At 48.9% G+C, this 70,089-nt stretch overlaps 3 protein-coding genes across 8 annotated transcripts in view; all 3 read right to left on the reverse strand.

Annotated features, from left to right (window-relative positions):
* Positions 1–2,682: 2,682 nt before the first annotated feature.
* CACNG6 (calcium voltage-gated channel auxiliary subunit gamma 6) lies at positions 2,683–20,187 on the reverse strand. 5 transcript variants are annotated; one of them, XM_060131284.1, is made up of 5 exons: positions 19,927–20,171; positions 17,512–17,882; positions 12,502–12,576; positions 10,639–10,776; positions 2,683–3,397 (listed from the first exon to the last, which is right to left on the reverse strand). In XM_060131284.1, the coding sequence occupies exons 1-5, from the start codon at positions 19,947–19,949 to the stop codon at positions 3,159–3,161; spliced, it is 846 nt and encodes a 281-aa protein (XP_059987267.1). In that variant the 5' UTR covers positions 19,950–20,171; the 3' UTR covers positions 2,683–3,158. The 5 variants fall into 5 exon arrangements, with proteins under 5 accessions (XP_059987267.1, XP_059987264.1, XP_059987265.1 ...); XM_060131281.1 differs by having other exon boundaries at positions 17,512–17,952; positions 19,927–20,170; XM_060131283.1 differs by lacking the exon at positions 2,683–3,397 and adding an exon at positions 10,014–10,120 and having other exon boundaries at positions 17,512–17,952; positions 19,927–20,182.
* A 4,926-nt stretch (positions 20,188–25,113) lies between these two features.
* Positions 25,114–40,315, reverse strand: CACNG8 (calcium voltage-gated channel auxiliary subunit gamma 8). 2 transcript variants are annotated; one of them, XM_060131261.1, is made up of 6 exons: positions 37,967–38,159; positions 28,654–28,737; positions 27,359–27,499; positions 25,404–25,871; positions 25,241–25,325; positions 25,114–25,141 (listed from the first exon to the last, which is right to left on the reverse strand). In XM_060131261.1, the coding sequence occupies exons 1-6, from the start codon at positions 38,142–38,144 to the stop codon at positions 25,114–25,116; spliced, it is 984 nt and encodes a 327-aa protein (XP_059987244.1). In that variant the 5' UTR covers positions 38,145–38,159. The 2 variants fall into 2 exon arrangements, with proteins under 2 accessions (XP_059987244.1, XP_059987243.1); XM_060131260.1 differs by adding an exon at positions 40,266–40,315 and having other exon boundaries at positions 25,114–25,871; positions 37,967–38,430.
* A 13,173-nt stretch (positions 40,316–53,488) lies between these two features.
* CACNG7 (calcium voltage-gated channel auxiliary subunit gamma 7) overlaps positions 53,489–70,089 on the reverse strand; it is an 18,518-nt gene continuing 1,917 nt past the window's right edge. The window contains exons 2-6 of the mRNA XM_060131307.1: positions 69,538–69,762; positions 68,773–68,859; positions 68,225–68,365; positions 55,181–55,326; positions 53,489–54,828 (exon numbers count right to left, since the gene is read on the reverse strand). Coding sequence (XP_059987290.1) covers positions 54,571–54,828; positions 55,181–55,326; positions 68,225–68,365; positions 68,773–68,859; positions 69,538–69,733 — 828 coding nt within the window. The 5' untranslated portion in view covers positions 69,734–69,762 and the 3' untranslated portion in view covers positions 53,489–54,570. The remainder of the gene's footprint in view (positions 54,829–55,180; positions 55,327–68,224; positions 68,366–68,772; positions 68,860–69,537; positions 69,763–70,089) is intronic.

The following is a 70,089-nucleotide window of genomic DNA, read 5'->3' on the forward strand; positions in this document are numbered from 1 at the left end:
AAGACCAGAGGATCCCATCCCCAAGGCAGACATCTTGGGGCTTCCCTGAGTCCACTGGGCACAAAGTCAAGTAGTAAAGAAAAATTGTTCCTGATCCCTTTTCCTAGCACTTATCTCACTTTATAATTACACATTCATTAGTGTGATTATGTGATTAATATCTGTTTCCATCACCAGACTTTCAGCCAAGCAGGGGTCCCTATACACTCTACTGTATGCCCAGCCCAAAGTGCCACTCAATAAATAATAGTGACAGCAAGACTGATGGAGTTATGACCTGTGCCAGACAGTCTTCCAGGGGCTTTGCAGAGATTATTGCAGCGTTCACTCCTCACAGGGACTCTAGGAGGTAAGCGCTGCAATGAGCATGAGGAAACAGAGAGGGTAAGCAAGTTGTTCAAGCTATGAAAAGGGGGCCAGGGTTTCATACCAGACAGTCCGGGTCCAGAGCCCACATTCTCAACCACAGCCGGACACTTCTTCTGCCCCTTGAATCAGAAGCGAATGCACACCCCCAGGTCTCCGCTCAGTATCCTTAGCATGATGCTGAGTTCAGTGCATAAAGAAATAAAGAGGGGCTTCCCTGGTGGCGCAGTGGTTGAGAGTCCGCCTGCCGATGCAGGGGACACGGGTTCGTGCCCCGGTCCGGGAGGATCCCATATGCCGCGGAGCGGCTGGGCCCGTGAGCCATGGCCGCTGGGCCTGCGCGTCTGGAGCCTGTGCTCCGCAACGGGAGAGGCCACAGCAGTGAGAGGCCCGCGTACCGAAAAAAAAAAAAAAGAGAGAGAAATAAAGAGAATGTCCTGCCAGAGTGCCCCACTGAATCTGAGATGGGGTGCAGCCTCAGCTAATCAAGAAAGGGTTACCCCACACCTCTTGGATGACAAATGATCTCCTCGTGGAGGAAGCTGCTTCCAACCCTGGGACAAGTCATAACTACATTATAAATGTTACAAGACTTACGCAGTATAATATGTTGTATAAATATCATGTTTTATATATATAAGTATTATATTTACGTAACAGGTTATATTGTATAAATATCATGTTACATATATATTATATTTATATAATAAGTTATATAAATGTTACATATATATGTATTATATTATTTATATAATATGTTATATTGTATAAATATATTACATCGGTGTAATCCTATGAATGCTCTATTTATATAATATGACAGAATATTAATATATTTTATATAAAGATTATAATATATGTTATAATTATATATGATTATATAACATATAGTTGTATTTATAATTAAATAAACATTTATGTGAATATATTAATATATTATAATATCCATAATACCAATATAATAATCTGTTTATTATGATGTAATCATGTATTATATATAATATTGGTATAATATTATATAGAATTTTATATTAAAATATAGTATATTCTGTTAGAATTTTATATTATAATATAAATCTTCTATTTTATTAAATATATTAATTTTACAATATTACATATATTAATTGAATTTACAGTAAATATTTAAAATTATATATATTTTATGCAATATATAATATATATAATTACACATCTAATTTATAATTAAATATAGAAGCATTTAAGAGAGTCACACTCACAATATTTGCATTCATAAGATGGCACATATTCCATATTTTAAACATTTTTCAATGTTTAAGAGACTTTGGCCTTTGAGATCAGCTTCAGCAATTCCTATCTAATTGAAGAATTCATTCGAGTTGTGATTTTTGAGGTGAAATACATACACTGGTCTTCACGAGAGGAGGCTGGGCCCTTGGGCTGAAGGATTTCAACCCTTGACACCAGGTCTGCATGGCCTGGTCACTGTTAGTTGTGGTTGAACAGCTTCTACCAATATTCTGTTCATAGTGATACGTATATTCTCTAAGGTGATGTACACTTCCTCTACAGCAAGTCCTGAGCCCTCCTAGGAATTTCCTTTCACTTCCATGTTCCTACCAACATTCTTGTCAAGGCGATCATGGCTGTTTCTAGCATGCACCTCAAAACACCTCCAGCTTCTACCCATTCCCCAATTCCAAAGCCACTTCTACATTTTTAGGTACTTGTTGCAGCAGAACCCCACTTCCAGGGACTAACAGGTGTATCAGCTTGCTAGGGCTGCCCTAACAGGGTACCACAGGCTGGGGGACTTAAACAACAGAAATGCACTGTCTCACGGTTCTGGAGGCTGGAAGTCCAAGATCACGGTGTCTGCAGGGCTGGTTCCTTCTGGGGGCTGCAAGGGAGAATCTGTTCTAGGCACCTCTCCTTGGCTTGCAGATGGTCATCTTCTCCCTGTGTCTCTTCACCTCATCTTCCCTCTGCATGTATCAGTGTCCTAATCTCTCCATATAAGGACACCAGTCCTATTGGATTAGGGCCCACCCTAATGATCTCATTCTCACTTGGTCACATCTGCAAAGACCCTACCTGCAAATGAAGTCAATTATGAGGTCCTGGTGGTTAGGACCCCAACAAATACTTTCAGGAGGGACCCCTTCAACCCATAACAGTGTTTGTGTTCCAAACTGTTGAGTTTTCTGTCACTCTCTATGGGTTCATTGACATGTGACGTTGGGGCTGACAAGTAGCATGTGGTGGGTTTCTGGAGAGCACAAGTGACCCCTTTTCTCTACCCTGGAGTGCACAAATCACATCACAACGGACTCCAAATCAAAGTTGTTAAATTTCCAAACCTTTAATCCCAAATCAGGCCACAGTGAGGTCAGACCCAGAGATTCTCTCCTCCCCCATTCCCCTGTTTCCCTGAAGGAAGTCTCTCCCACAAGCAAATACATCCAAATCTGTGGAACAAATAGATCCAACTCCCTCCCAAGACCCCCTGACCTCAACCCCCCCCCCACTCCCTAGTTACCCCATCAGGTCCCCACCAGCCTTCCCTGGGGATCCTCGTTTGCAAAAATCCTCTCCCCGTCCCACTCCTAAGCAACCCAAATTCAGCCCCCGAGAAAAACATATTTACAGAGAAAAAAAGATGAGGGCGTGAGGGGCAGTTCTGTGCAAACAGCATGGGCCCCTAGAGCAGGGAGAACACAGTTTCTCTAGGACATGGGGCAAAAGATTCTGAGGGGCACAATGGAGAAAGGCGAAGCGTTTGGGAGTTGCTTAGAGAAAGCACAACGGTGACCCTAGGTGGCCCTGTGCCCCCACTTGGGACAGATGGAGCCCCAGGGCCAGGGAGGCAGGGTGAGCAGGAAAAAGAAGCCACTCCCCAGGATCAGGACCAAGCCGGCCCCCACGCCACAGCCCAGAGACCAGGAGTATTCATAGGTCAGGGCCGGGGACGGGGGAGGCTCAGGGCTAACTCTCTGCAGCAAGGCTTGCACGGAATGGCGGAACACCTCCAGGCTGACCAGAAGCAGCAGGCCTGTGGGGAGAGGAGAACAGATGTGGCCCTCAGGCCCCTGGGGTCCCCAACGGAGGTCTGAGCCTCTCCCCCAATATACCCCATCACATGCTTACTCAGACAAGAAACCTGGGGGACCCCCTAGTGATAGGAACAGAGTAAAGGGACAAAGTAGGTGATTACATAGTTAATCCCACTAGGGGACTGTAAGTAAAGAAAAAACAGCATGGGAGACCCCTGTAAGTTAATGATCGCTCAAGAAAGCAGGTTCGCTTAACGACAAAACCAAGCAGGCTCGCTTAGCAACACAACCATGCAACAGAAGCCTGAGACATGCCCCCAGACAATGAAACAATGGTGAAATAAGACCCACATCCTGCCCAGAGAGGCTTGATTCCTAAGGTAACACTCCTCTGCACACATTAGAAACAAAAATATAAGGAAAAGTTGACATTATGCTGAAAGCTGAGATGATTCATCATACTCTAGTATATGTTACCACCTTTTTGTTCATTTCCATTGGGCCATGACAGTCCCAGTTTGACCACGTAGGGACAAGAAAACCCTCCCGCCTGACTTGGAGGCGGAGCTGAGGATGGAAGCTTGACGTCTACTCAAGAATGAGGAAGGAGGCGGTCTTCTCCCCCTCCCCACTCTCCTTTGATTATAAAACTGTAGCCCACTAAGTTCTCGGCGTGGCACCCTCTAGCTCACCCACTTGTAAGGCGCACAAGCATCTTATTCTAATAAATCACTTCTTATCTATCACTTGGCCTCTCGCTGAATTCTTTCTGTGCTGAGACATAAAGAACCGGAGCTCCTCGGAGACCCCCGAGATGCATTTCTGCAGTTTCACTAGCACCTCCTCAACAACTGCTTATTAAGCACCTACCCTATAGCAGGCACAATTTTAGACGCTGGAGAGAAAGAAAGAACAAGACACAAATTCATAGAGACAGAAAGTAGAAGGTGGGTGCGGGGGTGGGGAAGAGCAATGGGGAGTTGGTGTTTCACGGGGGCGGAGTTTTAATTGGTGAAGATGCAGAAGGTCTGGCGATGGATGGTGGTGACGGCTGCACAACTGCGTGAATGGACTTAACGCCACAGAAGTGGACACTTAAAAATGGTTCAAATGGTAAGTTTTATGTTAATGTGTCTTTCACCACTTAAGAAAAGAACAAAGTAAACCAAGGAATCAAGAATCACAAAAGTCAAATTAAGACTCCATTCAGACTTGAGTAAAGAGTGATGATGGAATCTGAGTTGAAACCATAGAAGCAGAGAGCAGAATGGTGGCTGCCGGGGACTGAGCGGAGGGGGAAAATGGGGAGGTGCTGGTCAAAGGGCACAAACTTCCAGCCTGAAGAGGAATAAATTCTGGAGATCTAACGTACAGCATGGTGACTATAGTTAATAATACTGTGTCCATAAAATTTGCTAAGAGAGTAGATCTTAAATGTTCTCACTGCAAAAAACAAGTTACTATGTGAGGTGATGAATGTGTTAACTTGTTTGATTGTGTTGATCACCTCATGATGTATATCAAAATATATCAAAACATCAAGTTGTAGGGGACTTCCCTAGCGGTCTCGTGATTCGGACTCAGCACTTTCACTGCCGTGGCCCAGGTTCAATCCCTGGTCAGGGAACTGAGATCCTGCAAGCTGTATACCTTATATACAATTGTGTATACATATACATATATATACATATATGTGTGTGCATATATACACACACACACAATTTATACTTGTCAATCATATCCCAATAAAGTTGAAAAGAAAAGAGAGTGATGGTGGATTACAAAATGAAAAGAAAATCAGTCATGTAATGCAATTTGATTGAAGAAATAAAAAGGAACAAGACAGACCAAAGAACCCTAACATGACAGAACCTATGTTCTACTTGGAGGAGACAAATGGTACACAAATAAACCAAGGCTGGCAAAACTCAAATGTCTCCAGTAGACAATGAGAAAGTCCAAACAAGCGAGCAGGGAGGTGCGGTGGGGACCATGACAAAGCACAGCCCAAACCCGGCTCCAGCCAACTGCAGCCCGTCAGCAACGGCGGCTTCGTAGACCAGGATCTTCTGAGTTTTCAAGAACAGCTAGCTTCTTTTTTAAACGATTATGATTTTTACGGGAATTCACCCAACCTTTAAATATTGGCTCAGAGAAACCTGTAGACGCTGCCCGCCAAACAAAGGACATTTATGGGCCGTCGCTGGCCTGCGGGCGACCAGGTTGTAACTGCCAAAGTAAACATGTGAGAAGACGGGATAATTTCAGACAGTGATGCACGCTAGGAAGGAGATAAAAACAGAGTGGTGGGAAGGGCCGTGACATCCAGGGGTGGGGCTGGGTCTTTACATGGTGTCATCAGAAAAGCCATTGGAACTGAGACCCAAATGGACGAAAAGAAGCCAGCCATGCACAAAACAGCAATGGCTATTCTGGGCAGAAGGAATGGCTGGTGCAAAGGCTTTGCGGTAGGGTGGAGTAGAGTGTGTTAGAGGGAAAAAAAGAAAAGTCAGTGCAGCGGAGCAAAGAGGATGGGGGAGGGGAGGGGGCGGTGAGCAGCGGAAGTACAGAGGTGGGCGGAGTAAGATCACGTAGGACCCTCCAATGGTCATGCATGGCTCGTGCATCCTGGCTGCCTCCCCTCTCAGACCCCAGAGTCTGACTTCAACCTTGATCTCTGACCTTCCTTCCTCCCTACACTCCCAGTTTCCCCATGGTTTTGTTTTTTAACTTTTTTAAAAAAATTAATTTATTTCATTTTATTTATTTTTTATTTTTGGCTGTGTTGGGTCTTCGTTGTTGCGTGCGGGCTTTCTTCGTTGCAGTGCGCGGGCTTCTCATCGTGGTGGCTTCTCTTGTTGCGGAGCACGGGCTCTAGGCGTGCAGGCTTCGGTAGTTGTGGCACCCGGGCTTCAGTAGTTGTGGCTTGCAGGCTCAGTAGTTGTGGCTTGCAGGCTTAGTTGCTCTGAGGCATGTAGGATCTTCCCAGACCAGGGATTGAACCTGTGTCCCCTGCATTGGCAGGCGGATTCTTAACCACTGTGCCACCGGGGAAGCCCTCCCCCATGGTTTTAAGTCAGGGGCCTGGAGAATACAGCCTGGAGTCTGCGTAACATGGCTCAGTGGTCCCTTTGTGATCCTTTCTTGACCTCATGCAGGTCAGCATCAGAGCACTGGAGGTGGAAAAGCATCTGTACGAGGGAGCGACACCATCCAGTCCCCTTCATTCCACTGCTAATTCATGCATTCTCTCATTCAGTCAATAGATCTTAATTGAACTCTCATTATAAAATATATATAAAATACAAGAACAAAACTAGGGACTTCCCTGGCAGTCCAGTGGTTAAGACTCCGTGCTCCCAATGCAGGGGGCACGGGTTCGATCCCTGATCGGGGAACTAAGATCCTACATGCCACATAGCACGACCCAGGAAAAAAAAAAAACCTAATGAAGGGGCTGTCCTCCCGGAAATTCACCCCAAAAGGGGAGATGGACAAAAATCAGGTGAATGTATTGATGTGGGTTGAACTGCATCCCCACAAAAGTTCACACATTGGGGTCCTGATCCCCAGGGCCTTGGAATATGACTATATTTGGAGTTAGGGTCTTTAAAGAGGTAATTCACTTAAAATGAGGTCACTAGGGTGGGCCCTGATCCAGTATGTCCGGTGCCCTTATAGGAAGAGGAGATTAGGACACAGACAAGCATGGGGAAGGACCACGTGAGGACACTGGGAGAAGACAGCCATCTACATGCCCAGGAGATTGGCCTCAGAAGGAACCGAACCTGCTGACATGTTGATCTTAGACTTCCAGCCTCCAGAACTGTGAGAAAATACATTTCTGGTGTGTAAGGCACCCTGTCTGCGGTACTTTGTTATGGCAGCCCTAGCAAACAAAGGCACACATACATGCATAATTTCAGGTAGTGATCAATTCTACGAAGAAAAATAAGGCAAGGCAGGGACAGAGCAGGGAAGGGGGCTACTTTAGACAAGGTGGCCAACAATGGTCTTTCTGAGGAGGTGACATATGATCAGCGGCTGAAATGATCTGCAGAAATGAGACATGGGAAGAGCTGGCGGAAGAGCATTCCAGGCTGAGTGGACAGCAGTGCAGAATGCTCTGAGGAGGGAATGAACTTGGAGGGTCTGAGAACAGCAAAGAGGTTGATATGGACAGAACAGAGAGAACAAATGGTAAGAGGTGAAGTCTCACGTAGGAGCCAGACCACATCAGGAGCCAGACCACATAAGACCTCGGAGGCCCGTTATTCTAGTGGTAGAAATTCATCCGTGGCTTTCGATCTAGGTAGGAACCACAATATGATTTATGGTTTTAAAATGTCACTAACTCCAGGGCTTCCCTGGTGGCGCAGTGGTTGAGAGTCCGCCTGCCGATGCAGGGGACACGGGTTCGTGCCCCGGTCCGGGAGGATCCCACATGCCGCGGAGCGGCTAGGCCCGTGAGCCATGGCCGCTGAGCCTGCGCGTCTGGAGCCTGTGCTCCACAACAGGAGAGGCCACAACAGTGAGAGGCCCGTGTACCGCAAAAAAAAAAAAAAAAAAATGTCACTAACTCCAAAACAAGAGGCAGGTAGGATTCGACCATGGGCTGTAGTTTGTGGAGCTCTGGCCTTGACACACTAGCTTTGCAACAAGAATCTAACCACATGCTCCCACATCTCACCTCTTCCGCTAGACCTTATGAATGGGTATTATTATTATTATCCCCACTTCACAGATGGGAAAATTGAAGCCTAGAAAAGAGCCATGTGGGTCCTACTCCAGGACTCTTCTCTTAGGCACATCACTTTATCTTCTCCCTGATCGAACCTGACTTCCCTCGAATGACCTAGAAGGGCCCACGTGACCTGGCCCCTGCCTGTTTCTTCAGCCTCCTCTCAAGCTGCCCTTCCCATCCTACAGCAGTATGGAGTAGGACTTCTTTCAGGACTTTACTTTTGTTTTATTTTTACTTCTTGGCGGTACCGCGTGGCACGCGGGATCTTAGTCACCCGGACCAGGAATTGAACCCGAGCCTCCTGCAGTGGAAGCGCGGCGGCCTAACCACTGGCGCGCCAGGGAAGTCCCATTCAGGACTTTAAATGCACCAAATTTGTTCAAGCCTGGAGACCTTTGTGCTGCTTGGAATAACTGTCTGCTTACCCCTCCCTGAGCCCACCTTACACATCCTCATTCTCTACAGAATTCCCTCCTTGAATTACACTTCTTCTGAGAAGGCTTCCCTGACCACCACCAGTCAAGTCTCTGTTGGGTCTCCCTGTTATACATTTTCATCAGACTCTTTACTTTTCATTTATAGCATTTACCACAATTGGTAATTGTTAACATATATTAATTTATACGAGCATTATTTATTTACCTAATTTCTATCTCCTCCCTGGGCTGGAATTTGGGACTCCAACCCAGATCTGTTGATTCCCTGTTGATTTCTTGGTTTGTCTTTTAAACCAGTATCCTCCTTACTCTCCATGCTCCAGCCTCACTGGCGTTCTTTCAGGACTCGAAATCCACCGAGCTCTTTCTAGCTTGGTTACCCATACTTTGATGTTTTAAGTGTCATCTCCTCAGAGGGCCTTTCTCTAATTCTGCTTTAAATGAAGTGCCCTCGTTATGCATCCTCACAGAACTCTACTTTTCCTTCATAGCACTTCCTGCAGTTCGTAATTGTGGGATGATTCGTATCATTTCTCTGTCCTTAACCAGATGATAATCTCGTTAAGGGCAGACACCTTTCTAATGAATAAATGAAAGACAGGGAATGACTGAATTTCCCCCTTTGTTTAGGAAGCTCTCTAAGGCACAAAACAATAATAAGAATGTGATTACTAATAATTCCTATTCGAGTGTGCTCTTGAACATTCATATCTCCCTGTCTCCTTTATTTTTGTTTTCGTTTTGGCCGCGCGGAGCTGGTAGGATCTTAGTTCCCCAGCCAGGGATTGAACCCATGCCCTCTGCAGTGAAAACGCAGAGTCCTGACCACTGGACCACCGGGGACCTCCCTTGACTCATCTTGCACCGAGCCTCTACCTCATCTGTTAACTAAGGTTACCATGTACCTTTGCGCAAACTTTGCCCTGCCCTATGCTCTGATCTCCATTCTGTTCATTCGTCTTCTTTTAAACTTGCCAAGTCTTTCACAGACTACATGTATGCTATTCCATCACCACTATTGCCATATCAGGGGCATCACCATCATTACCACCACCACAACAAACATCACCAATATGGCCACCACTACCGTCAACTCCATCTTCTGACTGGATAATTTCTGTTCCTCCTTCGATGGTCAGCTTAAATATCACTTTCTCAGGAAGTTTCTCCGACAAGCCCCCCCACCCCAGTGTGTACCCCTTATATGCTTTATCGTAACTCTCATCACAATTATAGTTGGATCATTGTATGTGTAATTGTTGGGTACTGTCTACCTCTGTCAGAATCTAGGCTCTATGAGGGCAGACACAGTGTCTGTCTTATTAATCTTACGTCTCCAGCCCTTAGCTCAGTGCCTGGAACATAGTAGGTGCTCAGTAGATACACGAAAGATAAATAAATGAAGCTTATATAGTTTATGACTTATCTATCCACCTTAGAAAACATTTGATCCAATGAGGGCTACATTTCACAAGATGCAGAATTCTTTTGGACCCCCAACTCCAAAAATGCGACAGTTCTTGCAGACTCCAGGTCCAAATCTAAAAGAGTGTTTGGAGAACCTTCAATTCCCAGCCAACAACGGCGCTTGGACCATCCTCATATTCGAGCCTACTATAGGTCTTGTGCTTCCCAGCATGCAATGGTACTTAAGAGACCTTCCTCAACCTGACAGCATACAACAGTGCATGGGGACCTCCCTCAATGTCCCAGCTGGCAACAGCACTTGGGGACCCTAGATTCCAATCTAAAGAAGTCTTTGGAGACTCCCCAATTCCCAGTCAACAACAGAACTTAGAACTCTCCCATCTTTGAGACTTCTATAGCCTTTGAGCTTCCGCCAATTCCCAGCACACAACAGTGCTTGGGGACCCAACCTCCCAGCCTACAACGGGGCTTGGAGACTTCCCTCGACCTCCCAGCATGCAACAGTGCTTGGAAACCCAACTTCCCAGCATGCAACAGTGCTTGGAGACCTGACCTCCCAACATGCATTGGTGTTTGGAGACCCGACCTCCCAGCATGCAATGTTCTCAGTCTGCAGGCTCTCAACCCTCACCTGAGAGGCCAAAGCAGATGGCTGCAACCCGGAGCAGGAACTCTGCCCCTTTGCTGAGCACCATGATGACACAGAGGCACCCCAGGGCCATGACTGCCATGCCTAGCACTGCTATCACCGCAGCTGCCATATTTACCTCTGTGAGGAGAGGAAGGGGAAGTAGAGAATACAGGATGTAGGGAGTAGAGAGAACTCCCATATAGGGACCCAGAAGATCCAGGACTAGAGAAGAATTTTCAAGTAGAAGATCATCCAGTTCAATGTTTTACTTATACTGTTGAAGGAAGAACTAAGATTCAGAAAGGGTCAGTTAATTGCTTAAGGTCACAGAGCAAAGAAAGGACACAGCCAGGATTAGAAGGAGATGGGAACTACCAAGTATTACTTATGATCTGGTCACCATTTGTTTTCCGGTGAGGAAACTGAGGCAGTGGGGTGTGTGGGAGACAACAGAGAAGGTGGTACATTACAGCGGAACGATCCAAGTCAGAACTCTCCCCAGCTACTTCCTGGCTGGAAGATTCTGGTAGAGTCACTGAACCTCTCTGAACCTCAGTTTCCTCCTCTGGAAAATCAAGATCAAAATCTCTACGTGACTGCTGTGAGGATTAGAAATCACATATGTAATGTCCCCAGTGCACCACCGGGCACACAGCACTTGTTCCATATGTGTGCCCTGTGATTATTTTGCTATCCTAGGGGAGCACAGCGACTTGCCCAAGCTCGCTTAGCACCAAGGTAAGAAAGAAAGGAGTGCAGAGGGTAAGCAGGTCCTCCATGAAGAGTCCTCCACTGTTTATGAAGGACCTACTATGTGCCAGGCACCATACTGCATGTTTTAGCTGCATCATTTCATTAAATCCTTACAAAGACCAGATAAGGTTCATGACATACCACAGTTCTTTTACTAGTGGGGATATTGACATACTGACCGCAATTCCTTTACTGGTGGGGATACTGACATACTGGGGTGATGGAGAGACTGTGGTTAGAGTAGAAAGGGTAAAGCCTTAAAAGTTTTATTGTCCAGAATGGTAGACACTAGCCACGGAGGGTCTTTTAATTTTAAATGGATTTAAATTGAACAAAATTTAAAACTCAGTGTCTTAGTTGCACCGGCCACATGTGGCCAGTGGCTACCATACGGGTCAGTGCAGATACAGAACATTCCCAATCTCATGGAATATTTTATTGAAGAGCACTACTTTACATTTGGAATTATTTGGGTTCGAATCCTGCCTCTGCCTCTGCCACTTCCTGGGGAAATAAATTAAACCATTTATGGACTTGTGTTTTCTCATCTGGAAGATTAAGATAGAGCCCCTGCCCTGCAGGGTCATGGCAAGGACTGGAACTCTTATAAATGAAACACCCAGCGCTGTGTTTAGCATGTGGGAGATGCACACTTGTGAGATGTTAACGTACTATCCACAGAGAGGGGCTGGGACTTGCCCAAAGTAACACGGCATGTGGCAAAATGTTGGACACAGGGCTCTGGAGAACCACCTCTCCCCAAAGATGAGACCTCGCCAGGATTTAGGAGCTTGTGCCCATCCTGCGGCAAAGCAGAGAGGAGTACAATGCTATCAAGAAGCCCCCTGGGATTAACGGATACAAACTACTCTACATGAAATAGATAAGCAACAAGGACTTACTGTATAGCGCAGGGAATTATAATCAATACCTTTTAATAAACTATAAGGGAATATAATCTGAAAAACATAACTGAATCACCTTGCTGTACACCTGAAACTAACACAATATTGGAAATAACTATACTTAAATTTACAAAAAAGAAAAAGAAAGAAAAGGAATCCTTTAGCGTGGTCAGCATATCCCCTCCACCGGGCAAAAAGTTCTTACCTTTCTTTGTGGTTCTCTGGAAGATGTGAGCATCCTCTCCCGTGGTGAAGAATTTAAAATAAGTGCAGTTTGCTTCTGTGGCAGCAGGAGAGAGAAAAAGAGAGGTAATGACATGGAGGTCCCTAGTGTAAGCTCAGGGCTGGACATTTAACATAGCTCACAATAATCTAGAAATATGAAATTAACATCCCTGATAGAGAGAACTCATGCTCAGAGAAGTGAAACCACCTGCTATCACAGGAGCTGGGATTCCAATCCAGAGCTTTGAGGTCCAGATCTGCGGCCTTGAGTGGGCTACTGACCTCTCTGAGCTTCCAATTCTTCCTGTATAAAGTGAGTGAATAGTCTGTTTCCTGGCTCTGTCATATGAGTTTGTGTAGGGTCCAGTGAGAATAGAAATGAATGGGCTTCCCTGGTGGCGCAGTGGTTGAGAGTCCGCCTGCGGAGGCAGGGGACACGGGTTCGTGTCCTGGTCCGGGAGGATCCCACAGGCCACGGAGCGGCTGGGCCCATGGCCGCTGAGCCTGCGCGTCCGGAACCTGTGCTCCGCGACGGGAGAGGCCACAGCAGTGAGAGGCCCGCGTACCGCAAAATTAAAAAAAAAGAAAGAAATGGATAATCACTTTATTTAACAAAGCACCCCAAGATCCAGGCAGAAGACTCAGAAGAGATTTTTTTCTTTTTTTTTTGTGGTACGCGGGCCTCTCACTGCTGTGGCCTCTCCCGCTGCGGAGCACAGGCTCCGGACGCGCAGGCTCAGCAGCCATGGCTCACGGGCCCAGCCGCTCCGCGGCATGTGGGATCTTCCCGGACCGGGGCACAAACCCGTGTTCCCTGCATCGGCAGGCGGACTCCCAACCACTGCGCCACCAGGGAAGCCCTCAGAAGAGATTCTTATCTCAGAAAGGATTCATGTCTAGACTACACAAAGAACTCTTCCAGATCAGCAAGAAAAGAGAGATAACCCAACTGAAAACTGGGCAAAGGATATGAATAGTCAATTCATAGAAGAGGAAGCGTGGATTACTCACAAGTACATGAAGAGATGCTCCACCTCAGCAGGGATCACAGAAATGCAACTTACATCAGCAGGACATGGCACTTCAGATCAGTTAGATGGGCAAATATTCAAAGGATAATATCAAGCATTGGAAGGATAAGAGGAAACAGCTGGGGGTGTAAATGGGTACTAGCCTTTTTGGAAAGCACTCTGACATACTTTATGAAGTGAAAGATGTTTATCCCTATAACCCAACAGTTTCACTTCTGGGTATACATTCAGAAAAAAACCACGTGCAGGAACATATATGGGTTGCATCATGTTCATTGCTACACTGTTTATAATAATAGGGAGGCGGGGGGACGTCCCTGGGGGTCCAGTGGTTAGGACCCTGCGCTTCCACTGCAGTGGGCTTGGGCTCGATCCCTGGTCCGGGAACTAAGATCCCAAATGCCACACGGCACAGCTAAAAAGAAATAAATAAATGAACAGGGAGTTGGAATCAACCTAGGTGCCCATCGCTATTGGAATAGACAAGTAAATGTGATGGGCAAGTCTCTGCAGCACCTAGTAGCCACAAACTAGACTGACAGAAAGATCTGAGAAACAGTGTTGAGGAAAAACATCAAAAATAGGAAAAAATCTATAGCACGATATCATTTATGGAAATTAAAATACATACATATATTAAAAACACTATTTTTCTAAGTTAAAATACATATCCATGGATGCATATCAAATGCATTAAAGAGATGAGTTAGGAAAGAATGGAAAAAAGAATAAGAATGTAAAATAAAGCACATGAAGGATCTTGCAAAGGCTGGGAATGATTTTGTGGCATAAACTGAAAAGGATGATTCATCCAAATTTGTGTACTTGAAGTTCAAGAAAGCCCACGCTAAAAAAAAAAAAGAAAAAGGTGCTTTCTAAATTGCATTTTAAGACCAGAACTTCCACAGAATTCACCTACTCCAACTTTCTCATTCCACAGATGGGGAAACTGAGGAGAGAACAGAGGGAAAGGGAGGAGAGAGGTCGAGAATAAGAGGGGTATTAAGAAATAGGAGACAGGTCAGGTGGTCTGGGGAAGTGGAAAGGAACTTTCCGAATTGAAGGGGGATGCTGAGGGACAAGAGATAAACTCCAGACAGGTGAGGTGGTGTGGGACACTCCACCTGGTACTGTCAAGGAAAGAAAAGGGCATGAGATGTCCTGGCAGGAGCAGTGGGAAATGTGAGTCCTGACCCCACAGCAGCAAAAAGTAAAGGATGCTTTGTGCAGCAGAACAAACGGCGAGGATGCTATCTGCCACAAGTCGGTGGGGGGAAAGCGGTCTTCCTCTACAAGGGAAATGGGAAGTCTCAACTAGAGAATAAGAAGGTGTGATACATCTTTCTGAGAGAGTATGGGGTGTCTGGCATCCCATTTTGGCTACTAATGATTTAGGGCATCTTGTCTCTGATCCCAGAGGATATGGCATATCCCATTTGGAAAAGAGGAGGATATGGGTCACCCCCCTTTGGGATGTCCTTTGATGGGCCATGGGATGTGTGGGATATTTCTGAAATCTTGCAATTTGGGAGATGTCCTCTGAAGGGTCAGGATTGTGGGATGATGGTGATGGTCCTTTAAGGAGACTGAAGCTCTTTCTGACCATTAGGGAGACATCAAGGGACGTGAGGGACCCCATATTATGCAGTCAGGTGGGGCGGGACAGCCCCCCCAGTGCAGTGAGAACCTTTGGGACATATTTATGGACTAGTGAGATGCAATACAGTGTCGCTGTTAAGAACAGAGATGACCAGGAACCCTCCTACACTGTTGGTGGGAATGTAAATTGGTGCAGCCACTACGAAGAACAGTATGGAGGTTCCTTAAAAAACTAAAAATAGAACTACCATATGACCCAGTCATCCCACTCCTGGGCATATATCCAGAGAAAACCATAATTCAAAAAGATACATGCACCCCAATGTTCGTTGCAGCACTGTTTACAATCGTCAGGACATGGAAGCAACCTAAATGTCTGTCAACAGAGGAATGGATAAAGCAGATGTGGTACATATATACAGCAGAATATTACTCAGCCATAAAAAAGAACAAAATAATGCCATTTGCAGCAACATGGATGGACCTAGAGACTGCCATACTGAGTGAAATAAGTCAAACACAGAAAGACAAATATCATATGATATAGCTTATATGTGGAATCTAAAAAAAGGGTACAAATGAACCTATTTACAAAACAGAAGTAGAGTCACAGATGTAGAAAAAAACCTTATGGTAACCAGGGGATAGGGGGGTAGGGATAAACTGGGATATACACACTACTATATATAAGATAAATAAACAATAAGAACCTACTGTATAGCACAGGGAACTCTACTCAATACTCTGTAATGGCCTATATGGGACTAGAATCTAAAAAAAGTGGATATATGTATAACTGATTCACTTTGCTGTACACCTGAAACTAACACAACATTGTAAATCAACTATACTCTAATAAATTTTTTTAAATTTTTTAAAATTTAAAAGAAAAAGAAAGAACAGAGATGACCAGGGTTCAAACCCCATATGAGTAGCCTGGGTGCATAGACTGTGACATTTGTATTTCTTGCTCCTCATTTTGGGGACGATAATAACTACTCATAGGGTTGCTATGAGGATTGATGAGTTCATGCAAGTGAAATACTTAGAACAGAGCCGGGCACTACATTAGCATCTAATATTTTTTATTGCCGGAGTATCCCACTTGTCAAAAATTGGGGAACTTCCTGCTTGAGGCTCTGAGGGGTGCGAATCAGCCGGTCTGCATGCTGGCTGGGTGGTACGTCAGATAACAAGGGTGCTTCGCATCCCACTTTGCTATCAAAGGCTTGGAACATCCTTATTTGGACCCTAGGGATGTAACAGATCACATCTGGAAAAGTGAAGGAGGAAGGAAATCCCATCTGGAGCCCAGAGGGATAGATCTTCTTTGAGGGGTACTGAGATTATAGGACATCCTTTGGAGAGGAAAGAGTGTTGCAGATGCCATACGGGTGACCAAGCATGCGACATCCTAAATGGGCTCTGAGGGGTGTCAGATAGTTTCCTTGGGTCAGTAGAGGTGGAGTGAGATCCCATTCCTGTCCCCTAGGCATATAGGATGTCTCTCTGGTATAAGTTTAGGGCATGGCGTGGCCTGTCTGGGAGAGTGAGAGGTACGGGATAGCTCTCTGGCATGGGTAGGGGTGAAACAGCCACTCTGTAGGGAAGTGAGGGGTGTCGGGGTGCCTGGAAGAGAAAATGAGAAGGGCTGGAGTGTCCAGTTGGGGAATTTGAGGTGAAATGGGTAGGAAAGGAAGCAGATTTTCCAGGAAGCACAAGGTCTGCCCTGGGATGTTGGGAGGTCTTTGGTGAGAGCTGTTTGGTGGAATCGGCAGGAGGGAACAGCATACTCTGGGGTGGGCATCAAGGTGGTCTTTCTCCCCAGGGCCCACAGGATGGGGGTGCAGGCTGTCTCAGGGGCGCGAGCATTTCTGGGAGACAAAGGCTGTCTGAGGGCACCAGCTGCGTCCGGAGTCATCGGCTGGGTCTGGGGGCACAGGCTGTGTGCAGAGGCACAAGGTTTCTCTGGGAACAGGGGCTTGCTGGGGGTACAGGCTGGTCTGGGGACACAGAAATGTCTGGGATCACACGCTGTGCTGGGAGCATAGGAGCTCTGGAGGTCACAGGACAGTCTGAGGGCACTGGCTGGTCTAGGAGCACAGACGGGTTTCGGGGAACAGGCTGCTCTGGGGGCAGAGGCTGGTCTAGAGCTACAGACTGGCCTGGGGGTGCAGGCTAGTTTGGGGGTACAGACTCCCTCTCTGCACAGTTTGCGCCTGGGGCAGAGGCTGTCCCCAGAGCACAGGTTGATGTGGGTAGGGGTGCATCTGAGGGTGCAAGCTCTCTCTCCTCGGGGCTCGGGCACGGGTTTCTCAGACACGGGATACAAGCCCTGCGCGGGGGCGGCGGCCTCTCACCTCCGGGCAGCTCCGCTGGGCCGCAGGTGTCTCTGCCGGCGGGCACGTCCGCCTGCCACAGTCGCTTGGTGCACATCTTCCAGAGCCCCAGGTGGGCAGCATCACAGACGGCACTGCCGTTGTCCCTGTAGGTGTTGAGTTCCACCCAGAACTCGGTGCCCACGGCCAGCACTGCCAGCGTGGCACCCACAGAGGTCAGCAGCAGCGCCAGCTTAATCTTCCCCTCGTGCTCAGGGGTCATCTTGGCCTTGCGCGCCCCGTGAGCTCGCCGCCGGCGGTCCTCCTCGTGCATGAAGAAGTTGGACCACATCATCATCCTCGTCGCGGGCGATAGGGCCCAGGTGCGAAAGAGGCAGAGCTGAGGAGGGCTCCTGAGGGGTGGGAGTGGGGAGGGAAGCGCCTGGGGTCTTGAAGCAGGTGAGGGGCTCAGTTTCCACTGGTCTGTGAAATGGGAAGATCTGAATCCTCCCTGGAACCTCAAATGAGGAAATCGAGGTCACTTCTGGGACCTAGATCCTCTGCTGGGAACCCTCTGAGGTTCAGAGAAGAGCCTGGGGTACCCACAGAAGCTCAGCAAAGAAGATGAGACTAGAGATGAAGCTAGGTTCCCCCAGCCTCACGGCTAGAACCTGGGTACCCAGGAGGGGGGCCTGAGAGCTCCAGAAGCAGGAGAACTGAGTGTCAGCTGAAGCTCTGAGGGGCTGCTCTGGGGTCCCCACTGGAGGGAATCACCAAAGAGAAGCTGTGTTTCCTTGGGGGGAGGGAATCTGAGCTTCCCACTAGGGCTCAAAGTTTGGGATACACAGGAAGGGGAGCTGAGGTCCTCTCTGTGTTTGAGAGGAGATGCTTCCTGGCTTCTTTGGGGCTCAGAGTCTGGTGAAGGAGAAGTTGGGTCCGCCCTGGGGTTCAGAAGAGGAAAAATTGGGGTGCAGGGAGTTCAGAAGGGGAGGTCAGAATTACTTCGGAGTCTCAGAGAGGCAGTAGGATTCCCCCAACTTTCACAGGGGGGACCAGCAGAGTCCTGGCTGGGGTTCAGAGACAGGAGGCTGGGGACCTGCTGGAATTCAGGAAGAGGGGAGGGGGGTCTCCCTGGCCATTCAGAGAAAAGACCAGAGAAGGTCTGCCCTAGGGGCTGAGAGAAAGGGGCTGAGGGACACCCCCAAGGCTCAGGAGGGGGACCTCGGGTCCCTGCTGGGGCTCAGATGAAGGTGCTGTGGTCCGCAATGCGGCTCAGGAAATGGGGACCAAGTCCCCTCACGCGGCTCAAAGGACAACTGGGACCCGGAAGGGACTCGGTGTCCCTTTGGGATCACTCGGCTCCCCTCCCCCGGGCTCCCAGGGCCGGCCGGGTCGGGACGGCTCCAGGCTCAGCTCCAGGCCAGGCGCCTCCCTCAGGCCTCCCACCCCCGTCTCCTGGGTAGGGACCCCTCTCGCTCTCCTGCCTCTGCGCGGCGCCGACCCCAGCTCCGCGATGCCTCCGAGCCGTCGGTTCTGCACGCCACTGCCCGCTCCGCCCGCCGGCCCGGCAGCTCCGCTCACTCCCAGCCTCGCCCCCATCCGCCCACCCCCTTCACCATCGCCGGCTATTTCGGGCTCGACCCGTAAATAACACCCGCACCTGTTGCCGCCGCCTGTTGCCATAGGGATCCCGGGTATTTTAAGGGAACGAGGGGCAGGGAGAAGGACGTCTGCCCTGGGAGGAGGGGCTGGGGGCCAGGTCCTGACCCGCTGGAGACCGAAAGGACTTTTACTTCCTTAAGGGGCAAGGGCGGGAGCTGAGGGTCCCATCTCCCAGCTGGCAGGAGAGGGGGCAGGGCAGGGAACCAGGAGTTTTGGTCCGGAGCAGGCCTGGCTGGGAACCCGAACTGCTCGGTCCAGGGGAAGAGGGGCGGGGAGGCAGGACTCCTGGGTATGAGGGAGGAGAAAGCTGGGGCCGGGGGTCTTGGGTCCCTGAAAGAGAAGAAACTAGAGACTTTAACTCGTGAGACGGGAGGGAGGGGGCTGGAGGCCTGGACCCCTGGGTTTGAGGGGGGAGGGGCTGGGGGCCTGGACCCCTGGGTCTGAGGGAGGAGGGGCTGGGGGCCTGGACCCCTAGTCTGAGGAGGAGAAGACTGGGGCCCAAATCCCTTGCATCTTGAAGGATGGTAAGGGAGAGTCCCGGGCTGGGGTCCTCAGCTCCCCAGGAGGTGGAAAGGGCAGGCCTCAGGGAGAAGCTGGTGTTAGGGGCGTGGGAACCAGAGCCATAGTCCTCTTCATCGAGTTTATTAGACGGGGCACCCCCGGGGGACCTTCCATGCAGTTTCAGCTCCCCCAGGGACAGGGACGGGGACAGCCGTGTGGAAGGGCAGCAGGGCCTGATCTTTACCCCTTCACTCCCTCCTGCAGCCCCTCTGCGATGGCCCAGGGGGGACCCACCTTTCACCAACTCCTTTGCCCATGGTTGACGGCTCCAGCCGGCCCGGTGCATCCTAACCTTCTCTGTCCACCGGGCGCCCTGTGCTGCTTCCGTTGGAGCGTGCATGGCCCTGGGATGTGACTGCGATTGTGTACAGCTGTGTCTGGCTCTCCCATAAGCCTCTGGCAGGGCTCGGGTGCAAGAGAACCCCATCTCATTGGCCTCGGCACCACCCAGCCCAAAATGTTACACAGGAGGCCTTAGGAAGCGTGTATGGGTGATCTGCATGAATGAACGAATGAGCAAATGGATGGACGGATGAAGGGAGATGGTGACACACAGACGTCCCCTCCCGAGCTAGGGAAGGGCCCCCCTTCAGAGCACACCTCCCTCTGCATTCCGATTGGCCGCGCTGCCTGTCTTCAGATCTGAGTTCCCAGCTCTGAGATTGCAAGGCCTGGTGCCTGGAAGGCCTCAGGGACTGTTTCTTAAATGAATGAGTGAAACCTGTTCTTTCCCTCACCTCACCGGGTATTCCCAGGCCTTGGCAGGACTCAGAGGGGAATCGGAGAAAGTGCCTGGTGCTGGCAGCAACGTGAGATGGGAGTTGGGCTGGGTGACATCCACCAGCGGCTCCATTCTGAGAAATCAGACACCTTCCTGCAGCGCCTCTGCCCTGCCTCCTGGATCCATCTTCCCCTCCCGGCCCTGGGCCTCCCCATCCTTCTCAATCTTGCCTGTGGTAATGGCTCTCTCCTTTCGGGAGTTATTTTTCTTTCTTCCATCTCCCTGTCTGCCAGCCTTCCTTTCTCTCCTTTCACAGAAAGGGTATGAACTTTCTTTGGTGGGAAAGTTCTTGTCACTTTCATACCAGAAGGATGGCTTGGCCTCGCTTTCCCTCCACCTCCCCTCCCACAATCTCTGCCTTCCACTCACTCAGGCAAAACTCCAGTCCCTACCACTGCACGGCGATGACCTCGAGTCAGGGTCATGTTATCTTTGCTCCACGGATCCTTTTCTGGGTCTCAGCACTGGTCTCTGCCTACTTCATGGTCACTCCTTGCCCCCTTAACTACATCTTCCTCCCCGCCCCCCACCATGCAGATGGCCCCGAGTCTCTGGCCGGGTTCTTTCTCTGTCATCCACACTCATCTCCTAGGTCACCTCATCCAGTCCTGAGGCTTTAAACACGCTGTCTCCTATATGCGGACATTTCCAAAACTTATATTTCCAAGCATGACCTCTCCCCCAAGCTCCAGTCTCACATATCCAACTGGCTACCTGATACCCCAGCTTGGATTTCTCACAGGCCTCTCTTAACTTGTCATGGCCCGAGGAGGATGCTTGGCCCCTCCCACCTGATCCCTTCCCCCAGTGACCCCTTTCCAGGCAACACAGAGCAGCACCACCCAACTTCACACAGTTAAAGGAGTTTTTCTCTTCTCTCTCCTTGGTTTTTCTTTCCCTCCTCTGTTACATCCAGTTCGCCACCACCATGGGCTTTGCCTCCAAAATCCCATTTCCTGTTCTTCCATTTTTCTCCACCTTCACCAGTTCCACATTGGTCCAGGCCACCATCAGCCTCAACTAGCCAAGGACGACAGCCTCTTCATTCCTTATTTCCACCTTCACTCCTAAATCTATTCTCAGCACAGCGACGCGGTTCTGTTATTTTGTTTTGTTTTTATAAATGAAAACAGGAGCATGTCATTCCTATGCCCATCCCACGGGGTCTAGAATAAAATTCCAATTTCTTCCCAGGGCTACCAGCCCACACATGACAGGCCCCCGGCGCACGCTTCTGACCTCACCCCAATTTTCTCATCCTTGTTCATCTGCTCGCCATGGGGCCTCCTCAAAAATCGGCGACTCCTCAGGGCTTTTGTGCTGTCTCTGCTTGGCCAGAACGCTTGTCGCGTGCCTTTACTTCTCACAACCCACTGCTGTTACTGCTGCAGTGGGTTCTTCCTCAGGCTCCTCCCCTAACGTCGCCACATCCTGCTTTGCTTTCCCCCCACCCCATCCCCACCTGTGCTGTGTGGCTTGCGGGATCTCAGTTCCCCCCACCAGGGACTGAACCTGGCCATGGCAGGGAAAGCCCGGAATCCTAACCACCAGGCTACCAGGGAACTCTCTTTCCTGCTTCATTTGAAAAACACTTCTCTGCAACTGAAATTCTTATATATATTGTTTATTGTGTCTCTCCTGTGAGTTCCAGGAGAGCAAAGCCTTGGCTATCTGTTCCATACCACATTCCTTGCACCTAGACTGGTCTAGAACAGGTTGGGACTCAATGACTTTATTGAATACTGAAAACAAACAAACAAAAGAAATAGATGGCTCCTATACCCTGTGCGTGCTTCTGTGTCTCCACATTTCTTTCTGGGCACATCTCTGCGGTTTTCTCTGCAGCTTTATCCCTCCATTGCTGTGTATATATATATATATATATATATATTTGCATCTCTGAGACTTCTCTGTTTTTTTTGTTTTTTGCAGTACGCGGGCCTCTCACTGTTGTGGCATCTCCCATTGGCTCCGGACGCGCAGGCTCAGCGGCCATGCCTCACGGGCCCAGCCGCTCCGCGGCATGTGGGATCTTCCCGGACCGGGGCACGAACCCGTGTCCCCTGCATCGGCAGGCGGACTCTCAACCACTGCGCCACCAGGGAAGCCCGACTTCTCTGTTTTGACTTGTGTATCTTGGTGGCAATCTCTCTCCTGTCCGTTTTCCTTTCCTTTCTGGATCACTTTTCTGTGTCTTTGACCTTTTCCTTTGTCCCTGTGACTCACCTAGTTTTGGTCTCTGTTGCCCTCATCCTTCCTCCCCCACCTTCCCTCCTTCCCACCGCTCTCCCTTCTGCCCATCCTCCACCTCTTTCTTGCTTTATGTTTGGCCTTTGGACTCTAGAATCCACTACCCCCTAGCCAGCTCTGCCCCCGTCTTCCACCAAATTTGTCTCTCCCTGTCCTTCCCTCTGTTTATCATCCCTACACTAAGTTCCCCTCTGTCCCGCTAGTTGTATTCCTTTCCCTCTGTTTCCCAGCATCTCTTTCCAACATTGCCCCCATGGAATCCCTCCCTGGTCCCCTGCCCTCCAGTCTTCTAGTCCATCACAAGACCTGGCAGATGGGGGACCTTGGGAAATCTTTGCTGAGCAAATGAAGGGAAACCCACTGAGCACTGTCCCTTCTGTGTCCTCAGTGACCTTCAAATCCATCCTCCCCATCCCTCTACCCCCAGAGCCCTTTCCCAGCTCAGCTGCCACCCTCTCTCATCTATCCCACAGCACTGGCCTCCTGTCTAGCCCTTTCCCACATCCCAGGTGCCTCCTTCTGACACCCACGTCTAATCCTGCCCTTCACCTGCTCCAAGCTCTCCCGTGTCTCCTGCTACCCTTAGAATAAAGTCCAAACTCCTCAGCCGGGAACCCTAGCATCCTTAGACTCTGGCTTCTAGCTGCTTCTCTGGTCTTATCTCCCACCGCTACCCTGACCTTCTGCATCCCCAAAGGATGAGCCCTGTCCCCATTACATCATGCTCTTATATCCCCCCCCCAAGCTGACTCGAGTTGTTTTTTCTCCCATGAAAGCTTTCCTCACCCCCTTCATCACTCATCCTTTTGAAACCCAGCCTGGGTCTAATGTTCTCCAGGAAGTTTCCCCAAGTACTACCCAGTCTTGTCAGTTGGTCACTCTGTCACTTCTTCTCTGGTCAAGCTGCCCAGCCTGGTCCCTGTTACAGCACCGATCGCCCTGCCTGGAGTTCGGTTTTTGACTCCTCCTTGAGAGCACCAGTGGGGATCCTGATACCAATACACTGCCTGGTACATTAGCAGATGCTCAAAAACGTTAAGGAGTGAATGGCTGAATTAATGGATGAGTGAAACATGAATCTCTAAGTCCTAGTGTTTCTCCTGCACACCAGACACCATGCCTGTGCTTCAGTATTTGTGTGATTATCTGCTCCCTCCCACGAGTGAGAGTTTGAAGGGCCAGTGCCTGTGTCTGATGCTGTATTTCAGCATGTCTCTGCCTCTCACTCTCATCTCTGAGTTCCTTCCTCCCTTTCTGTACCATTCATGTTATGATCCTGTTTAAAGCCATTCCATGTCTCCCCACTGCCCTCAAATTAAATCTAAACTCTTGACCTGACCTACAAGTCCCTGGGCAGTCTGGCCCTGCCTTCATCTCCAGCCTCATCTTGTTCCGTCTGCATGTGGCTCACTAGTACATGTTAGCCTTCTCTGGAAGCTCTTCCTGCCCCAGGGCCTTTGCATATGCTGTTCTCTGGCTAAGACACTTCCCTCCAGCTTCACCTGGCTGGCTTCTTGTCATCCTTTTGTGTTAGCTAAAATATCCCTTCCTTTTAAACTGGGCTAAGCCTCCCTGAAGGAGCATTTTGGATTTCTCCTTTGCCCTAACTGTAACTTACTGTGGTGTATACATTTCTTGGATTAATGTCTGTCTCATGCACAAGATGTAAACTCTATGAGGATGTTGGGGACCCTATCTGACTTCCCTCCTTCTGTAGGCTCAGCATTTGGCACAATGCCTGGCACTTAAGTACACAAATAAATTGCTGGTAATGAATGATCAAGTCTGTCTCTGGGACTGTTTACGTTCCCTCCCCAGCGCCATGCTGGTACATAGCAGGTGCTTTTAAAGCCCTTGTGGAAGGATGAGTGAAGAAGTGAACGAATGCCCACGTCTGTCCCTTGTCACTTTGCCTTTCTGCATCCCTCTTTTATCTTTCTGTCTCTTTACATAGAGCATATATATAGTCTGCAGGTATAACTATATAGTCGTGTGTTATGGGTCCCTCTCCAGGAGTTGGGCTGGGCTGGGAGTCCCTCCTCCGTGCCCCGCCCCCACATGCACACAGCAAAACATTAAAAAGAAAACATCTCAAAACTGCAGAAAACACCACAGCCCTCCCCCTCCCCCCCACAAAAAATAAATAAAACACGACGCTCCCTCCCAACGGCCCCCTCCCTTCCCTTCCCCCTCCCTCAGGGTCCCTGATTCGGAGGGTGGCGGGCGTCCCCCACGCCCGAGAGGTGGGGAGGGGCGCGGGGGAGCACCAAGCAGTCTCCAGCGCGCTCACGGGGAAGGAGGGGGGCACCCCCGACCCCCGGCAGCCTCGTTGCACGCGCGCCCGCGCACGCGCCCCGGACACGCCCCCCTCGGCGCCCCCCGTCGCGCCCCTACACGGGTGTGGTTTTCCTGTTGAGCGTGTTGCCGTTGGAGGCGGCTGCCTCCTTGGCCAGGGTCCCGGGGGCTGGCGCGGCGGGCGCGGGCGCGGCGGGCGCAGGCGCGGCGGGCGGCCCGGTGACCGTGACCGTGACGCCGCCGCCCGCCTCCTTGGGGAAGGCGTTGTGCAGCGTGAGGAAGCCGGACGCCCCCCCGCGGTCCCGCTCTGAGCCCGCCCCGCCGCCGCCGCCGCCGCCGCCCCCGGCGCCCCCCGCCGCGCCGCCGTACGCCCCGCCGCCGGCACCGGCGCTAGCCAGCCCCGCGGCCACGCTGCCCTTGGACGGGTCGCGGCTGAGCGTGTACATGGAGATGTCCGTGGAGGCGAAGCCCGGGCCCCCGGCGCCGCCGGGAGACGCGTCCCGCGACGGCGACGGCTCGCTGGAGCGGGAGCTAGAGCGGGAGCGGCGGCGGTAGCGGAAGCGGTAACTGGGCAGACGGAGGATGGCCGAGGGGCCGCTCCCGCCACTGCCGCCCGCGCCCCCGCCGGCCTTGAGCAGGTCCGAGCGAGACTGGCAGTGCGCCTCGCGGCTGCGCTCGATGTAGATGTTGACGGCCAGCACGCCGATCACCTCGGCCAGGATGAACGACAGCCCGCCGAAGTAGAAGGACCAGCCGTACGAGTAATGGTTCTTCTTCTCCTCGTCCCGCTTCGGGCCCGGCTCGCCCGCGTTGGCCGAGATGTACACGATCACGCCGATGATGTTGCTCAGGCCTGGGCGGGGACGGTCAGACGGGAGCCTCGAGGCCACCCCTGGCCCCGCCCCCGCCCCCGGCCTGTCCCCGCCGGCCCAGGCCCAGCCCCGCTCTGAGCTCCACCCGTGATGGTCTAGGCCCCGCCCCAGATGGTCCAGACCGCCCCGCCCACTGGCCAGCCCAGGCCCCGCCCCATGTTGGCCTAAGCTCCACCGTCAGATGGTCCAAGCCCCTTCCCAGATGGTCTAAATTTCTTCCCAGGTGGCCCAGGCCCCGCCCCGAAGGGCCCCAAATCCTGCTTCGGATGGTCCACCATCCCCAGCTAATTCAGGTCCTACTCTGTTGGTCGAAAGCCCACCCTGGTCGGTCTAAACTCCGCCCCAGTTGGTCCAGGGCCCACCCCAGAAGGTTTAGGATCACCCTTAATGGTCCAGATCCCTCCGGGATGGCCCAAGCCCTGCCCCAGATGGTCTAAACTCCTCCCCAGATGGCCCAGGCCCTTTCCTCGCTGGCCTAAACTCTGCCCTTGATAAGATGACCCTGGCTGGGGTTTCCTGGCCCTACCCTGATTGGTCTAACTCCGCTCTTAACTTTATAAATCTTGGTGTTCCCTAGGCCTCACCCTCCGCTCGTTTAGTTAATGAGGTAATCCCGCTCTGACTCTCTAGGCCCTGACTCTGGCTGATCTGAACTCTTTCATGATTATCCTCTATTCTAGGTCTCCCCCATACTACTCTTACTAAAGCAGGTCTCCCGTCTACTCTAAGCCCCGCCTCCAGCTTGCTAAAACCTGCCCCCTGAGGATCGCGGTCAGGCTCCTCCCCCGTCCCAGGTGTAGTTAGCCCGGTCTTTCAAATCCTCCAAGCCCCACCCCCTGCAGATCTTGATCCAACTCCAAAGCATCCCCTGCTGTTTATGCTAAATCCTCCCCCTTCTCCTCTGGATTCCATCCCTTCAGAAAGGCTGACTCCTCGAATTTCCCAATACTACTCACTTCGAGTAGAAAGGGGGTCTTGCCCCTTAATGCCCTCCCTCACTACCGAGTTGGTCTGGATGCTTTCGCAGGACCAGACCCTTTTTGGGTACACCGGAGCCCACGAGACCCCGCCCCCTAGAGCAGGCTCCTACCCATCTGAATCCAAATCACTTTCTCCCTCTCAGGTCGGTCTTCTCCGTCTTCAAGACCGCAATTCAGCCTCAAGGGCCCACCCCCTCTCCCAAACTCCTCCCCTTCCGCCTCCTGGACCGCAAGCTTTGGAATCTAAACTCCTGGCATCCCGGATTACGCGGTAGACAGACACCTGTCTGTGCTGGGTTCACTCGCCCAGAAGACTACCGGAAGGCGACACCTACCTCGCCCAGCGGGTGGCGATGGAGCTTGGGAAGAGCCTAGGAAGGCTCCGGGCCCCAGGGAGCGCCCGGGCAGGGTAGCTTTGCAGGCGCGCGCGCGCTCACACACACACGTGCGCGCTCGCAGGTGGGCCGCCCCCTCCCTCTGCCTCTCACCTGCTGCCACGAACAGGATCCCTGCTCCCAGAATGATGTTCCTCTTGGACTTGTAGACCCGGGAGGCCGCCACGCACACGCCCCCGAGCAGCAGCAGGATGGCGCTGAGGATGGGGAAAATGCTGGAGGCCCGGACGACTCCTGGAGAAAGGAGAGTATGGGGAGAGATGGGGGGTGGGAACCAGGGCGTCAGACACGGCCGCCTGGCCCCCTGGCGCCCCGCGCCTCCTGCTGCCTCCGTCTCCGCTTCTCTCTCGCTGGCTCTCCAATTCTCCTTCTCTGCCTGGTTATTTTCTGTTATTGTCTCACTTTCTCTCCTCTTTAAAATTTCTCTTTCTCGATCTGATTGCCTCTCTCTTTTTCTGTGTCTTTTTCTTTCTTCCTCTATTTTTCTCTCTCCTGGCATATTTTTCTTCCCTTTTATTTCTCTAATCACTCTCCCTCTCTTTTTTTTCCCCTCGGAACTTCTCTATTTCTCTGTGGACCCTCTCCCTCTCTCTTTTTCCTTCTCGCACGCTCTTTCCCTTCCTCTCCTGCGCATTTTTTCCTTCCTCCAGATCTTTCTGAATCAACTCTCTAAATACCTCTCTCCCTCCCACCCCATCCCCCCTTCTGCCAGGCTTCACCTATCTCTCTGGGTTTCTCTTCTCTCTTCCCCTGCCCCCTCCCTCTCTCCCTCTCCCGCTCTCTTCTTCCCTTCCTCCTCTCTGTCCCTCCCCCCACCCCTTCCTGCCTGGCTTCATCTGTAGCTCTGGGTTTCTCTTCTCTTACTTTCTCCCTTCTCTCTCCCCCTCTCTCTGCTGTCCTTTCCACCGTCTCCCAAACCCTAGGCAACCAGATTCTGCGATTTCTGAGCCCGGTTGAGGCCGCAGCCAATCATAACTCTGGATTTGCCGCGTTCTTGGGGTAGCTAACCAATCTCACCACAGGCTTCCCCAGCCAGCTCCCTAGAATGGCCCGTCCGCGCCGTCCGCGCCTCAGGTTGCCTCACGGCCCCAGGGCGCAGCGGCCAATCCCAACCCAGAGAGTCACTGCACTGAGTTGCCTCGAGTACCCAGGCCATCACGACGGCCAATCAGCTCCCGGGATCCCTTCTCAGCCCGCCCCAAGGTGAGAGGAGGGGGCGGGAGAGACCACTGAGCCAATCGGTGACCAGAGGATCTCAGTATCTGGGCTTGGATTGGCTGACAAGTTCATCTCTGCGTGTGGTTCTAAGTGCCGAAGCACAGCCCCCTCTCGCCTCGCACTTGCCCAAGCCCGGTAGTCCCCCCACTCTGTCCCCGACCCCCACGTACGGAGCAGATACTCCGCGCTGTCATGGTCGTAGTCCGTGTCCTCCGGGAAATGGTTGATCTTCACGCAGACGCCTCTTTTCAACCCTGGAGGGGAATGGAGGTGATAGTCGTGGGCACTTAAGAGTGCGGAAACCCCGGGTAAGAAAAGACCCTCCTCAAACCCCTTCTGATTGGGAGACAGGAAGTAATGGCTCCTGATCCTGTCTGTGCACCTGGGACAAACTTTCAACTTCCCGGCCCCGGTTTCCCTACCAGTTAAAAAAAAGAAAAGGTAAAGAAAGGAAGGGAGGGAGGGAGGAAATCATCCAACACTCACTAAAAGGCCACAAGAACTTTTGCCCTGTAACCTGTACGGGGACAGTCTCTCTGGCCTCTGTTTCCACCTCTGTAAGAAAGAAGGCGTTGCTTTCAGCCATGTCGTCACTCTTCAACTCAAAATCGGTTGAAAATGCGTGGGAAAACGAAGAGGCGGCAGAGGGCCAGGAGGACTACATTTCCCATGAGGCCCTATGAAGTCTTCGAGTCCAATTGTGAGGAGAGAGAAGCCCCAGTGGATCACCGGGGTTGTAGTCTCTTCAATCCTCCATATGGGAGAGGGATTCCCCGGCTCTCTGCGCACTGCACCTGGGGTCCTCTGGGAGGAGATGCAGAGGTCAGAGCTAGCAGAGGCACGCTAGGGGTGCAATATGCCTCCAGTGGTCCTGCAGTCTCAGCCCCTTCCTCCCCCTAAGAACCCACTTCCTTACACAGCTGCAGACCGATGTATAAATAAGTATAAATTTAAATACATTTTGTTTCCTCAATTCTCCAGGCTCCTTCCAACCTCCCGGCCACAGCCCAATGCTGCAGAACATTCTGCTTACATTCTTCACTGGCGAAAAACTTACCTTGCAAGCGAGCAGTGCACGGGACACCAGCTTGAGGAAGCTTTCGCTCACACACACACACACACACACACACACACCCCTCCCACCCATTCTGGGGTGTAGCAGCTCCCTGCACCACCACCTTCTTAACATGAATTGGTTTGATTTATGATCTTCTTCAGCACGCTAGGAGTTCCTGCAGGGGGAGGGCATGGGGTCTGATTCCTCTGTGTGTCCCTAGCATTGCCTGGCACAAAGGAGGCCTCAAGAAATGAGTGTTGAAAGAATTAAGTTATGAATGAATATAAGGATGACAGAAGGGGAGATTCGAGGCAAAAGATGACACGGAAAGAAATGGGGGTAAAGGAAAAGACTGGAAAGAAGGACTATAAGGCAGTGAATAATTCCACTAAGAGCTACCATTTGTTAAGTGCTTCCTAGGTGGATTAACTCATCCACAGCTCACAGGAGATCCACGAAATAGATAATGTTATTGGTGTCGTGCGGTGACCAAACATTGAGAATTGGAGTCGCACTGCTTGATAATGAAGCCTGAATCCATCATGTCCTTATTCTGTGACCTTGTTGGCCTTACTTGGGCCAATTTGCTTCGATCCCTTTTCCTATAACAAGGGGCTACTAGGACCTACCTCACTGGGTTGTTGTGAGGGTTGAATCCAGGTATAGAGATTTAGCACTTTGCCTGGAACACAGTTGAGTGTTCAGCTGATACCACGCCGTATACCCATTGTCCAGATGAGGAAGGAGAGGCCTAACAAGGGTTCATCAATTCACAGCTGATGGGTGGTGGAAGCAGAATTCAAACACACAGCGGTTTGCCCCCACTGGAATGTAAGCTTATAGGCTGTTCACCACTCTTCAACATCTAGGGCAATGCCTAACACATAGTAAGTGCTTAATAAATATTTTTACGTATGAATGATTGAATGGGCAACAAGCACATGAAAAGATCCTCCATATCACTAATCATTAGGGAAATGCAAATCAAAACAACAGTGAAATACCCTCTCATAGATATGAGATACCATCCCATTAGGATGGCTACTATAAACAAGCAAACAAAATAAAACAGAAAATAAGTGTTGGTGAGGATGTGGGGAAATTGGAACCCATGTGCACTGTTGGTGGGAATATAAAATGGTGCAGTCGCTATGGAAAATAGTATAGAGGTTCCTCAAAAAGTTAAAATTACTATATGATCCAGCAAGTCCCTTCTGGGTATATACTCAAAAGAACTGAAAGCAAGCTCTCTAAGAAATATTTGTACATCCATTTTCGTGGCAGCATTATTCACAACAGCCAAAAGCAACCTAAGTGTCCATCAATGGATGAACGGATAAAGTGTGGCATATACGTAGAATGGAATGTTGTTCAGCCTTTAAAAGGAAGGGAATTCTGACACATGCTACAACCTGGATGAACCTTGAAGATATTATGCAAGTGAAATAAGTCAGTCACAAAAATACAAATACTGTATGATTCCACTCATGTGCGATATCTAGAGTCATCAAATTCACAGACACAGAAAGTAGAATGATGGTTGCCAGGGGCTGGGAGCGGGGAAGAATAGGTACAGAGTTTCAGTTTTGAAAGATGAAAAGTTTTGGAGCTTGGGTACCCAATGTGAATCTACTTAACATTACTGAACTGTGCTTTTAAAAATGGTTAAGATGGTACACTTCACATTCTGTGCATTTTACTTAAAAAAAAAAAAAGCCATTGAATGAATGAATGAAGATACACCTTTTGAGTGCAGATGTTTACCCATCAGCACATCCAGTATGGTGTGGTGGGGGGGGTCAAGTTCTCTCCTTTCTTGAGTGGGATTATAGTACTTCTCTCAAAACATGAATGATAACTCAATGAGATTGAGCACGGAGAGTACACGGCGTGCAGACTCTCCACAGACTAGTCATGCTGGCAGTAATGATAACTAGTACGTACTGAGGGCTAACCACACAGTAGGCACGGCTCCAAGCATTTGACAGGTAGGTACTAACACAGTATGCATGACCAGCCCTTAGAAATACCAGGCAGTGATAGTATCCCTGCTTTACAGGTGAGGAAACTGAGGCATAGAGTTGAAGAAATTGCTCAGTTCTATAGATGGTAAGTCATGGGGAGGAGACTCTGGGCCTCAAAGGTGAGCTTTTTTTTTTTTTTTTAAGGTGAGCATTTTCTTTTCTTTTTCTTTTTTTCCCGGCCAAGCCATGCGGCTTGCGGGGGTCTTAGTTCCCCAACCAGGGATCAACCCCTGTGCAGTGGAAGCGCAGAGTTCTAACCACTGGACCGCCAGAGAGGTCCCAGAGGTGAGCATATTTGTGGCAGTAGAGTGTAGTGGTTATGTTAGCCACGAGCACGGGCTTTGGAATCACATTCTCTGGACTCACATGCCAGGGCTGCCACTTCCCAGCTGGGTGGCTTTGGGGACTTGGACACCCCTGAGCCTCGGCTTCCTCGTTTGGAGAATGCGGATGGTGATAATGACCACATACGGTTTGCGAGCACTCAGTGACCCACGAATGACAGAGTCAAGCGCGGACCGCACGGGGGTTATGCGGCACGCCTCTGCGTGTTATCCGACCAGCTGGGCTGGGAGCTCCTTAGGCGCAGGCATGGTGGTGATGCGTCTCTGAGTCTCCCCAGGGCCCGCCTAACACAGACCCGGGCAGGCAGCGGTGGGGGGGAGTGGGGAAGCGGGATGGGGGGCGGTGCGTAGGGGTGTGTACTGTGGCGAGGACCACGGCTCTGCCCCTCGTACGCTGGGTGGCCATGTGGCTGACTCACTTCCCCTTTCTGGCCTTCAGCTTCCTGCTCTGACAAACTCGGGTGATAATAATACCTTCCCCCTGGAGCAACTGGGAGGATTCAATGAGATAATAAGGCACGCGAAGTGCTGAGAACAGGGGCTCTATATAGTCCGCTCGAATAAATTGGGCTGTGGGTCTAGATTCTGAAGGCTGAAATTCCTGAGAAGGGAGCTAGACCCATACGGATCCCCCAGCCCTGGGGTTGGTTCTGGGGCACCTGAAATGTGGCAACTGAGACGGAGTGTGAGTGTAAAATGGGCACCAGATTTCAGATTTGGTATGAAGAAAAATGCATACTATTCCATTAATAATCGTTATGTTGCTAACATGTTAAAATAATGGTTTGGCTACGCTTGGTTAGACAAAATGTATGACTAACGTTTATATTAATGTATTATATTGTATAAATTGTATTTATCAAATTAGATTCATTGAACCTTCCCCTTTGTACTTGTTTTAATGCCACTGCTAGAAACATTTAAGTTATGTAGACAGCTTGTGTGATGTTTCTCTTGGGCAGTGCTGGTTGGGAGGCGGGGACTTCTGGGTTATCAAGGAGGGGAAACTCAGGGGTTGGTCATCTGAATTCATAATACTGAGAAGAAGAAGAACAGAATATAAACGACATAGTCTAGCCTTTACCCTGTGCCTGCTGGCCTTTTGAATGCTTTACATGTAATAACTCATTGAATTCTCTCCACAGCCCTGTGGGTTAGGGGCCATTATAATCCCCATTTCACCGATGACGGAAATAAAGCACAGAGAAGTAGAATATATGGCTCAATGTCACCTTCCTGTGCACAGCAGACAGGAAGTAACCCAATAAGTCTTGTTCTCGAGTCTATGTCCCAATCACGACTTTCTACTGCACTTCTCAGAAAGACGGAGGGACAAGAGGATGGGACCTAAGAATTCCTGGGGACAGAGTGTCTTCAGGGGGCAATGGCCCGGGGGGGGGCAGTTTCTACACCCCTGGATCCCCGATAGGATGGAGGCTAGTGGTTATATTGCTTTGACTCCTGGGAAACCAAAGAGACCTGGATTCAGATCCAGACTCTACTGCATATTAGCTGTGTGACCTTGGGAAAGGTGCTTTCCTTCTCTGAGCCTTAAGCGTTCATTTCTAGGAGATGGGGGTAGTAGTGGTACATAGCGCACAGAATTACTGTGAGCATCCAATGACACATGAATGATGACTATAAGAACAATAAAGTCTACCTTCATTTCCCCCCTGCTTAACACAATTCCTTTGGCTCCCAGGACCCAGTTACCTCATTTTCCCCAAACCTCTGTGGTCACTCCTTTCTCAGCTCCCTTTGCTGGCTCTTCTCATCTTTCTGATTGTCTCTGAATACTGGACTAGCTCAGGCTTCAGCCCTTCAACTAATTTTTTGGTTTGTTTCTGTCTCTGCTCATCCATCCACATGCCATGACCCGCCCACCAGCCCAGACTCTCCCCTGAACTCTGACCTCATATATCATATCGCTAACATCCTAGATCAGGGGGTCAGCAAACTATGACCCACAGGCTGAACCCAGCCTGCCAAATCCAGCGAAGAATGGGTTTTACTTTTTTTTTTTTTTTAATGATTGAAAAGCTGTCAGAGAAGACTATCTCGTGGTACGTGAAAATGATATAAAATTCAAATGTCAGTGCCTGTAAAGGAAGTTTAATTGGAACCCAGCCACACTCATCCACTCACGCATCATCTCTGGCTATTTTAAGGAGTAGCAGCAACAGAGATCACACGCCCCACAAAGCCTAAGAAACTGACTGTACGGCACTTTGTGAGTCCTTTCCTATACTGACTCCAGTCCTACACAGTATCTCAAATAGGCACCCTCAATTTATTTTTGTAATTTTTTTGGGTAAAGTCACCTCAATTTAACATGTCCAAAACTGAGCTCATGATAGCCCTCCTTATAATAAATTGGGTAAGAGAAAATAAAACAAATACAATAAAATACCAGCTGTTCCAGCAGATGAACCTCCCCCACCCCTACCCCACCACATTCTCCGGTGCTCAGGCCACAGCCTTAGAGCAGTGACTCTCAATGAGGGGCGATTTTATTCCTAGTCTGGAGACAGTTGACGATTTTGGTGTCCACACCGGTGGATGCTGCTGGTGTTTAAAAGGTAGAGCCCAGGGATGCTGCCACACAGCCTACAACACGCAGGACGCGCCCCCCAACCCCAGCCCACAGCCGCAACACGGAATTATCCACCCCCAAATGTCAACAGCGCTGAGGTTGGGAAACTCCGCTTTCGAGACGCCCCGACATTTCTCTCTCATATCCTACAACTGCCCCACCAGCAATTCCTGCCCGCTGTAGCGGCAGAACATACTCGCAGTTGAAACCCAAACTCTACGGCTCCCACCCCGGATAAGCCACCTCCCATTCTCCCTTTTCCTTTCCTCCTAAATACTCGACACAGCAGCAAGAGCGATGCCCTTAACCTTTAAGCCAGCTCCTGTCACTCCTCCCCTCCAACGTGGAAAGCAAATTACATTCCAGGACCTGGAAGTTCATGGTATCGCCTTGACTGCACCTCCTACCATGTCCCTCCTCACCACCTCTGCCTGGGCCACGCGGGCCTCCCATGATGGTCAGACACAAGGCACATTCCCACTGCAGAGCCGGAGCAATGTTTCTACAGCCTGAAGCATTTCCCTCCAGAAGCCACATGGCTCCATCTCTGCGTTCATTTAGCCTACGCCTCGGATGTCACCTGCTCAGTCCCCTTTATCTCCAATTTCTGCAGTTTCACACCCTTGCCCCTAACACTTCCCATCCCCTCCCTTGCTCTTTTTCCTCCTTGGCACTCAGCTCTAACACCCTAGGTGTTGTATTTACTTATCTCCCTTATTATCTGTCTCTCATTTTAGAATATAAGACATATAAAAACAGCAGTCTTTCATGTACACACTGCTATATTTAAAATGGGTAACCAAGGGCTTCCCTGGTGGCGCAGCGGTTGAGAGTCTGCCTGCCGATGCAGGGGACGCAGTTTCGTGCCCCAGTCCAGGAAGATCCCACATGCCGCAGAGCGGCTGGGCCCGTGAGCCATGGCCGCTGAGCCTGCGCGTCCGGAGCCTGTGCCCCGCAATGGGAGAGGCCGCAACAGTGAGAGGCCCGCGTACCACCAAAAAAAAAAAAAAAAAAAAAGGGTAACCAACAAGGACCTACTGTAGAGCACAGAGAACTCTGCCCAATGTTGTGTGGCAGCCTGGATGGGAGGGGAGTCTGGGGGAGAATGGATACATGTATATGTATGGCTGAGTTGCTTTGCTGTGCACCTGACACTATCACAACATTGTTAATTGGCTATACTCGAATATAAAATAAAAAGTTAAAAAAAAAACCGGTTTCTTTGCTGTTGGTTTTTTCTCCTTCCACGTCTATAGCTCCAGAATCACGAGCAGTGTCTGGTACACAGTATAAACTCAATACACAGTGGCTGTTGAGGAGGATGAATACATGGAATGGCTGCTACTTGCTGTACACTGTCCATCAGTGTATAATGAGGAACTGGGTGTCAAACTATAACATAATGAGAAAATTGGATGGGTGTGAGGCAATAGGGACCAGAGGTGACGGGAGAAAGGGAGACCCTCATGCCTGATCTGAGGAAGCAGCTGCTACTCGGATCCAGCCAACCGTGGCCACTGCAGGATACTGGCCCCGTGTTGTCAGATCTTCCACTAGTTCAAAAGAAGCTGGAAATCGGATTTTCAATGTGCAATCTCCCTATTTTTAAATGTTGGCAACCGATTCAGATTTTGGTTTCAGTTTTAAACACTCCACACACCAGACAAAGCATATCTGCAAATCCCATCCATCAGACCTGAGTTCTCTTGGCTCTTCCCCCGTCACAGCTGGGTTACCTTGGGCAAGTAGCTTAACATCTCTGAGCCTCGGTTTCCTCATCCTCAACAGGAGGGTGGTGCCCTGCCGCCCCCCTCCCATAGGATTAAATGAGATAATAACATTCCTTGCTCATCAAGAGTACCCAGCAAGGGACTTCCCTGGTGGTGCAGCGGTTAAGGGTCCACCTGCCAATGCAGGGGATGCGGGCTCGAGCCCTGGTCCGGGAGGATTCCCACATGCCGCTGAGCAACTAAGTCCCGTTGCCACAACTATTGAGCCTGCGCTCTAGAGCCCGTGAGCCACAATTACTGAGTCCTCGTGCCACAACTACTGAAGCCCGCGCGCCTAGAGCCCGTGCTCCGCAACAAGAGAAGCCACCTCAATGAGAAGCCCGCGCACCACAACCAAGAGTAGCCCCCGCTCGCCGCAACTAGAGAAAGCCCCACGCGCAGCAGTGAAGACCCAACGCAGCCAAAAATTTAAAAAAAAAAAAAAAAAAAAAGAGTGCCCAGCAAAACGGAGGAGGAAAAGATGGGGAAAAGAGAGGGATAAAAAGAGAAGTGAAGGGATTTTGATCTTTTTGGCCCTGGAGGGGGAAATTGGGGATTGGCTGGTCCCACTCCTTCATGTTGCAGACCAGGGCCCTGAGGCTTGGGGAGGTGACAAGATAGTGAGCACACAGGGGGACAGATGCACAGGAGGACTGGAACCCAGGTGTCCTGCTTCCCAGCCCATCACTTCCACGCTATGTGGAAAGAAATAGCAAAGCTGAGAGCAAAACAAACAGAGGAGTTGCTAAGAGGAAGAGGCCTGGCGTGGGGAGATGGGAGGCCAAGGGAGCCAGCTGGGAGGGAGCCTGCAAGGAGAGTAGGACCAAGCAAAGAGCAAAGATGGAGATTAGAAGAGGCGGTGGCCTCATCGTCAAGAAACAGGGTCTGGAAGGAGGACGTCAAAGGGAGGATGAATGGAGGGAAGATGAGGCAGAAGCTTCTAAAGACCAAGGAGGACAAGGACCCGCAGGGGAGGCTGGGAGGCCTGATGGGGAGGGAGAGGCGGGCAGACAAGATCCGCCGGAGGACAAGCCACAGAGAGGAAAGAGGAGAGGGCCGTGAGTTACGGGCAGTTAGGGCAGGATGTTTTAGGAGAGAAACAGCCAAAGTGAGGCCAAAGGGACGGAGGAGATGGGGAAGACGCTGTGACTGGGTCCATAAGAGGTAGGGGCGCTCAGAGGGCAGAGGTAGGACGTGGGGGAGAGAAGATGCAAAGGGCGAAAGGAGGAGGGGGGCCCAGCTCAAGGGTGAGCGGGAAGCGGGGAGGCAAAGCAGAGCGTGCCAGTGCCGGAGTCGAGGCAGAGGGAGCCCCTCACGCGGGGAGGCCAGGCACCCACAGGGGTGAGAGGCAGGGAGGAGAGGGGGCTTTCCCCACGGATGAAGCAAAGATACGATTAGGCGGGTCCCGAGCGGAGGCGGCGCAGGACGTGCCGAGTGACGGCGAGGCGTGAATGGGGAGGGTCGAGGCGAGGGGGGCGGGATTCAGAAGAGGGTCAGGACGCAGAGAAGAGTGAGAAGGACGGGGGAAGATGTGTGGGCAGGCGTGGCAAGGAGCCCCAGGAGGAGACGGGAGGCCGCAGTGGGGACCACAGGAAACTGGGAGATTTCCCAGGGAGGAAGCCCAGCCGGCCGCGGACGGGACGAGGGGCCGGGCCGCAAATGGAGGGGCGCAAGGCCAGGGCCCCCTCCACCCTACCTTCCAGGCAGCAGATCCTCCAGAGGCCCGAGTGGGTGAGTCCGCCGGGGTCCTTCTTCTCCGAGGAGCCACTGCCCCCGCGGTGGTGGGGCCCGTCGTCGCCAGCCGTGAGGTTGGTGGTGTTGCAGATGAAGGCGCGCGTGTAGAGCCAGTAGTCCGTGCTGATGGCAATGGTCATGAGGCCGAAGGCTGCGAAGGCGCCCACCGTGGTGAGCAACACCTGCACCCCCTTCTCGCACCAGAGGCCCCTCTCTTCGTTCCAGCGCTTCAGCGACTCCAGTTTGACCACGGGCAGCCGGGGGGCCGTGGGCCACCACCGGGGCAGCGGGGGCGGGGCCGTGCCGGCGGCTGGGGGGGTCACAGCGCAGGCAGAAGTGGGGGGCCCGGGGCCAGGGGCTGGGGAGGGGGCGGCGAGGAGGAGGCTGAGGCCGGGGACGGGGTCAGAAGGCAGCCATGGTCGGCAGCTGGTGGAGGGCAGGGAGCGAGATAAAGGATTAGACAGGAGGGCTCACCTCCCTGGACATCCCTTTACCTGCACCCCAGCCCCCCAAAGAAACCCGACTCTTTCCTCGGTTGAAGAAACTCCTTCCACTCTGCTTGCCACTGCCACTTCTCTGAAAAACAATCTCCCTGTGTCCAAGAAATTCTTCCCACTAATCCCACTCTGAGGCATACCCCCCCCACCCCGCAGCCCTGAGTGCCGTAGGACACGCCTCCAGGCCCCTCCAGCTCCGCCCCCCTGGTCTCACCGTCCTCCCCACAGGGAAAGCGTCCCTCACTCCAGCCCCCAGTGCCTCTTCCTCCCCAGGAACCCCTGTCCTGTTCCTCATTTCTTATAAAATGTTCTCATAAAGCTCTACCCACTCCCTACCTTCCCCTGCAAGGCCCACCACTTCACCTACTATGGCCCCTACTTAGGAAAAATAAATCTCTCAATCTCTCCTCAGCTGAAAAATCAAAAACAACAAACACAACAAAACTCAGATCTTCCAAACTCATCCCCACAGTTTGCACAACTCAGAAAACCACACAGTTGTCATCACTACCACCCCACCTCCACAGTCTCCTCTGCATGGGAACCCCTACCCCACTCAGAACCCTACGTCTCTGGACCAGGGTTCTCAACCTTGGTTGTACCTTGAAACCACCAGAGGATACTGATACTTGAGAAATTCCGATTTCATTGGTCTGGGGTGTGGCCCTGAGCATCTAGGTTTTTAAAACTTCCCCGGGGGATTCTTTTAAAGAATCCAACACCCCTGGACCCCCTGGATTAGAAGAATGCCCCCCATCTCCATCACATTCCCTCTAACCGCCCCACTTGTCTTCCTTGGACCACTCTCCCATCCCCTACTATGTCTTTGACTCAAGGAAAATACTCCACTCTTTCGTTTGCTTATAGGAGTCTTCCAAATCTGGTCCTCAGTATCTCTACAACTTAGACAAACTCCTCATAGCCATCACTTTCTCCTCCATTAAGAAAAATTTCTTCCGTGAGTTGCAGGGCATTTTCTACTCACAGGAATCCCTTTCTCTAGACCCCAAATTCCTCTCCATTCAGAAATCTCCCAAGCTCTGACCTGCATATTCACTGTTGTGGAAGGAAATCCCCCCACTCTACCCAGCATCCCCCACCCCCTTCCTCTGCCCTTCCACCATCTCCCACGACCTCCAAATCTCCTCTCCGTAGCCCTTGTTATGGGGATGAACCCCCCAATTCCAGATCTCCCCAGCTCACTTCGACATCCCGCTGTCTCTTGAACTTATAAGAACCTCCCCCCCACACACCCTGACTTCTCTTATATCACAAAGAATCCCCTTCACTCTTGCCACCCTCCTCCACCTACTCTAGCTCCCAGCATCGCTTGTGCTCAGGAGAATCCCCTTCATGTCTCCCTCAGACTTCCCTTCTTGGGAACACCCCCAGAACTCCCCCTTCTATTTCACCTGTGCAGGAACATACACCATACACTCAGTTTTCTTCCAAATTTCAAAAGATCCCCTCCATAGACAGTGCCTCTTAGAAAAACTTGATCCACAAGACCACAACTCTCTTTCAGTTGGGAATAATTTCCCACTCTGCAGCCACCAAGGGTCCATTCATTTTCCTCTCCCACAGCACCCCATCACCACGCCCCCTGCCCTGCCTTTTCCACCTTACCCCAACCCTCCTTCCAGGCATGCATCCCTTACCAGCTTCCACCACTCACTCTATCTATCCTAGACTTCTTCCCCCAAACCCCCTATTCTAGTTAAGAGCCTGGAAGCCTTAGAGGAGGAAACAAACAAACAAACAAACCTGATTCTGGGTCCCAGTACCAGGGTGACCTTGGCCTCTTCCGCCCCCATCAGCTGGCCCTCACTGGGTCTGCTCCAAGGAGGGGTGTTGGAAAGGTTGTCTATGGGGGGGGTGTCTCCATGGCAACTGGGCCTAGTGCCCCACACGTGTGTTCTCTCCTCACCTCCACTCCTGCCTGCCCACGCACGGCCCCTGCCCTGGCCCCATTCAACAGTGCCCTGGACACTGACATCCCTGTGGCCTCCCTGGCCTCACTTCTGGCCGCTTCCTGTCTTTCCTCTCCAGAAAGACGCTGAGTTTCCTCTCCTCTCCATCTCTCGGCCTCTTCTCCCCGCTTCTGTGCCCCCTCACCACCAGCACCACCACCTCCACTGTCCTAGCAGATTTCTGCCTCCAAGGGGGGTGGGAGGGTGAGCCTGTGACCACAGGATGTGCCCATTCCCCTGCTGGGCCCCCTAGGACCGGGATAAGGAGGGGATGGAGAGGGGAGGCGAAGGATGGAAATTCTTCATCATATAAAGATTCGAAGATCTTTTCATTTTGTCGATTTGGGGGGCACTCTGCTTGGTTTTAGGGGTTCTTCCTTTAGTCCATCTGTCAGCGGCAGCAAAGGAGGGAGGAGGGACACCCCCAATTCGAAAGCTCCGGGATGTGAGAGGGGTCATCATCCCCTCTCCCTCTGAAGGGGACCAGCTCCTTCCTCCAGAATTAGGGGGGTCACAGAGCCTTCATTTTACATCCACCCACCTCCGATTAATAAAAAGATCTCTCTCACCTCTGTTAACGATAGGTCAACTCTCCGATGCACGGGGGAGGGGACGTTGAGCCCCCGTCGGCAACCCCCCCAGGAAAACCCTTGTGGCTCCCAATTCTCACTGCTCCCCTTCCCCCAGCAGCGAGGGACCCAGGCGTCCGGCCTGGTTGGGGGGTGGAGATGAAGAGGCGTCCGGGGAATGGGTGTTGAGGTGGGAGGGGAGGCTGAGGGGCAGCTCTGAGCTCGGGCCCCGAGGGAGAGGGGGTCGGGATGGGGGAAAAGAAGGTGAGGAGGCAATTTGGTTCCCGTGTCGCTGGGTAAAGTGCGGAGCTGGAGGACGAGAGAGGGAAGGAGGAGGGAGGGAGGGGGAGGGGAGCCGCTGAGGATGGGGGAGCCACGGAGAGGAGATGGATTGGGGGGAGGGAAGTGATGGGGGGCAGGGTCTGGGTGGCAGAAAGAAGCTGGGGAAAAAGAGAGAGACCCAGAGAGGGAGGGAGAGAGACAGAGCCAGGAGAAGCGGAAAGAGAGAGACCCAGAGTCGGGGAAACAGAAATGGGGGAGGGAGAAATTGGGGGAGGCAGCGGCTGGTAGCAGAAGGAAGTTGGAGAGGGAGACACACACACACACAGAGAAATATCCAGAGAGAGAAGGGGACAGAGGCAGAGATGCAAACAGAGAAACGCAGAGACTGGGGAAGAAATGGGGGATGGGGAAAGATTGGGGCGAGGGAGAGGATGGGGGTCAGGATCTGGGTAACAGAAGGAAAGAAGGGACAGAGAGAGAGTCATCCAGAGAGGGGGAGGAGAGACAGATGGGGAGAGAAAGACAGAGAGAGACTGCGAGGATGGGAGAGAGAGAGAGGGAGAGAAAGAAAGAAAAAGTGGGGAGAGAAATTGGGGATGGGGCAAAGGTCTTAACAGAGAGAAGAATGCGAGAGAGAGAGAGAGAGAGAGAGAGAGAGAGAGAGAAAATTTTAAAAATTTAGGGGAGAGGGGTCTGAGTGGCAGAAGGTGCCCGGAGACAGAAAGGCAGATGCAGAAGGAAAGAGAGGGACCCAAAGAGAGAGACAGATGGGGAGAGACTGAGACTGGGAGAGAGAGAGACCCAGGGAACGAGACAGAGGTAGAAACTGGGGAGGCATCAAAAGGAAGCCGGAGAAAAATAGGAGAGGGGCCAGTCTCAGATGAATGAAGGAGGTCGGAGATAAAGGATACCCCTGCCTCCTCCCCCACCCGCATCCCCAGCCCCTGCTCCCTACCCCCATCCCCATTTCAAAGCCACCCCCCCACCCCCACTAGCCTCCATCTCTCCACAGCATCGCTTGCCGCCGCCACCGCCTCTTCCTGTCGTCATAGCAACAGGATCCAGGCGCCCAGCCAAGGCTGGCAGCAGCGGCCGGAAATGAGGGGAGGGCCTTTTAAAATGGACCCCAGGAGCTCTCCCCTTTCCCAAAATCCAAGGGAAAGCTCCACCTCCCCGAGTCTTCCCACCATTCCCCCCCACCAAGTGGCAAGGGCAAAGAGCCACTGAAAATAAAATTATACTAAACTTACAAGGATAGAAAGCCTTTTGCGTCTCACCAAGAATTTTTTTTTTCTTCTTACCAGCTACCCACCCCTAGCTCAAAGAGTTAGATTCCCCCAAGATGGGGATGGGAGTGAGGAGAAAAGTAGGATGCGCAAAGCTTGAGCGGAAATAAGTTTTAAAGAAGTCTGTCTGGGGTTGGGTCGGAGGGCTATGCAACAGTTTTGAGAAGACTGGATTTGCAAGTTCTAGAACTAGCCAGTGGGTAGAAGGTGGGACAACTCCAGGGAGAAAATCTCAGATGAGAGTCAGAAAGTTTGGTCTTGGGTTCAAATCTCAGAGATGCCTGTAGCCACTGTGTGACCTTGGGCAAAACATTTCCTCTCTTCTAGACTCAGTTATAATGGGTGCAAAAACTGCCTGCAATTAAACGGGAACATTGGTGAGAAAAGGTCTTTGCATGCTGCTCTAGACAAGCAGTTATTTCAAGACTGTGTCTTCACGGGAACATGATCAAAAATTAAGCTAGCCATAACCACAGACTTGGGCTAGGGAGTCTGCACACTGTCTCACGGAATTCTTACAGAATCCTTGTAATGTGGGCACTGATATTCCCATATTATAGGTGAACAAACTGAGGCTTGGAGATGGGCAGTGATTTGCCCACAATCACCCGGGAAATACAAAGTCAGCACTGGAGATGAAGCAGCCTCTTTGTGGGGAGTTGCCAGGAACAGTCAGCAATAGGTGAACTTCAGAGCCACTTAACCATTCCTGTACCAGCTCCTCCCTTTTGGGGGCTGACAGAAGACAGAAAAAACCTGAGTTCCCCACACATTCAATCACCTCCCCTGAAGGAGCATCTCAGATTTCCACTGGAATTTCTTCAGGGGAAAGGAGTTTAGAGAAGCATTGTGACACCCTTGGTTTAGAAGCAAAGAAATGCCAGCCTCGAGGGAAGGGGCCTGGAATTCATTCGTTTGAGAAACATTTGTTCAGCCCCCCGTTCTTTTGCCAGGGAGAAGGATACAGCTGGGGACAATAATGGTAATTGATATAAACTGAGTGCTGAATGTTACAGACTCTAAGTGATTTGCCTGCACGGACTAGGTCTTCCAGATTCTCTTATTAGCCCCCATTTTAAAGATGCGAGGCTGAGAGACGTAAGCACGTCCTGCACATAGGAAGCGGTAACAATGGAAATCAGAGTCAAGTCTTCAGATTCCAGAACCTGTGCTATTTTCACTGCTTCTCTGTCCTTTGGTGGGGGGAGGGGGTGTTTATATCCTAAATGGGGGAACTATAAATAAACAAACACAAAAACAAATACTTTGAAAGGGCGAAAACAGCATGAAGCTGATAAAAATAAGCTGAGGTTTCTAAATCTCGGAACCATTGACATTTGGGCTGGATAGTTCGCAGGGCGGGGCGTGGGGAGGGCGCTGTCCTGTGCATTGTAGGATATCCAGCAGCGTCCAGGAACTCTGCTCACTAGATGCCAGTAGCAAGGGATTATAATCAAAAGAATTCAGTCTGTTCCACCTCAAATCCTGCTCCATACTGGAAGTCTTTTAACATTTTCAGCTGTTTCTTCTCTTACTTGCCTTTGCATCCCTAAATAATAATTATCTTCTAGATGTGTCAGCAATATACATTGTAGATTCTTCTCTCTGATAGATAAGGATTTAACTCATGGAGACCTCATTTTTCCTCCCTATAAGTATTTTTAATTCTTCTACTGGTTAATTTTGTGGCATTAACTAATAGACTTATATCATGATTTCTTCCTTCAGAGGGCATATCTTTTCTCTCCCTTTTTAAGCAGCTTTATTGAGATAGAACCCACATACCATGCAATTCACTCAAAGTGTATAATTCAATGGCTTTAACTATAATCATAAAATAGTGCAAGCATCCACCTTAGATCCATTATAGAACATTCTCATTTGCCCAAGGAGATATCACACAGCCCTCAGCCAGTCACCCCCAATCTCCCCACACCCCCAGTCTCCCCACCCAGCGCTAGGTAATCACTAATCTACTTTCTGTCTGTATAGGTTTGCCAATTCTAGACATTTCATATAAATGGAATCATACAATATATGTTCATTTGTGATGGGCTTCTTTTGCTTAGCATAATGTTTTCAAGGGTCATCATGTTGTAGCATGAATCAATACTTCATTTCCTCTTATTGCAGGATAATATTCCATTGTATGGATATACCACATTTAACTATTGGATATTTGGGTTATTTCCAGATTTGGCTACTATGAGTAATGCTGCCGTGAACATTTGTGTACACATTTTTGTGGGAAGGTATGTTTTCACATCTGTTGGATGTATACCTAGGAGTGGAATGTCTGGATCACATGTTTATCCTTTTGAGAAATGAGGCAGCATCTCTGGACTTTATTCTGCAAGACAGAAATATTAGACCCACTGAACAACTCTTCAGCTCACTGACGGACTCTTCAGAAGGGGTGTCCCAGAAGATGCAGGTGATGGACGCTTTCAGCTCTCATTTCTAAATTTGCTCATGAATTCATCTCACATTAGCCGAGGTCTCCCATGGGGTTAACCTGGAGACCTAGAGGCTGTAGACTCAGAGACAAGTCTGCTAAGCCCCTAACCTTGAGAAGGTCCTCCACCCTCACTTCCCCCGACCCCATGTGGTAGGCAGAACTCCAACATGACCCCCAATATTCCCACCCGCTTGTGCAATCCCCTCCCCTTGAATGTGGGCAAGACTTGAGAATAGGATGGGGTGCCACCCCCATGATTAGGTTACATTATATGCAAGGTGAAGGAATTTTGCTTGTGTAATTAAGGTCCCTAATAAGTTGACTTGAAGTTAGTCAAAAGGAAGATTATCCTGGGTGGGCCTGACCTAATCAGGTGATTTTTTTTTTTTTTTTTTTTTTTTTTGGCAGTACGCGGGCCTCTCACTGATGTGGCCTCTCCCGTTGCGGAGCACAGGCTCCGGACGCGCAGGCTCAGTGGCCATGGCTCACGGGCCCAGCCGCTCCGTGGCATGTGGGATCTTCCCGGACCGGGGCACGAACCCCGTGTCCCCTGCATCGGCAGGCGGACTCTCAACCACTGCGCCACCAGGGAAGCCCCAGGTGATCTCTTTTAAAAGGGTCAAGAATCACCTCACACCAGTCAGAATGGAAAGTCTACAAATAATAAATGCTGGAGAGGATGTGGAGAAAAGGGAACCCTCCTACACTGTTGGTGGGAATGTAAACTGGTACAACCATTATGGAGAACAATATGGAGGTTCCTTAAAAAACTAAAAATAAAGCTACTGTATGATCCAGTAATCCCACTCCTGGGCATATATCTGGAGAAAATGCTAAGTCAAAAAATACATCCACCCCTATGTTCATAGCAGCACTATTTACAATAGTCAAGGCATGGAAGCAACCTAAGTGTCCACTGACAGATGAATGGATAAAGAAGATGTGGTATATATAGTCAATGGAATATTACTCAGCCATAAAAAAGAATAAAATAGCGCCATTTACAGCAACATGGATGGACCTAGAGATTATCGTACCAAGTGAAGTAATTTGGACAGAGAAAGACAAATATCATATGATATCACTTATATGTGGAACCTAAAAAAGTGGTACAAATGAATTTATTCATAAAACAGAAACAGACTCACAGACATAGAAAACAAACTTATGGTTAACAAAGGGGAAAGATGTGGGGGAGGGATAAATTAGGAGTTTGGGATTAACAGATACACACTACTATACATGAAATAGATAAACAACAAGGTCCTACTGTAGCACAGGGAACTATATTCAATGTCTTGTAATAACCTATAATAGAAAAGAATCTGAAAAATATATATATGTATTGTATATATATATATGTAATACATATATGTGTGTGTGGATATATACATATATTTGAATCACTTTGCTGTACACCAGAAACTAACACAACATTGTAAATCAACTATAGTTCAATTTTTTTTTTAATTTATTAGTTTATTTATTTTTGGCTGTGTTGGGTCTTCGTTGCTGTGCGTGCAGGCTTTCTCTAGTTGTGGCAAGCGGGGGCTACTCTTCGTTGCGGTGCACGGGCTTCTCATTGCAGTGGCTTCTCTTGTTGCGGAGCACGGGCTCTAGGCATGCGGGCTTCAGTAGTTGTGGCACGCGGGCTCTAGTGGTTGTAGCTCGTGGGCTTAGTAGTTGTGGCGCACGGGCTTAGTGGCTCCGCAGCATGTGGGATCTTCCCGGACCGGGGCTCGAACCTGTGTCCCCTGCATTGGCAGGCGGATTCTTCCCCACTGCGCCACCAGGGAAGTCCTATACTTCAATTTTTAAAAAGAGGGTCAAGAAGTCATAGAGACTCAAAGCAAGAGATTCTCCTGCTGTCCTGCAGGAGCCAATTGCCCCATTGTTAAAGAGGCCCACGTGGTCAAGACCTAAGGGTGGGAACTGCTAGCAAAACACAGGGACTTCTGGGACTTCCCTGGCGGTCCAGTGGTTAAGACTCCGTGCTTCCACTACAGGGGGCAGGGGTTCAATTCCTGTTGGGGAACTAAGATCCTGCATGCCACACGGCACAGCCAAAAAATACAAAAAGCAAACGGTCCCCACAGGAACTTCAGTCATACAACCACAGGAAATGAATTCTACTCAACCTGAGGGAGCATAGAAGTGAATCTCTCCGTAACTGAACCTCCAGGTGAGGACCCAGCCAGCCGATATCTTGGTTTCAGACTTGTAAGACCCCCTTACACTGTACTGGATTCCTGATCCACGATAAATTGTGAGACAGTAAATACGTGTTGTTTTAAGCCCCTGTGTTTGTGGGAATTTTTAAAGCAGCAGTAGATAGCTAATACTCCCTATAAATCACACAGCACCTTGAAGTTCACACAGGGGCCACTCAGGCTATACTGCGTTAATGCCTCCTCAACGCCTTCCTCTCCCCCATTCCTGACAACCAGCCAGGCTCCATATGTGGACCCCTCTCCCTCCTGGATCACTTTCATATCTATTTCCTCCTCTCTGTCCTGCTCTAGTTTGGACTGTGCCAGCAGCCCACACCACTGTCCAATTTTCACGTGGCTCCTTTGTAACATTCAGAACTGACCTTTTCCTTCCTCTGCTCAAGATTCTCCTATGGCTCCCTATTGCTCTCAGGAGAAAAATCTAAGCTCCTCACCTGTGTCCTTCTGTCAAGGTCATCAGTCCCCTCTTATGCCATCTGCACTGCAGCCTCCAGCAAACTGGAGTTATTTTTCCCTTCTATGCCCAGTTCCTTCAGGCTTTTGAGGTTTCTTAGTGTGGATCCCCTTTCTGGACTCTTCCATCTCCCAGCCATATGACAAACACTCTACCTGCTCTTGAACAGTCAGCTTACATGCTTCCTCCTCCAGGAAGTCTTCCCTGACCCCCCAAGGCTGCATCAAGGATTACAGCTGTGCTTCCACCATGCCCTATAGGGTTCCCATTAGAGCACAGTCACCCTGTATTGCAATCAGCACATCGGTAGGTCTCCCCCAGGAGAGTAGGAGCTGTTCAGGATGGGCATGTGTCTGGTTCACTTTGGTGTCCCCCAGAGCCCAGCCCTGGTAGACAGGAAGCTTCAGTTTACAGGTGCTGAATGAATGGATGGATGGGTGGGTGAAGGAATGAATGAATGACTCAGGGAATGAGTGGATACATATTCCAGGGTCCTTACCCCCCAGCAGTCCCTGCCCAACCACTCTCCCCGCCTCACATCCTGAATGTGCTTTTTCCCAGGTGCTTGAGTGTTTCTCATCAACAACAGCTGGGGCCTTTGTGTCTTCTCGAGAGGAACAGAGTGCTGGTGGCATGTTTTCCCGCTGTACCAGGAAGGGAAGATCAGCGTTTCTAAAACGTCCTCATTTAGGGTGAAGTGGAAATATTCCAGCTCTGGTGAGTCAGGTGGCCTGAGTTCCAATCTTTGCTTTGCCTTGCCTCCCTAAAGGACCCAGAACCAAAGCATTGTTCTCTCTGACCCTTCATCCTCTTGTCTAAAAAGGGATGGAGGGGTGCAGTTAGTGATCTCCCTCTGGATGGGATGCTCTAGGACTGTGATTCAGAAACTACACTTCCAAGGAATTCTGGCAGGGCTCTTTTGGTGCCTGTGAAGCCCCTGAAATTATGGACAAAATTTTGTGAATATGAGTATTGTTTTCTGGGGGTTCATAGCTTTTATCTGATTCACAAAGGGATCCCTAATCCCCTACAAGTTAAGAGTTACTTCGTATAAATGGATTTAGCGAAATCTCATTTGTGTTAATAAAAATAAAGGCCAAAAAGAAAAAAAAAGCAAGGGAGAATATATAAATGCATAGGTAATATCTGAAGCAGGTTTTTCTCAACCCCAGCATGAGTCACATCCTGGACCAGATCGTTCTTTGTGGTGGAGGGCCACCCTGTGCATTGTACGGTGTTTAGCGGCATCCCTGGTCCCACTAGATGCCAATAGCGTCCCCTCCCCAGTTGTGACATCCAAAAATGTCCCCAGACATTGCCCGATGTCCCCTTGGGGCAAAATCACCCTGAGCAGGGAACCGCTCATCTAGAAGAAGAAACTGATAACAATTTTTCCCTTCGAGGGATTGAGAAAAACGAAAAGAAAGTTATTTTTTTCTTTCTACACTTCTCTGCTGCTTAAATTTGAAAATCATGACTGTGTTACATTTATAATAAAAATGAGTTTATTGTTAAAATAAATTACCTCCATTCAAGGGACCACTATACAGCCATTGAAAAACTCAGGCAAATCTCTACATCTGATACATTACCTGCAGGGCATGCAGCAGCAATGATTCAAACTCTTGCCCTCAAGACCCCTCTATACACTTAAAAATTGTAGCAGACCCCAAAGAGCTTTTGTTTATGTGTGTTGTGTCTGTCAGTATTTAACATATTCAAAACTGAAGCCGAGAAGATTTTAAAATATGTATTACTTAAGTAAAATAATAAATTCATTGCATATTTGCATAAACAGACTTATTTTAGTGAAAAATAACTATTTCCCCCCAAAATATAGTGGTATCGGTTTATTTTTTTAACTTTTTAATATGTTACATTGGAGTATAGTTGATTAACATTGTTGTGTCAGTTTCAGGTGTATGCTTTATGTTTTTGAAAATCTATTCCGGGAATTCCCTGGCAGTCCAGTGGTTAGGACTCCGTGCTTCCACTGCGGAGGGCCTGGCTTCGATCCCTGTTAGGGAACTAAGACCCCGCAAGCCTCGCAGCGCCGGGGTGGGGGAGTGGGGGAGAAAGAAGAAAATCTATTCAATGTTTGGCCTAATAGAAGAAAGTTAGGTTCTCATATCTGCTTCTGCATTCAATCTATTGTGTTCTCAGCCATTGTGAAGCCTCCAGAAGCCTCTGGACTCCATGTACTCATGAGAGACTAAGAGTGAAAAAGGCAAATAATATCTAAGTATTATTATAAAAATGGTTTTGACCTTGTGGTGGCCACACTTTGAGAACCACTGATGCATAGTACTATTCTGTAAATGAAATGAGTACAAAATACTTTGTAAACATGATGATAGATACAAAGATGAGATTGCGTGGCTTCAGTATACACGGAGGTATACACTTAGGGTTAATTATCGGTAGGCTCAGGAGATTCCCAGGATTCAAATCTTAGCTTGACCACTTACTAGCTGTATGACCAGGAGAAAGTTAATTAACCTCTCTGTGCCGCAGGATCTCATTTGTAAAATGGGGATGATAATATAATAAAAGCACTGACCTCCTTGGGTTATTCAATGTAAAGTGCTCAAGACTTGAATGCAAAGTGTCTGGCACATAGAAAACAGTAGACTATGCAATTAATTTATGCAAACTATTATTATTAAGTAGCTTTAAAAAACATAAGGTAGGGATTTCCCTGGTGGCGCAGTGGTTAAGAATCTGCCTGCCAATGCAGGGGACACGGGTTCGAGCCCTGGTCCCGGAAGATTCCACACGCCGCGGAGCAACTAAGCCCGTGTGCCACAACTACTGAAGCCCACGCCTGGAGCCCGTTCTCAGCAACAAGAGAAGCCACTTCAATGAGAAGCCACTGCAATGAGAAGCCCATGCACCGCAATGAAGAGCAGCCGCCTCTCACCCTAACTAGAGAAAGCCCGCCTGCAGCAATGAAGACCCAACGCAACCATAAATAAATAAATTTTAAAAACAAAACAAAACATAAGGTAGAGTTATATAACTGATGCTAAATGATCTCCATAACACATGTGAAATTGGAGGGTACAGAACTCTGTGCATACTATGATAAATGCTGTGTCAAATAAACATGTATGTGCTACAGATTCACTTGTGTGTGGATTTAAACACATACACATATGCTTAGATATGCATATAGAATTCTTGAAATTATACATTAAAAGATAATACCTTAGGGCGAAGGGTATTTCTGGATGTCAGGAGGTCAGAAGTAGGACAGACTTTTCACAGCATTCCTTCAAAAAAAAAAAGATAAATCTTTAACTATGGAATCCCATTGTATTTTCAAAATGTAAAAAACAAAACCACCACCAAAAACACTAACTTAATTTTTTTTTTTTAAAGAACACAGACTTTAGGATTTTAAGTTGTTAAGTTCCAGGCAAAATCAGCAAATACCTCAGCACTTGCACCACAACTACTCATCCTGCACGCAAGACAGACAGCACCAAATGATCAGAATGGCAGACAGCACCAGTCGATGGGGACATCCCTTCCCACTGAGCAGATGTTCAAATTCTTCTTAACACTGTGCTCCAAGAAGCCACTAGGAATCAGTTAGTCTTGACAAAGAAGCTGAAACACGTTTGCCATCCCAGCTCTTGAGCGTGACCTACAGAAACTCCTGAAATCATTGAAAATGACTCAGAGTATTTCCCTCAGGGAATCTCATCCTGCTGACTCTTAGTTCTCTTCTGCTAACCTATCCCCACCTCTCTTCCTGTTCCAGAGGGATTTGGAGTCCTGCTAGCCCATCCCCCTCCTTTTTTACAGAAAAAGAAACTGAAGCTCCAGAGATTAAAAGACTTGCTCAAGGTCACAGAATGAGTTTGCATCAAATTCGAAGTCAGATATAGCAGCAGGAGAGAGGAGACTCTGGGATTAGAAAGGAATGGGTGTGAATTCTTTGCATCTTTCAAGCTGGGTGACCTTACCTCCCAGTCTCAGTTTCCTCATCTACAAAATGGGGCTCTTTGGAATGCCTAGCTCAGAGGATGTTTGGGAGAACCCAATGAGCTGATAAATGAAAAGGGCTCAGCACAGTCCCTGACACCTCACAACAGCTTGATCAATGTGTCCGTGGCCATTACAGGATGCGGTAGTGGTTTCAGACGTTGTTCTGATTGCCCCCAAGAGACTAAGTCTAGAAGAGGTGTAGAATCCAAGCTAGCACTGTGTTTCCTTTTTAATATATTTCAAGAATATGCTTATCTGGGACTTCCCTGCTGGTCCAGTGGTAAAGGATCTGCCTTCCAATGAAGGGGAGGCGGGTTCGACCCTTGGTCAGGGAACTAAAATCTCACATGCCACCGGGCAACTAAGCCCGCGCGCACCACAACTACTGAGCTCGGGCCCCTCAACTAGAAAGCCCGCCTGCCGCAAACTACAGAGCCCATGTGCTTTGGAGCCCGCATGCCCGCAACTAGAGAGAGAAAACCCACCACCACAACTAGAGAGAAGCCCTCTCGCCGCAAGGAAGTATACCGCATGCCTCAAGGAAGATCCGGCCTGCCGCAACTAAGACCCGACGCAATAAAAAAATCAATAAAATAAAATAAAAATAAATTAAAAAAAAAAGTTTATCAAACATTCAGGCCGTTTTCAATCCCTCAGTGTGGTAGGTGAGATCACGGATCTTAGAGACCACTTTGAGCCTCCATCCCTCACCTGTAAAACGTGTGTGTGCGCGCGCTCGCTCAATGTGTGTGATAATTCCTACCTACAGGGCTGCTGGGAACATCTCCTGAGATCATGGATGGGAGGAAAGTGTGTGGCTCATAGTAGGTGCAATAAATAGTAGCAGTTATCTCTTCACAGAGTGACCAGGCATTAGGAGAAGCCACTGCTCCCCGGTACAAAAGGAAGGAAGCTCAAGGTTTGGAACCAGCTGAACCTAGTCCCAACTCACAGCTCTGCCAAGTTCCACCTGTGTGACCCTGGGTGAGTCATTTCACCTCTATGGACCTAGCTGCAAAATGAGTCCAATAAACTCAACATGCAGGTTTGGGGAGAAAATTAAATGAAGCAGGTACTTCCCTGGCGGTCCGGTGGTTAGGACTCCGCCCTTCCACTTCAGGGGACACAGGTTCGATCCCTGGTTGGGGAACTAAGATCCTGCATACCTGCGCAGCGTAGCCAAGAAAAAACAAATTTTTTTCTTTAATAAATAAATGAAGCAAGGAAGGTGAGTAATAGTAACTGTTCTCTAAGTGGTCATAGTGATACCAAGAGTTAATTTTTATTGATCCGGACCTGTGTCATTTGCTGTCTTACACGCTTTACATGGCCTGAATTATAAAGTAAGGCTGTTAATTACAATGATTAAGCTATTTAACAAACAACCATCTAACCTTATTTTGTGGCACTCTAGCCACAGCCTCTCCCCCACCCCGCCAGGGTGGAGACCTGGACCCGCCCTCGGTATCCAATGCCCTCCCCCTGGGCAGGCAGAGACGTGTTTGAAATAAAGTTTATTGAAGTTTCTGTCGGTATTTACATATGATACACGGTAAATAACAGAGCCAGGCCCCCCACCCCATCCCTTCCCCACCCCCAAAGTCCCCCTCCCCCCAGCCTCGTTAAAAATCGCTGCGTAAAGACAGGTTAACTGCTGCGGTCCCCCCTCCCCCCTCCCCCCTAAGATGCAAACTAAAAGCCCCCGTCCCTCCCCTGCCCCCCTCCCCCCACCCAGGGGGCCTTTCTAGTTCCGTGTACAACACTGTGCTACCTCGCCCCTCCTCCCCTAATAAGGGGGTGGGTTTCTGGTGACCCCCCCCATCTGTCCAAGGGGGCGGACGGACCCTTGAAAGAGGCCAGAGTTGGGGGTCTGAGATGGGAAGGGGGACTTCAATGAGGGGGAGGGCCAGAAAATGGAAGACTTGGAGGTTTGGGGGGCGTCGACCCCCGCTACTGCCTCTCCCTCCCCCGACGGGGCCTCGAGGGGGAAGAGGCGGGCACAGGCGTGGAAATGGCGTGGAGGAATTCCCTCCACCCTAGGGTCTCCATTCTTGTCGCGTGGTATGTGGGGCTGGATGCACCGACGGGCTTTGGATGAGCGGGTGAAGAGGAGGCCGGGAGACAGAGGAAGGAAAAGAAGCCAAGGTCAGCTGAGAGAGCAAGAAAAGCCGTTAGAGAGAGCCCTCGAAAAGGCAGGTAACCTTCAAAAGGCCGAGAAGCGTCCAGCAGGTGAGAAAGAATGGGGTCTCCCGTGGGTGGGGAAGTGGGGGAGGGGACACCATACCTGCGGCCTCCAGCCCCACCCCGGCCGCACTACACCCGAGGACCACGAAAGTCCGGAGGTGAGACTGGGCCGGGAAAGAGAGAAGCCAGGGCAGAGAGCAGAAGAGGATGCTTGGCATTTCTGGCGGCAGCTGGAACCTACTCTCCTGCCCAGAGCCCCTGCAGCGAGGCGGAAGGCTGAGGGATGGCTCGCGGAGGTGGTCGCGCTCGGCCGCTCTGCACAAGAAGCAGAGGAACCTGGGAGGCGGTACTAGGCCGGGAGGGGAGTGGCCTAAGGAAAAGGGGCGGGTCACCTAGAAGGAGGTGTCATCTGGAAGTGGAAGGGACCAATGAAGTGGAGCGGTCAGGAAAGAGGGAGGGGTTATGGTGACGGGGCGGGGCCACTGGGAAGAGGGCGGGGCTAACGCGTGCGCAGCGTCCTACGCGTGGGACGAGGAGTCCCGAGGACTTGAGGGGCAGCTGCGTTGTGGGGAGACCCATGAGGAGTAGGAGGAAGAGGAGGAGGAGGAAGAGGAGGAAGGGGGGCCCTCCGGGGGCGGGGCCTCAGCAGGGCGAGGTGGAGATGTGCAGGTGGTCCGGGTACTTGATGGCTGGAGGGTAGTTCTGCGTCATCTGGATGGATACGTCGCTAGAGATGTCGGAGGGACTGCGGCCGCGGCGCCACGCCTCGGGCTGCAGAAACTGGCCCGAGTAGTCGGAGCAGTCGCTGAGACGCGGGCGGTAGAAGGCCGGGTGCGGACGGTACATCTCCTCCTCCGCGTAGCGCTTGGTGAACAGGTACACGGACATCACGCCAGCTCCCTGTGGCAAGGCAGGGTCAGAGTCGCAGAGGCTGGCCCCGGGCTCTCTCTGACCCCAAAACTCAAGACCCCCAGTCCCTCCTCTCCCAGGACCCAAGATTCCAGGCCTCCAGCTTCCTCCTTTCCCAGAACCCAGGAAGTAGAGCCCCAGTCACCTCCTCCCCAGGATCCCAGGAGTTGGAGCTCCCAGACCCTCCTCCTCCAGGACCCAGGGGTTAGGACCTCAGCCACCACCTCCTTTTAATTCAGAGTCTACACCCACAGCCTCCTCTTCCTCCTGGACCCAGGAATCATGCCCTCCCCCCCAACCCCCCCCATTCAAAACTCTAGAGTCTGGGCCCCACAGACATCACCTCTTTGAGTAGGAAGGAGGAAGCTGCGAAGGCAAAAGACCACCCGTAGCGATAGTGGAAATACTGCTCAGAGCTGCTGGGCCTGTTCATGACCTCGTCGTTGATGCTGGAAATGTAAAGAACCAAGCCCACCACCAAGGAGAGGCCTGTGGGGAGCAGAGGGGTGCCCTTGGCCCATTAGCAGTGGACCCCTTTCCCCAGCCCCAGGCCCCCTGCATCTCACCGCCATCCTCTCCCCTCTCCTCCCTGCTCTCCCCTGGACTAAATTCCATCCGTTGAAGTTCCTTGTGTGCTGGGCCTCGGCTGGGTGCAGGGAGCCCAGAGATAAATCAACAGCCCCCTCCTCCCTCCCACCCCCACCCCTAATCTGCCATCCAGGAGCTCACAATGCAATTGGGGCAGGCAAACATGAACACTGATCAACAGTCACATCCATGGTGACATGGACTGTAAAGAAAACAGTAGCACAGAGCTCTGTGGGTCCAGTAGAGGTACCAAGCCCCCCTGGGGCAAGGGTGGGGGGAGCCAAGGAAAGCTTCCTGGAAGCATGACTTTGTCGAAGGCCTAAAGGATGAGGCCCAGGGAAGAATTAGGGTTTACCATTATACCACTCCAGGCAGGGCGGAGGGGACAGCAGGGGCAAAGAGTTGGAGGGGGAACAATGAACTGATCCCTCCACGTAGCTAAAACATGAACCACAGCCACAAGAAATGAGGCCAGAGAAGGGGGCAGGGGCATTGCCATGATGAGGCTCGAATGCCAGGCTGAGGAGCTTGGCATCAATGCCAAGGGCACTAGGGAGCCATGGATGGTCTGAAGCAGAGGAAGGACAAGGCCAGATCGAAGTGTTAGAAGATCCTTGTGGGGCTGATTGGTTCTGGGAAGAGATTGGAAGGGAGAAACTGGATATTGTGATATTCCAAGGGAAGGAGGATGAAGCTGAGCTGAAGCTGTATAGATCATAATAGCAACAACAACAACATCAATAACAATAATAATAATAGCAACTGCTTATATAGGTCTTGCTCTAAGCTACGCACCATTCTCAGTGTTATATATGCATTAACTCATTCAAACCTCACAACACTTTCAAATTGGTACCATTTTTATCTCCATTTACAGCGGAGGAAATAGAGGCACATGGAGAAGGTGGAGAGGAGAGGTCTGATTTGAAAAATTTTAAGAGGCAACTATCACTTCTTCAAGCTGAACTTTCTTTTAAACAGTAGCCATGCAGAGCGACAGCCATACGTAGGGTGGCTTAAAGAGGCTATAAAATCCCTCCCCCCAAATTAATCCAAGTAATCCTCATCAGCATCTTCCCCTAGAATCCTACAAATAAACATTTGTGTGCCCATCGCACCCAGAATAAATCTAAATTCCTTCCACTGCCTACAAACGAGGTTAGCAAACACAATGACCGCCCAGGGCTAAATCCAGCCCACCTCCTGTTTTTGTATGGCCTACTAGCTAAGAATGGCTTTTATATAATTAAATGGTTGAAAAAATCAAAAGAAGACTATGTTGTGGCACGTAAAAAGTATATGAATTTCATTTGGCAGTTCCTCAAAGTGTTAAAGATAGAATTACCATATGACCCAGCGATTCCACTCCTAGGTATTTACCCAAGAGAACTGGAAACATATGCTCACACAAAAACTTGCGCATGAATGTTTGCAGCGGCATTATTCATAATAGCCAAAAAGTGGAAACAACCCAAATGTCTATCAACTGAATGGATGAACAAAATGTGGTATAGCCATATAAAGGAATATTATTCGGCCAAAGAAAGGAATGAAGTACGCATTTATACTATCACACGGATGAACCTAGAAACTGTGCTAAGGGAAAGAAGCTAGATGCGTAAGACCGCATATTGTATGGTTCCATTTATATGAAATGTCCAAAACAGGCAAGTCCATAGAGATAGAAAGTGGATTAGTGGTTGCCAGGGGGTGGGGTGGAGGGGGGATCATGATTAGCTATTAAAGGGAGTGAGGTTTCTTTTTGGGGTGATGAAAATGTGGTAAAATTAGGTCATGCAGATGGCTGCACAACCTTGTGAATAGACTACAACTGCTGAATATATGAACTTTATGTTATGTGAATTATAATGTCTCCATTTAAAAAGCATATGAATTTATAATTTCAGGGTCCATAAATAAACTTTTGTTGGGACACAGCCACGCCCATTTGTTTGCATTTAGCCTATGGCTGTACCGGCAAAACTGAGTAGCTGCGGCAGAGGCTGTACGGCCAGTAAAGCTGAAAATATTTGTTATCCGGCATTTTACAGAAACATGTACCTGACCCCTGGACTGCAATGCCTACAGAGTCACCTGCCAAACTCATCTCTAGCCATTTCTCCTTGCACCTGCTACTTAGGTCCCACTCTTGCTTGAACACAAGCTCATTTCTGCCTCAGGGCCTTTGCTCTCCCTGTTCCCTTGAACTGGAATGCTCTTCCCCCAGATTTCCACATGTCTCTCTCTGTCACTTCATTTATTATTATTATTATTTTGGCCGCATGGCATGTGGGATCTTAGTTCCCCGACTAGGGATAGAACTTGCTCCCCCTGCAGTGGAAGCACGGCATCCTAACCTCTGGTATCTGTCACTTCATTTAGATCTCTTATTCCTTGTCACCTCTTTAGAAAGGACTTCTATGATCTCCTTGTTTTAAAAAATTGCCCCTTCACTCAGAATTAGAGAAATGCAAGTGAAAACGATGAGGACATACCATTTCTCATCCATCAGATCGTCAAAAAAAGCTTCACAACATACTCTTTGTGAGGCAGGGAAATGGAAGCTCTTATATATTGCTGGTGGGGATGCAAAATGAATGGTGCAACCTCTATGGAGGGGAGTTTGGCCATGTCTAACAATACCACACATATATGTATCCTTTAACCCAGCAATCCCACTTCTAGAAATTGACCCTGAAGGTACCTGTCCAACAATATGAAAGCACATATGTACAAGTTAATTCACTGCAGCATTATTCATAATTGCAAAACATTAAAAATGACCTAGATGCCCTTACATAGAAGATTAATGGAATAAACTATAAAACATCACATAACAGAGTACTGTGCCACTATGAAAGGGCGATGAGGAAGATCTCTAGGAACAGATATGCAGTTCAGTGATAGTTCCAGACCATATCACTAATTATTTAAAAAGACTATACAGAATGCTAGCTTTTAAGCCCAAAAAAGGTACATAAAATACATATATGCGTCTGCTTATTTTTACAAAAAGAGACATAGGAGGGGAAACAAACATGAAGTTGATTACTTTAGGTAGGTGAGAATAGGAAGGAAGAGATGGGAAGGAAGTGGCACTCCTCTGAGTATATATTTTTGCATAATTTTGACCTTTGGAACTATGCTAATATTTTATATATTCAAAAGATAAAATCAACAAGGATCTGGGGCTTCCCTGGTGGTGCAGTGGTTGAGAATCTGCCTGCCAATGCAGGGGACACGGGTTCGAGCCCTGGTCCGGGAAGATCCCACATGCCACAGAGCAACTAAACCTGTGCGCCACAAACACTGAGCCCGCGTGCCTAGAGCCCGTGCTCCGCAACAGGAGAAGCCACCACAATGAGAAGCCTGTACATTGCAACAAAGAGTAGCCCCCACTTGCTGCAACTAGAGAAAGCCTACGCGCAGCAACGAAGACCCAACGCAGCCAAGAATAAAATAAATAAATTTATTAAAAAAAAAAAAAAACAAGGATGGGGAAAACAACAAATTGAATACAAACAAAACTAAATGAAGCTAATTTATATCAGATGAATAATACAACCACAGGAGGGGGGAAAGTAGTAATCCAAGTAACTTTTGGACAAAGTACTTTGAATATATATCTCAGTTTAAAGACAGAAAGGTCTGTGAAGAAATCTTGAACTGTATTTAATAAATTTTTATTGGGAGTGGTGTATGGGTAGCAGTACTTAAGTTATTCTGTGTGAATAGTAGGGTTGAGCAAATGTGCAAATATACTGATGTTTTGGGGAGGTGGAGATCTCATTCCGAAAGAAGGAAGATACAAATCAGGATGGAGTAAGTCAAGAAAGACCCTTGTGGTGTCAGTATAAACTCCTGTTCTACAAATATATGTAATTTCCCAGCTCGTGTCCTGAAACATCCTAGGAGCAGTGACACCCCAGCAGCAATGAGCACACCTAGCACCCAGATTTTGGTCTCTACTATCACCCCCACTACATCAGGAGCTAGGAAGAAACAGCTCATTTGAAGCCTGAGGCAGGGGCAGTAAAGGTGTAATGGTACCACAAAATAAGGAAGTACTCAAAAAAAAAATGTTGGAGACATGTCAAAAAAGGACACAGGAACTCATCTGAAGGAGGTTCCTGATAGCCCAACTGGGGACAATCTGAACATCAAAATGAATACTAAAAGTAATGACATACAATACACTGAATTTTTAAAAAATGTGAATCCATACTGATATATTCTTTAAGGAAATAAATAATAAAAGAAAAGAGAAAATTTGGGAATTCCTTGGCAGTCCAGTGGTTAAGACTCCACACTTTCACTGCTGAGGGGCCAGGTTCAATCCCTGGTCTGGGAGCTAGAATCCCACAAGCCACGTGGCCAAAAAAAAAAAAAAACAAATTCTTCTTTTCGGTGACATCCATGTAGATAGAACAACAGAGTTAAGAAAACACCATTTTGCAACCCTTGTAGTAATATTAGGATTTAGGCAAGCATCGTCGACAGTGGACATTAAATCACTGTATGACAAAATCTCCCCATGGAATATCTATTAATTACAAAGAGATTTTTGAAAACTTCCTTTATCATAAAGGAACCTGACAGATACCATCTGAACCAAGAAACCAAAGCTAACATCACCAATAATGGGGCAAACGGACACCCCGACCTCCTGATGTGATCGTGACGCTACTTCGTTTATGTAGTGTCCCTACTGGTAATTTGTAACACGGATCCACTCCTGTGGGAACTGTGGGGTGTTCTACAAAACACTGGCTGCATTCTTCAAAAAAACATCAACAAGAAAGATTTTTTTTTAAAGGTACAGGAACTATATAAAAGATGAAAGGAGGCGAAAGAGACACAGCAAGGAAAAACAGAACTGGATCCTGAATCAGGGGAAAAACTGACTATAAAAGGCAGTGTGGAGACAACTGGTGAGAGTTGAATGAACTGCGTATCAGCTGTAATACTGTATAAGTGTTAAACTTCCTGAATTTGCTGATTGTACTGTGGTTAGGAAAGAAAATGCACTTGTGCTTAGGACATAATTGCTGACGTATTTAAGAGTGAAGTGTTTGCAATTTATGTTCAGGTGGTTATATAATAATATAATATAATATAAGTTACATAATATATACATATATAGATATATACACATAAGATACAAAGAAACAGAAATACAAATGTGGAAAATGTTATAAATTGGTCCCAGTGAAGAATATATGAGAGTTCCTTGTATAACTCTTGCAACTTTTCTGTATGTTTAAAATTTTTCCAAAGCAACGCATTTTGAATAAAATGGACATCCCCAAACAGGATTTTTCCCCCAAGGTGCCAAAATGTTACCCTGCAAATGACTTATTCGTTGTAAAGAGAAAAATGTACCTTTTCAGTGGAGAGCTCTAATGATCACCCCTTTTTCCAAGGGTTCAAACTTTGTTCCACTCCGGTAGGAACAACGTGATGTTATTTGCTACCTGAAGGGATGGGCTGTAAAGAACATGGTACCACCTCTAAATCTTGCCAAACATATTTAACCAGAATCTAATCAAGTCTCTACCCTGGACATAACTTCCAGGCTACAGAAAATACGAAGAAAGAGGAACAAATCAAAGGATGCCACAAGGAAACAAATAAATGTGGGATGTGGGGTGTTCTACAAGACACCCTGTCCTGCAGATTTCAAAATGACAATGGTATGAGCCAAGCTGTAATACTAAGCAAGTGTCTGATCTTAACATCTCGAATAGCGACACAACCAGATAGTATTAGGTCTCCTGATGCAATACAGTAGGACATAATAGCACCACCTATCTATGAAGTATTTTATCACCACCACCCACCCCCAAAACAATCAAACCTGGATCTGATCTACAGTTTTACAGGAAAACACAGGATGGAGGAGCATATTAAATCACAAAAACACAATTAGAAAGATCTAGAGTGTGGGAATTCTATGAGACAAATGACTAGATTTCTTCAACAAATAAATGGCAAGGAAAAAAACAGAAGGAGAAGGACTGTTATAGATTAAAAGAGGCTTCAGAGATCTATCAACTAAATGCACAAGTGGAATTTGGATCCTGGTCTGCAAGAAACTAATGGTAAAAAAAAAAAGGCATTTATGAGACAAGTGGGGAAGTTGAACACTAACTAGATATTAATTTATATTAAGCAGCTATTCTTAATTGTTTGGGCATGACAGTGGCACTGTGGCTAGTTAAATAACAAAGTACTGATTTCTCAGAGATATACTGAAATATTTGTGGATAAAACGATTTAATGTTTGAGACCAACTTTAAAATCATGTAGTGAAGTACAGAAGGGAGGTATGGCAGTATGACTAAAAAAAGATTCACCATATGTTGATAATTGTTGAAACTGAGTGAAGGGTACATGGCAAATTATACTATCCTTTGTATATTTTTATAATGAAATATATTTTAAAAGTCAGTGTTGTAAAAAAATATAGTATGGGAACTATTCTAGACTAAAAGAGAATTAACTAAATGCTACGCGTAAACAGACAGAATCCTGGTTCTGGGGGAAAAGCTATAAAAGGCATTCTTAGAACAACTGGGACAGTTTGAAAATGGAATGAATTATATTATGGAATTATTGTAAAATTTCTAGATTTGATAATGGTGTTGTAGTTATGTAGAAAATGTCATTACTCTTAAGAGATGCATATTAAAATGGTTAGAGATGAACGATCATGATGCCTGCAACTTACTTTCAAACGGTAAAGCCAGAAACATACAAAAACCAAACTGTGTGTAAAGAGAGAGACAGAATATAGCAAAACTTCAGCAAAATGCAAGTATCTATGTGGATCTAGGTGGAAGAAGTACCAGTGTTCACTGTACTATTCTACAGATTTCAGAGTTTTCTTTAAAAATTTGGAGTGATTGAGGTAAGATTAAATAATGACGTTCCCATCCATCTCCTTCCCCTTAACTGTTTTATTTATCTTTGTTGCACTTATCACTACCTAACATTATATTTTCTATCTATTTGTAGTTTTTAGTCATGAATCTCCTCCACTTCCTCTAGGATGCTTGAAACTCGTCTACCTTGTTTCCTACTGCATTCCTAGCATCTGGTGCAAGAGCCAGCAGATAATAAATACTAGTTGAATGGATGAATATACTTGCCATGCACCTGGAACTTCGAGCTCGTTAGCTGCTTTTCCCTTTTAAATCCACTCTAAATCCCCATTCCTCTGTCTCCTTTAAGAATTAGCTTTTGCTGAACTTCCATAGCACTTTCAACTTCTGGTATTCCATAATTTTGATATTCAAGAAGAGGGGGCCCATGAAGTGTTACATGGTGAAGGCATCTGCTATAGGTCTTGAAAGATGAGCAGGTTTGTAGGAAAAGAATACCTAGGGAATTCCCTAGCGGTCCAATGGTTAGGAGTAGGTGCTTTCACTGCCAGGGACCCGGGCTCAATCCCTAGTCCGGGAATTAAGAGCCCACAAGCCATGAGGCATGGCCAAAAATAAATAAAATAAAATAAAATAAAGGCAATGCGTGACTCTAAACGGGATCCTTAAAAAAAAAAAAAAAGGAAAGAAACAATACTTAAAGATCCTTTAAAAAAAAAAAGAAAGAAAGAAACAATACCTTGATTCCCAGTCCCCCATCCAAGGATGGTCCATCATCAAGTAATGTCTATGTTACTTCCTGAATCTCTCAAACTCTAAACCCCTTTTTGCATTCCCAAGTCCTCCGACCCAGCTAAGGCTTATTCCCTATGCCTGTTCCACTGCCTACAAATCTTTATCCCCCTGTTTTAGATACTGGTTCTTTCTAAAGCCCATACCTGCTAACACTCCTGCCTTACCTCAAGTCCCATGTTTCACATTTCAGTTGTAAATAACAAACATTCTCCATACAGAGAGTCAGGAGCAGGGGTGATGAGAAGGAAACAAATATTTCCAAAGAGAAGAAAAATAAGAAAAAAAAAAAAGAAACAGAGAAAGAGCTTTTTGTTGTTGTTTTTCACCCTTGTTGTTGTTTTTAGTAATTGAAAGTTGTCTAAAAACGACATCAAAAGGTAAGTTATTCTTGTCATTCTTTCTCCTTCCTGGTCATTTTACAGTGGCTCTGGTTCTCTAAAAAATAACGTTCTTTTTTCCCTTTTTTCCCCTTCTCCCTTTTTCTCTCTCCCTTCCCCCTTCCCTGCTCTGTAATCCAACTCTCTCCCTCCCCCCTCCGCTACATCTGCTTCAGAATACTTAGAGCACAGTAGGCAAGAATCACCTACATTCCAAGCTCAACAGGCACAAGCTGCTTTAGAACAAAGAGTTTCAGGACCACGGAGAGCTACACAGCTGGCTACTTGTCTTAGCTGCTTTCTAGGGTCTTAACACATGCTGTGAATTCCATCTCTGTACAAGGCACTTTTCTCTCTTCACGTGAAAAACTTCCCCTCGCCCTTTCTGCATCGTCAACTTAGATGTCACCTGCCCCTGAAGTTGTGGTCGTTCCCACCCTTCCCACCACCTTGTGTCAGCTTAATGCATCTTCGCTTTTCCCAGAATGCCCTGAGCTGTCTTTACCATGCATCCCTCCTACATTCATTGTGGACTTTGTGCCAGCAACTCGTCTAGGCTCTGAAGATACAAGCAAGAGCATGTTCCTGCCTTCTGGAGTTTACATTCCAGTAGAAGGAGACAGAAAATGAAGAAGATGACAATAGCAATAAGTGCTATGAAACAAATATAAAACAGGGAATGTGATGGATAGTATAGTGGGGGCAAAGCAAAATGGGGTACCACTGTCAGAGAAAGAAACTCTGAAGAGGGAAAGTTGGAGTCTTTGAGAATTAGGGGGAAGAGACTTCCAAACATGGAAGTGAGGCTGAGATGATCATTTTTGAGGAATAGACCGAGGCCAGTGCAGCTGAAGTTACAAGCAATGGAGAGAGTGTTAGTGAGTTAGGTAATAAGGCCAGAGGTCTGAACAGTGGCCAAATCATGGAAGACCTTGTAAGCCAGCATGAGGAATTGGGATGTATTCTAAGTGCAATGGAAATCCATTAAAGGGATTTAAGTGTTGTGTGACAAGCACTGACGCACATGTAGCTGGGAGCTGTTTTGTGGCTGACTGCCTGCAGACTGTCATGCATTCCAATATACATGAGGTGCAGACAAATACTGTTTGATTCCACTTATACGAGGTACCTAGAATAGTCAAATTCATGGAATCAGAAAGTACATTGGTTGATGCCAGGGACCAGGCAGGGGTTGGGGAGGGGGAATGGAGAGTTAGTGTTTAATGGGGACAGAGTTTCAGTTTAGGAAGGTGAAAATTCTGGGAGATGGATGATGGTGAGAGCTGCACAACAATGTGAATGTACTTAGTGCCACTGAACTGCACAGTTTAATATGGTTAAAATAGTATGTTTTATATTATGTGACTTTCACCACATTAAAAAAAAAAAGATTCAGTGTGTCACCAGCGCCCAGCACAGGGCGTGGCATGTAAGATGTCTCTGTAAATGTTTGATGAGTGAATGAATGAATGAGCAGATGCATAGAGCATGATTGAGGATCAGGGGTTAATATGAGCCATGCATGGGAAGCATGCCTCTTATGACCTGGAAAAAGAAAATCAATGTCACTCCAGCCTCCTCCCCTTCTCTCACCAACCATATCCAGTCAGTCATCTGGTTCTATTGATTCTTCTGTCAATATCCCTCTCTCTCAAAGCCATCCAGTCACCTTTATCCTTCCACACCCGCTCCCAGCTCAAACCTTATCTGCTATTGCCCGGACCAATGCATAAGCCTCCTCCTCTGTTTGCCCAATTCCAGTCTCTTTCCTTCTAGTGCATTCCAAACACAAGTCCCTGAGGGATCTTTAACGTCCTGGTGTGACCCTATCCCTTTCCTGCCCCAGCCCTCTCACCACTTTCTCCAAAATTGAATGCCAACTTCACCATTTCCCCGACCTCGGGCAACTCTCGTCTCTTTCTAAGTCTCAGTTTCCTCAATGGGGAGCATGAGGTGGTTGGACTAGATCATTCCATTCCAAGATCTAAGATATTGTTGGTACTATTTCCATTCTTTCCCCTGTCTTTTGGGCCCCATCACAGAGCATGCAGGATCTTGCTTCCCAGACCAGGGATCGAACCCGTGCCCCCTGCAGTGGAACTGCAGAGTCTTAACCACTGACCACCAGGGAAGCCCCCTTTCCTCTCTTTTAATCTCCTTTGTCTTTAGGATTTTTAACTGTGGTAGGGCAGCAGAGCGCCAGGGTGAAAGTCTGGTTTGGAATCCTTCTTCCACTATGGAGCAACTTCCGAGTGCTTCGGTTTCCTCAAGTGGAAAATGGGAATAATGATAGCATCTGCCTCATGAGGGGAAGAAAAAGAAATAACTTAATTTGCACAAAGCACTTAGAACTTCCCCAAACCATGGCACTCGATAAAGTGTTTATTATCACGGTTGTTGTTGCTACTACAGCTATTTATGAATGTATGTGTGTATGTATTTATTTAAAATTACCACGTGTTGAATACTTACTGCTATAGACCAGGCACTGGGTTGGCCCTTCACGTCCGTGATCTAGAGCAGGGGTCAGAAAACTACTATCTGTCCTGCTGCCTGTCTTCGTATGGTTTGCGAGCTAAGTGTGGTTTTTACATTTTTTTTAATGGTGGGGAAAAGAAAACAAAAGAAGAAGAATATTTCATAACCCATGAAAATTACACTGAATTCAAATTTCAGGGTCCATAAATAGGATGATTGGAACACAGCCAGGCCCATTGCTTCCCCTCTGGTTGCTCACAAAGCCTGAAATATTTACTATTTTGCCCTAAGCAAAAAGTTTGCTGACCCCTGAACAAGACTGGTCCTCTCAACAGCTCCAGAAAGGAAGGCTGTAACTCACACACTGAGTAAGTGGTAGGATTTTAACCCAGGTCTTTCTAGGTTCACAGGAGCAGGTGCCTTCAGCCACTACCCCCTACAACCTGTAAAGCACACAACTGGATACTTTGGGTGGGGTGCATAGGTCATAGTCTATGAAATGAAGTTCAGGAAGTGGGGTTCAATCCCCACCCATTACTCTATTATTACATCAGAGGCCTGACTTCCAGCCCTGACGGCACCATTGATCCTCAGCTTGACCTTGGGAAGTCAGGTCCTGATGCAAATCAGGTCCACGAGCATGGCTTTTGGGAAGAGAATATCCTCGGTTCTAATGCCAGCGCTGCCATTTACCAGCTATGTCACCTCTTTTGTTTCAACTTCTGTGAACCACGAACAATGGGATTTTCCTTCTTCTAATGTTTCAGGTGGGTTGAATAAACGTTCCCATGCTCCTTACCCTTGCCCCACTTTCTGTCTCTCTAGGCCACTATTTTTCCATCTGACACTCTGGGATGGAGATATTCTACGTGTCTTATTTTAGCTCTGTGTCTGGCTCTACATGCTGTGATTCAAATTTGCACAGAGGTTGCACCCTGGTTTCCCTGGGAAAAGGTCTCGTCAGGTTAGGTTGGAAACACGGGGGAGGTTTAGCCTGGAGAAAGCTGGGTGAGGAAAAGGGAGGAGACTGGGGGAGAGGATGTTTGAAGATCTATCTTCAACTATTTGCAGAGCCAACTCAAAAGAGGCAGCCGAATGCGGGCCCAAAGGGACAGAACGGAAACGAGACCAACAGCGGGGTTTGTTCATAAAGTATCAACTGAATTAAAAGGGCACGAATGGGGTTTAATTAAATCACGTTGAGTTAATTCGAATTGAACTGAAGAAATGAGTCAGAATAGATTGGGGTTAGTTGGGCCAGACTGATGGAGTTAAGTGTGTCAGAGCTGAGGTGATCTGGGCTGACCTGAGCTGAGTTGGACCAAATTGGACTGGACTGAGCTGAAATTTGGAGGAGGGTAGCACTTCAGAAACAGCTCTACTCTGGAGCTCAGGACACTTGGGTCCCTGGGGAGCCAGCATTATGTTGGTATCTTAGGCAACTCCCTGCACAATTGCAGGCCCCGGTATCCCCATTTTATCAAATGAGTGCTAATAATAACTCCCGGGCAGAGATGTTATGAGAAGGTTATGAGATCACTCATGCAAAAGAACCCTGAATCTCAAAAGAAACAAGAACTATAAACAAACGTTGAACTCTAGCTAATGACACGCATGGTGAAGAATTTAGGGCAAAGTGTACTGATGCCTGCAACTCACTTGGAAATGCATTTTAAAATGATAGTAAGATAGACTGATGGATGGGTAGAGAGACAGATGGACAGATACAGGATAGAGCACATCTGTGGTATGGTAATTGTCGACTGTAAGTGGTGGGCACAGGGTTCTTTCAACTTTTCTGGTTGAAAAATGTTCAAGTAAAATGATGCACAGAACATAAAGAGCCTTGTAATCTGTTAATTGCTCAAATATCAGGAGTGGTTAAAAATACAGCCTCTGGAGGCGAAATGCGTGAGTTTGAATCCCATCTCTGCCTCTCACTGGTTGTATGGCCCTGAGCAAATGACTTCATTTCTCTGAGTGTTTGTTTCCATATCTGTAAAATGGGGCTATTAATAGCATTTACCTCACAGGGTTGTTGTGAGTATCAGAACAGAGCCTGGCACCTAATTAGCACCCAACAGGCATTCACTGTGATTTGGCGGCTAGCTCCATTTCACAGAGGAGGGAAGTGGGGCTCAGAGAGGTTCTGCAACTCCTCCAGGATTACACAGCAAGGAAGTGGCTTTCCTATTGGAAGAGGAACCCCAGGTTCCTGGAACCTAATATAGTCCCACGGCCTTTAAGTCTTTTCCTTGGGCTTACCCGATAGGATGAAGAAGATGCCAGAAACGAAGGCCAGAATGGTCCTCTGTGGGCGGATGTGGCCGATGTTGCTGATGACGAAGGCGGTGAACACGAGGAAGAGACTGACCATGGGGAAGGGGGTGGCTGTGCGCACTGTCTCTGGGGGAGGGGTAAGAAGAAAGACAGGGGTGAGGGGGGACTCTCCAGGAGGACACCTCCCCATTCTCCTGACCGCTCCACTTCCACCCCCCACCTCCCAGCCCTGACCCCGCTCTTTTATGTGGTTCCTCCCCTTTCTGAAACTTCCACTGCTGGCCCCACCCCTTCACACAGGCCACACCTCCTTTGGTTTGACCCCACCCCTTGCCTGTTGACTCCACCCACTTCCCAGGCCCCACCCCTTCAACCTGGCCCCTCCTCCTTACCCAACCAATCTGCCTGCTGTCGAGCCTCCACTCCTTCCCTCCCACCCCACCCCTTCTCTGGTCCTAGCCTTTCTCCCAGGACCCGCCCTGCCACCCTGCACCCTTGTTGCCTGACCCTCCCCACCCCCTGCCTCCCCTCACTCAGAATATTCTCCGTGTTTTCCGTCACCAAGTTGATCTCCGGTTCAAGGAAATATTCTGAGGCCACGCAGCGACCCTTTTCCCGGCCTGAGGGGAAGATAAGAAGGCAGGGCTGGATGAGAGGCTCCTGAGCTTTGGAGAGGCAGTCAGGGGCAGGACGCACAGTAGAGAGACCCCAGGATGGGAATGTGAGGTTTAATCCAAGGATCATGGTCTGTACTACTCTTAGGGGGTCGCAGAAGGAGGTGGGCAGGAGTCCGAGAGCTCCTATTGCAAGCTGCCTTAGAGTCCCTGGGATGGAGGACAGGGCTGGAAGACTGAGTCCCAAGTGAGGAGGGGCTATGGGCCAGGACTCCTGGATCCCTAAAGAGGTAAGGTCTGGGGGGTGAGGTGGGACAGGATTCCTAGAAGGAGTGGTCTCTGGGGTAGCTGGGAGGCACAGTTTTTTTTTATTATTATTATTCCCATTCAGCTCTGGAACTGTCCAGGAGACAAGTTCTGAACTTAGACTGCTGCTTCTAAGGGGCCAGGGGCTCCAGGAGGTTATGGGGATTAGGGACCTGGAGATTGTGTGAGCATTAAGGTTCTTAGATCCTGGGAATAAAGGGCTAGAAATTGAATCTCCAGGTGGAAATTTGACTCTCCAGGAGAAAAACAGGACTGATTTCTGGATTTCTGGCACCCATGGGATGGAACTATGGATAAAGACTCTCAGATCCCAAGCAAGGCAGGGACAGTTGACTGGTGGGCAGGTGAGGTCTGTACCTGCGAAGAAGCAGACGCGCCATAGGCCGGCATGCAGCGCCATCTTGACCTCCGTGGTCTGGTTCTGTGGCAACACCGTTCCCTCTTCCATGTACAGCCAGTAGTCCGTGCTGACCGCAATGCCCACAAGCAGCAGGCCACACGCACCAAACACGCTGCTCAGCAGGGTCAGGGCGCGGCTACTGCAGTGACTCATCCTCAGCGGCGGGGGGCGCCCTGCGGGGCCTGAGGGACGGGAAGCTGCAGTGGAGGGCCCTGATGGGACCACTAGAGTCCCCAGACCCCATGCAGCCACGTGGGACATCGGACCCAGGCCAGAAACAACAATCCCCAAACTGAACCCTCTAAAATCTGACCTCTGTGTCCTGACCTACAACTCCATCCCTGGATTTGAACCAGTAACTTGTCTAGAAACCCTAACCTAGGCCACCAATCCTGACTCCAGGCCCAGACCTAACACCCTGACCCCTTTCTTTTGGACTCTGTCTCTGAATAGCAACTAGAAATCCCCCAAGTGGGTCGCTAGCCAAGGACCCTAACCCCATACCCTGG

Source organism: Lagenorhynchus albirostris, chromosome 19 (genome assembly GCF_949774975.1).
Source record: "Lagenorhynchus albirostris chromosome 19, mLagAlb1.1, whole genome shotgun sequence".
In the NCBI taxonomy this organism is placed as follows: Eukaryota; Metazoa; Chordata; class Mammalia; order Artiodactyla; family Delphinidae; genus Lagenorhynchus; species Lagenorhynchus albirostris.

Coding starts and splice junctions, on each gene's coding strand:
- CACNG6 (XM_060131281.1), bottom strand. CDS start 20,119: ATGGGGTTCTCTTGCACCCGAGCCCTGCCAGAGGCTTATGGGAGAGCC. Junction 12,577..17,511: donor CCCAGCGGAGCTGCCCGGAG/GTGAGAGGCCGC, acceptor CTGCTGCCACAG/AAGCAAACTGCACTTATTTT. Junction 3,398..10,638: donor CATCTGCTTTGGCCTCTCAG/GTGAGGGTTGAG, acceptor CTCTCCCCACAG/GCCTGCTGCTTCTGGTCAGC.
- CACNG8 (XM_060131260.1), bottom strand. CDS start 40,315: ATGGGGGCGGAAGAGGCCAAGGTCACCCTGGTACTGGGACCCAGAATC. Junction 38,431..40,265: donor GTACTGGGACCCAGAATCAG/GTTTGTTTGTTT, acceptor GCCCTCCACCAG/CTGCCGACCATGGCTGCCTT. Junction 25,872..27,358: donor GATCCTGTTCGTGGCAGCAG/GTGAGAGGCAGA, acceptor GTCCCCGCCCAG/GCCTGAGCAACATCATCGGC.